This window comes from Lactuca virosa, chromosome 5 (assembly GCF_052849685.1).
Source record: "Lactuca virosa cultivar CGN04683 chromosome 5, Lactuca_virosa_CGN04683_v6, whole genome shotgun sequence".
Taxonomy (NCBI): Eukaryota; Viridiplantae; Streptophyta; class Magnoliopsida; order Asterales; family Asteraceae; genus Lactuca; species Lactuca virosa.
The window spans coordinates 108664661-108736749 of record NC_136430.1 but is presented as its reverse complement, the minus strand read 5'-3'; the positions used below and the strand labels follow the sequence as shown (position 1 = coordinate 108736749).

The 72089-nt window shown below is 37.0% G+C and overlaps 3 protein-coding genes and 1 pseudogene across 4 annotated transcripts; all 4 read right to left on the bottom strand.

Moving 5' to 3' along the window:
* Positions 1 to 27567: 27567 nt before the first annotated feature.
* On the bottom strand, positions 27568 to 27975 carry LOC145111602 (uncharacterized). The gene has a single exon (XM_079047867.1). It carries the CDS (start codon positions 27973 to 27975, stop codon positions 27568 to 27570), a length of 408 nt encoding a protein of 135 aa, XP_078903993.1.
* A 1841-nt stretch (positions 27976 to 29816) lies between these two features.
* Positions 29817 to 30752, bottom strand: LOC145111601 (uncharacterized). The gene has a single exon (XM_079047866.1). The coding sequence runs from the start codon at positions 30750 to 30752 to the stop codon at positions 29817 to 29819; it is 936 nt and encodes a 311-aa protein (XP_078903992.1).
* A 4654-nt stretch (positions 30753 to 35406) lies between these two features.
* On the bottom strand, positions 35407 to 37337 carry GULLO3 (D-arabinono-1,4-lactone oxidase family protein). The gene is made up of 2 exons (XM_079049371.1): positions 36399 to 37337; positions 35407 to 36305 (listed from the first exon to the last, which is right to left on the bottom strand). The coding sequence occupies exons 1-2, from the start codon at positions 37321 to 37323 to the stop codon at positions 35491 to 35493; spliced, it is 1740 nt and encodes a 579-aa protein (XP_078905497.1). The 5' UTR covers positions 37324 to 37337; the 3' UTR covers positions 35407 to 35490.
* A 1613-nt stretch (positions 37338 to 38950) lies between these two features.
* On the bottom strand, positions 38951 to 42067 carry LOC145115783 (uncharacterized; annotated as a pseudogene). Its single transcript, XR_013711706.1, has 14 exons — positions 42006 to 42067; positions 41793 to 41902; positions 41578 to 41696; positions 41405 to 41502; positions 41232 to 41319; positions 40993 to 41130; positions 40821 to 40902; positions 40611 to 40741; positions 40222 to 40269; positions 39983 to 40092; positions 39723 to 39906; positions 39519 to 39604; positions 39303 to 39361; positions 38951 to 39214 (listed from the first exon to the last, which is right to left on the bottom strand). The product of XR_013711706.1 is annotated as an uncharacterized LOC145115783 (transcript).
* Positions 42068 to 72089: the final 30022 nt, after the last annotated feature.

Below are 72089 nucleotides of genomic sequence, written 5' to 3'. Positions count from 1 at the left end.
AAGACCTCGATCTTACTGGATTTGATAAGGATGAAATCCCTTTAAACTTTGGAAGTAATGAAGATTTCATGACTGGTGAAAACCTAAACACGCTACTTAACAATATCAATGATGTTGCTCATCCAGCAACGGAGATACGGGAAACTGAAGACGTTCTCGAAGCCACGCCTCCTTCTACCAATCAAGTGGCGGAAATAGCAATTCCTATGGTGACAGTATCAGGGATTCCTCCCCTTGATGTTGTTTCACCTACATCAGAGCCACTTGAGAGTGATCACACAACGATACAGACCTCTCAATCTCCTATGAAGAGAAGAAGACTTGACCCTAGACAGGGAATTCTTGACTCTAGTGTACTTCAAGGCTTTTCAAATCCACCAACAACTACTCCTGTTATTGTCTCATCTGAACCTTTCAGTGGAGGTCCTAGCACCTCTTATGAAGCTGGTGCTTCTTCTTTCCCCACAGGATTTTCTCCTCCCAGGCCCGATCATGATGTTGCTTCAGTGAGGCTATCCATGCATTTGGCTGAAAAACAATTCTCAACGCCTCCCTCCCGTGGTAAAGGAATATCTTTTGGGGAAGGCAATTCTGGAGAAGAGAATCCCACTATCCTTGGACTACAGAAGGAGATCAATGTGCTGAATCAGAAGAATATAGAGCTTGATATCAGGGTTACAGACCTTCAGACTGAAAACACCAAGCTCAACATTCAATTTGTTGATCTTCTTGAAGATAAAGCTCTGAACACTAAGCAGATCACTGATCTTCAGACGTATTTTAGTTTGTTGACCGCCAGCTACTATGACCTAAAGAAGAAGCTGAAACAAGAACTTGGTGACAAATTCAAGTCATCTGTTGATGAGCCAAGGATCTATATTCCCAATCAAGATGTTCCCATAGTTCCACCACCTACAAGAACAACCAAAATTGTCGATCGTTTTGACAAAGAACCAGCACAGGCTCCGAATGTTGTGGCGTTGAAACGTGCTAAACTGCCTAAGTCTGCTGAGAAGGGTCAGTTTTTGTTTAAAAGGAGCTCGGATCAGAATGCTCCTGGGGATCAACCTAACATTACCGTTACGGATCTTGGAGAGAATCGCTTCAGGGACGTGTATGGTGATAGGTCAGGGATCATCTCATGGGGGTTCCACGACAATCTAAATATGTGGATCGTGAGAAGGAAGAGTGGTAATACCGAACTGTACAAAGATGCTCATGACTTCCACTCTTGGACCAGGGTTGATCTTACAGAGTTATCTAAGGCTCCTTTTGCAAATCCGTCAAATGATCCCAAGGCGACACATTTCAAGTTATTTTTGGAAGATCAAGTGGCAAAGGGCTTTCCCTCAATGAAGACTGCAGATTCAATTATTAAGATATACCCAAGTGTCATTGATCCCAAAACCAATCAACCTCTTCGGACTGTGATGTGGCCTGCTACCGACAAAGTTAAGCAGATTCCTATTCTTCAGAATCATCCAGATGGATCTCTAAAGTCCATGATTTACTGGGTGTTTGATGAATCTACTGCTTCCGCTGTCATTAAGCTTGAACATGGATGTATTCGCCTATATGACAAAAGGGATCTGCTACAGTTCGGGAAATGGGATATACATCAGCTTTCTCATCATCAGATCATGGTCGCTGAAGACATCTTTGAGTCTGCTGCTAAGGAGTACACTGCCATGGTTGCTGAAATTATCCGAAAAGAAATGTGGTATGGAGCTATGGGAAAGTCAGACGTGCTGGTGGTTGATAAAGACTAAGTCCAAGCTAGCACCAAACCAAGGGGAGATTAAAGGGTCCAGTTAATGGTTTGGTCTAGGCTTTCATTGTAATTGTTCATTTGAGTCTTTAGTGTGATTATGTTGGTTGTTAGTGAGTTTACGGCCTTGTAATGAGTTTACGGCCGTAAGCCTGTTTACGGCCGTAAACCCTGTTTCCGGCCCAAGTCAACTATATATAGAGGAGTTGTAGGTCATTGTTAGGTTGTTGATGCCACAGAGTTCACGGTCCATGGTATCGAGTTGTACCAGACGTTTTACAGCAATAAACGTGTGCAAGCTTGATTTCTCTTCTTCTTCTACACTTATTCTGATTGCTTTTGATTGCTTGATCATTGGTAAAGATCCGTTTTAGGACCTTACAAAAAGTATAAGTTTTTACATATTTGTTCAAGTCATTGTATACATGACACCAAAAAGTTAAAAAACATGAGTCAATGAAGCTCCGTCTTCTCAAAAATCTGTGGATGTACCTGTCTACTGATTTCCTGAGCATACAAGTAGTTTTGAAAAGGTGTCAACAATTAAGTTGGTCAATTCATAAGCATGTTTGTAATCGAAATCTGTTGTTTATTCCTTAAAAATGTAAGTGTGTTTTCCCAGAAAATCCTGTATTTTCTGTTGTAATGTGTTGTACTCAAAACATGTAATTGTTATTGTACTCTAAAATGGTATAACATAGTTTTAATTCACATAAAACCATGAAAAATATGTTTTCTCTGCACTAGAATAATATTCTGTATTTGTACTCGCATGACCATAGCATAATTGAAACTATCTGGATTTACCAGCTGTACTTGTAAAATACTGTATTATAGTTTTATTATTTAATAAAACTATGTGAAGTTGTTTACTTATTCATACACTAATCGTATAGTTCAATACCAAATTGTGAGTTATTATAACCATGATTGATGACCTAAGATGGTCTGAATACGACATTCTTCAGGCGTCGCTATTGATACGACATTTTTCACCTCAGGCCTGCCGGCCTAGCTATTGCAAGCAGCTCAGGTGCGGGTTTGTCAGTCCCATATAGACCTACACACAAGTGTCATGCTCTCCTTCCAGGAGACTCTGGTTATAATTTCATGACTTGGTTGGTACTTAGATAAGTACTTGAAGTGTGTCTCACAAATGCTATATTGATGATTACGCGTAGAATAATGAAAAGTTACTTTGTAATGAACAGACTGTAAGTATGTTTCATAAACTATATTTAATATAGTTTATATATTTGTTTTCTGTAATGTACTCTGAATATGTAAAGTAGTGCATAATGTCCATAAACTATACTCATTATAGTTTATAAGTTTGTTGTCTGTTTTGTAATCTAAACCTTGAAAGCAATGTGTAAGTTGCCAAGAAGGAATAATTTCTACGCTTTTGGGCCGAAAATGATCTTTTTGACAAAAGTGGGGTTAAAAATGTTATTTTACTCGAATCAAGCCCTTAAATGCAAACTTTTGGTTTTAAAGGACCTAAAATGTCATGTTTACTAAAAATGTACCTAAATTGTAATTTTTCAGTTTTAAGGACCAAAAATGTCTTTTTACAAAAAAGTGGGCCTTTTATGTCATTTTGATAAACAACTAAGTTTAAACAACCAACGTAATAACAAACGGATCAATTACGTCATTTATATGTTTATTGGGCCTGGAATATAATTTACATGTTTAGTGGGCCTTAGTTGTCCTTTTACATGTTTATTGGGCTTTGAATATAATTTACATGTTTATTGGGCCTTAGTTGTCCTTTTACATGTTTATTGGGATTGGAATATAATTTACATGTTTAGTGGACCTTAGTTGTACTTTTACATGTTTGTTGGGCCTGGAATATACATTACATGTTTATTGGGCCTTAGTGGTCCATTTACATGCTTGTTGGGCCTAGAGTATTCATCTGCATGCTTGTTGACTTCCTACATTCACATATATACTCGTTGGACTTCGTAAACTTAAAATATACACGGAAACAATATACATTGTGCAATTTCATATTCGCGTAAATTCAGTTAAGGATCTTGTGAGACACTTCGTTTGACACCTATCGAGTGTACAACCGTAGCCTGTCGTTATAACCAGAGTCTCCTGGAGGGAGAGCGGGAGTTTGTGTATAGATCTATACGGGGGTGAAACCCCACACCTGAGCTGTTCGCTACAGTTAGACTAGGCCACTCTAGGGTGACAAACCTTACCTTAAACAAGTCGGCGTTTGCAAGATGTCATGACAGGCGGACCAGTCATTATCAAGTATGGTTATAACGACTCACGTAGAGGAATTAACTCCATTATAAAATTTACGGAATACATTTACAGTTTGGTAACATGGTAACATACACGCACTGGTACTCAATCTTAGGGTGTTAAGACCACAACGTTTATAAACAGACAATATCGGATTGTCTGGGATTATTCATTTTATACATTTTCAATCATTAACACACATGCATTAATACGAGATCGGACACAAACATTTCAAATCGTTTTTCAGAAAATATCGGATTTTCTGGTATTTACAAAGTAATACAAAACATTTTACTCAAACATACTTATGAACTCACCAACATTATATATGTTGACCATTTTCAAATTAACTTGTATTCTAAGGAAATCGTTAAGCGGAAAGGTCGACAGGAACATATGGAAATTGTCATATTTTGTATCATCATACATTAACTATTTGGGCATGTAATATTTAATACAATACTTGATGTAAACAATGATGGCTGTATTTGGTATGTATGATGATGGTGTTTGTCATGTTTCATTTATATTCACTGTGATGATATTACAAGATGAAGTCACCCAACCACCGGACGTTTCCGCCGTCTGGTTCGGGGGTGGGATAAACTTCTTATGCGAGATTCCTCGGTTTTTGTGCATTTCACTTCTAATCTTTACAAAACTTTTGCTAAAATGTTTATATATATATATATATATATATATATATATATATATATATATATATATATATATATATATATATATATATATATATATATATATATATATATATATATATCAAATCCATTAATTTAACTTTGTTAAATTAACAAAACAATAAATTTGACTTTTATTTGATATTTTTGACCCTTGTTGACTTTGGTTAACTTTTACAATGTCACACCCCCAAACCAAGGATGGCAGAAACGTCCGGGGATGGAGGACTTCATGTATAGTATCACAACAACGAGTATAATAGTGCTCAAAGTAAATACAAACATCATAAATATAATTGAAAAAGTTATACAATAGTATGTGTTTACATGATTCCAATCAATTACACTAATGATGACAAAAATGAAATGTTTGACGATTTAACGTCCCATCCTCAAAAGCGGTTGATTTCCTGTTTCACTGAATTCCTGAGAATACAAGTAGTTTGAATAAGCGTCAACAATTAAGTTGGTGAGTTCATAAGAGTTTTATTTGAGAAAGAAGCCCTTTTCCTTGTAAAAAGCGATAGAGTATGATTTCAGAAAATTCAATATTTTCTTTATTAAACGCGAAATGAACTCTCCTATGTTATGCAATAATGTACCCTAGAAAGACCTGTAGATTCCTTCTATAATCACCCAATGTATATAAGTTATATAAAATTTAATTTAAATAAACTGTCGAATATAATGGGTCTGCCCTAGGTCCACAACCAAACAAGGAACTGGAAGTAAGGCGGGCCCACCAATTCTAAGTTGATTGTGACTAGATTCTTATATAACTCTAGCATATACACTTAGCAATTATAGCTGAAGTCTAACAATTCTAGATGAAATGTAGTTTTGATAGAAATATGTTTCCAAAGAAAATCCAATATTTTCCTTATAAAAGTCATGTAGTCTTAAATGTCAAGACAGAGAATATGTGTGTGTTTTGTACTTATAATGTTCATAATGGTAATGTGTTTCCAAAGAAAATCCAATATTTTTCCTTATAAAAAGTCATGTAGTCTTAAATATCAAGACAGAGAATATGTGTGTGTTTTGTACTTATAATGTTCATAATGGTAATGTGTTTCCAAAGAAAATCCAATATTTTCCTTATAAAAAGTCATGTAGTTTTAAATGTCAAGACAAAGAATGTGTGTGTGTTTTGTACTTATAAAGTTCATAATGGTAATGTGTTTCCAAATAAAATCCAATATTTTCCTTATAAAAAGTCATGTAGTCTTAAACGTCAAGACCGAGAATATACAAGTATTTTTCCATACTTAAAGTAATTCATGCAAGTTTAAATCGGCATAAACTCGTTTAATTTAGAAGTAAAACCCCTTTTCATTTTAGAATTTTTCCTGTAAACTTGAAAGATTGTTAACTCCCTATGTGAGTCGCTATAGCCATACTACGACAGGATCACCTGCTGCGACGTTCTTCAGGCGTCGGAAACAAAATGAGATTTGTCACCCCCGATCGGCCGATCGGACTTATGCAAGCAGCATGGGTGTGGGTTGTCAATCCCATTATAGATTTATACACAATTATCACACTCTCCCTACAAGAGACTCTGGTTATAACTAATTCAGGATTTTCTGTGGTACTTAAGAGTACCCCGAAGGAGAATGTCTCACAACTTACGTTAACTAGTTTACATATAGTTTTGAGTATAAAACCTCTTCCGTGGAGGAAGTGAAATCACCTTTTATGAAAATACATTTGTGATATAAATCCATAAACTATTAATATTATAGTTTATCAAGTAGTATATGAAAACCCCATTTGTTTTTAGAGTAAAACCTTTTCCATGTATTATGCTTTTATCGAAAATTCATAAACTATACTTAATGTAGTTTATTATATGTGTTCGAAATGAATGGAGGCAAAACCTTAACATGAATGACTAATTTATGTTTATGATGATAAACTAACAAGAATGCATCCAAACATTGAGAAACTTATCGTTATGCACTTTGCTCAACGTACTACAAAGTGTTGTTAATATGGTAAACTATGTAACTAGTTTTTGTCCTTTCTACACTGTTTTGAAATCATCATAGAAACATCATACGAAGTCGAAAACTAACTCCGTAAACTCTTAGAGTTTATAAAATGTGTCTAGTTTATTCATAATTTTTATTATGATTTTTAGAAGTCTATAACTTATGTGAAAGTGTTCATAATCACAGACTGGTCCGAATTCGTTTCTGAAATGATAGGCAGTTTTGTAAAAATCACCATAAATCGTACAAAAATCATATGGAGATGTGCAAGTAGTCATTTTAAAGGTATAAACCTGAAATACTTGCATATTAAACAGTTTTTAAAGATATTAAGTTTAAGTTGGGTACAACAGTTCGTGAACAGGTCACAACTTTTCTGTTGTAAGCTGTCAAGTTGAGTTTTGAATACGTTTTGGTATTTTAACTTGTATTCCCCCCCCCCCCCCCCTGAAAACTGAAGAAAACTAGAAAATGTAGGGGTATGAACTCACCTTGAGTGATTTCTTGAAGAGTGGAAGGTTGAAGATGATGAGGTTCAAGTCTAGATCACTTGATGAACACACGAAGTTTTGGATGATCCTAAGAACGATTTTTGGTGTTAAGATATGAGTCGATTATCCAAGAGTGTTATGAAAACATGTAATAGCACTTGAGTTAGAAGGAAATACTTACCAATAAGTGAATAAATGACTCAAGAACACATCAAAAGTGTGGCTGAACGTTGAGAGAAAAGAGGCCCTCTTGATGGTTTAAGAAGTGTATAATGTTTGATGGTGAAGCAAATGATCAAGGAAATCTCAGGCATTTCCTTATATGGAGGGTTGCTGGAGCAAGTGGCTAGGGTGAAGGGATGTTTGTCTTGGTTTGTGTGATGTGGATAAGGTTGGACCAATGAGAAAGTGACACATAGGAGGCAAGTGGGCACACTTGACCCACTTGTGGTGTAGGATACTCTTCTTAGTGTAAAATAATGATTTATAATTAATAAATCCTTGAAAAATAATTAAAATAAGAGTTCTGGGCGTTAAAAATGATAAAAATATGAATTTGGTGAAAAAATCCCGTCAAAAACGGGCTTAGGAGGCGAAAGTAGTCGAAAACCGGCATTAGGGACCGAACCTGCGAGGTTCGGCTCTTAGGAGTGTGAGAACCGAGAGGAGGGGAGACGGAACCGAGAGAAGGAGGGGAAGACCGAAGGTCCGAAGTGAGGGTGCGAGGGTCCGAGGTCGCGGATGGGTCTGCTGAGCTTCGGTCTGCTGAGGTTTCGGTCAGAGATGCTTCTGACAGGAGGTTCGGCTCCTAAGAGGTTCGGCTCCTAAGAGGCGCGGCTCTAAGAGGTTCGGCTCCTAAGAGGTTCAGCTCCTAAGAGGGTTTTCGGTCCTATATAGCTGTTTTTCGAGACATCTTTCCGTTTTGCGTGATTTTTGACCAAGTTAAGGGTCGGGATGACCCGGATGACTATAAAAAGTTTGAGAGAGATTTTGGGAGAGATTTGGAAAAGATTTCACATACTTGGAGAGATTTCACATACTTGGAGAGATTTGGGAGAGATTTCACGTACTTGGAGAGATTTAGGAGAGATTTCACATACTTGGAGAGATTTGGGAGAGATTTCACATACATGGAGAGATTTGGGAGAGATTTCACATAGTTGGAGAGATTGCACATACTTGGAGAGATTTGGGAGAGATATCACATACTTGGAGAGATTTGGGAGAGATTTCACATACTTAGAGAGATTTGGGAGAGATTTCACATACTTGGAGAGATTTATGAGAGATTTCACATACTTGGAGAGATTTGGGAGAGATTTAAACTTAGCCATTATTATCGTATAAGCTCGTAATGCAAGGTTCGTGAACCCCGTTATGCTTCGTTAATGATCGTTTTAAGTCCCCGAAAGGGTCCTTAGTCGTGTTTTGAAGCGTTTAACTCCCTTTTTAGGGTTTTTACATTGTTAACACATATATTCTTCGAGACACTTGAATTTTTGACATACAAATACACATTTTTATACATAGAGTAACTTCTTAACATACAAGTACTAGTTAAGTTTGACCGGTTTGACTTGTTGACTTTGACTTTGACTTTGACTTGAATTTGACGGTTGTCACATTATCCCCTCGTTAGAAGGAATTCCGTCCCAAAATTTGCATTTTGAGGGGGACATCAAGGGTTGGGCAATAGATGTGGGTATTTTTGCTTCATTTGGTCTTTGCGTTCCCAGGTGAACTCGGGTCCTTGTTTCACGATCCAACAGACCTTCACAACAGGGATGCGTCTTTGGTTTCGTCGGGAGGTATCATAAGAGTCTCGTCGGACATACATTTCTTTAAATTTGACACGTGGATGGTTGGATGTACATTATTAGGTTCTTGGGGCAGTCGGAGTTTGTATGTTACTGGGCCAATCCTAGCAAGGATTTCGAATGGCTCGACGTACCTTGGGTTTAGTTTCCCATGTTTACCGAAACATATCATTCTTCTCAATAGTGAGGCCTTCAGTAGAACTCGGTCACCAACCCGCAATTCTGAGGGTTTGTGTCGCTTATCTGTGTAGTTTCTTCGTCAGTTTTCGAGATGCTTTCAGCCTTTGTCGAATTTATACTAGGTCATAAGTAATAACTTCCCCTCGGAGCGCTGCATAGGGTCTGCTTTAGTGTTTCTCGTTTGATTAGGTCGGTAGGGAGCGTATGGGTTCGGTTTACGAGACTAGAATTATTCGGATGGTAGAACGTTCATTCGTACTCCTAGGTAGCCTTGTCCCGAAGTTCATGGTAGGACTCGTACCTGGTCCATCGTATTTGTCCCAAGCTTCTGTGCTTGATCTTGTCCTGTTATACGTGTGATATTCTCGAAGGGTTTACTAGGAATAATTTGAAAAGGTGCGGAAAGTGTAATACTCCTCTGGTGAGTGTTTTGAGGTTTCACAGCAAGAGGTGGCCCGGAGGTCCGTGTCGGATTTGCGTTTATGAGAGACGAAGGTTTCGAGGTTAGGTGAAGGGTCTTTTCGTAGCCGTTTAATCAGGAAAGTGAGGACTATACCAATCGACATTGAATGACGACAACAGATCTTTTTAGTAATACATGCGTTAAGTTGTATTCGTACGAATCATTCGTTAGGGAGATAGAGTATCATGTGATTCTTGTTAGTGTGCTCCGTTTTGATCGGTGTTATTGTTGATGGGTTTTGAGCATTCTAACACTTCCTAAGTTTACATGCAACCCTAATAACCTTGAATCTATGTTTTCTCTATATACATGCAAATTTCTTTTCAAGGTTATTTCCTAACTAGCATGGCATGGGGATTACATATAACATAAAACTAGTAGAAATACATACCTTGTTGTTGCTTGGATTCCTTCGAGACTTTGTGAGCCTAGCACCCCAAATGTTGTGCCTCAAATGCTTCACACAACACCACAAGACTTGGAATAACTTGAGAGAATGTCACTTAGCCTCAAAATCGGTTATGCCCTCTCTAGTAACACTAGGTCCACTAGGTCATCATTTTGCTAGCCATAGGGTTCCTTTTATAGTGTTGTCATAATTAGGGTTTACACATGAATGCCCTTAATTGTCATGACTCTTGATTTCTCATGACCCATGGGTTTGTAACTCTCATGGACTATCCATGGAGCTCCATATGGTTATAACCAAACCCATAAACCATGGATCATTAATCCACCATAAAAGAATTGATGATTGTCATAATCAACCCTATATATTTAATTAGTCTCACTTTGATCACCAAATTAATACTAGATTAATACTTGACCAATACTAATTAAATAATACTATTATTAATATATTAGAACTTATAATATATTAATAATCATAAGTGCCTTATTCTCTCATTTAGTCTATCCAAGTATTGCAATGCCATGCAACCCAAATGGACCATGCCGGGTCGGGTCAAGTACATACCAAATAAAGTTATGGACTTAGACACTATATCCAACAGTCTCCCACTTGGATAAGTCTAATAACTATATTTGCAAATATGACTTCAAAATCCGACTAGCAATCGTAGCTCTTTCAAAGTCTCTCGGAACTGAGATGATGATGATACGCCATTTAAGATAAGTGATCATATAATCCTCTGTTCTCATGATATCAGCCGGACAAACACATGGAACATGGTCTTACTTATTGTCCAGCATTTGTTTCTCGATCTCTGATTTGTTTCGACATAGAACTAAATTGAACACATCAATTAGGTTCTGACCGGGCCCGGTACATAATTCAAAACCAAATCAACGAGGGGCCCAGATATCGCTTCTATTTCTAGAAGGAACAGATAAACTTCGACTGATATGCTTGTACTAACTACTTGTTGAATTATTCACAAAGGCACGTTTTATGACATCGAGTTACCAATGTGTTTTCGTGCAATCAATGAATAACCAACTCATAGTCAACAACTCATATCTCTAGGTTTGAAGACTTATATGATATTACCGTCTCACGATCACTCGAGATAAATTCCATGAAGTGATGCAAGTGAGCGTGGGTTGGATCCAATACTCAGCCCTTATGAGTACTCATGAATGTTGTAGCAACCATTGCATTGTCCAAAGCACTTTTAGACAAATCATACAAGCCAAATTCATGACAGTCTTAAATCAATACTTACTTCCAAAGTTTGACTGACTGTGGATGGTTTGAATAATAACATAATTATTCTGGAAGTAAAAACATGCAAAATTGAAACATAGTAAACAATCAACACAAGATAGTAACACCTTACTCATAAATAAATAACAACTTTTATTTATCATCAAATGTCAATTACATTTTACAAGTTTCAGGAATCTAATTATTGAAACTAATATCATCCTTCAGCCCAATGCGCCTCGCATGTTGTAAATGCTTAACCCTGCTCAGTCCCTTCGTGAGGGGATCTGCCGGGTTCTCATCTGATGATACCCTCTTAGCCACGAGGAGTCCTTCTTCTATTTGATGTCTGATGAAATGGTATTTTCTGTCAATGTGCCTAGATCTCCCGTGATCTCTTGGTTCCTTAGCCAAAGCAACCGCACTTTCGCTGTCACAGAAAATTTTCATTGGCTCCGTTATAGCTGGTACAACTCCAAGGTCTCCGATGAAGTTCTTTAGCCATATTGCCTCCTTAGCTGCTTCACTTGCTGCTATGTACTCTGATTCACAAGTAGAATCAGCTACTGTCTCCTGCTTGGAACTTTTCCAAGTAATTGCCCCTCCATTTAGGATAAAGACCCAGCCTGACTGAGAGCGGAAATTATCCCTATCAGTCTGGAAGCTAGCATCGCTATATCCTTCCACTCTCAAGTCATCACTGCCTCTGAGGGTAAGGACCCAATCTTTAGTCCTCCGTAGATACTTGAGAATGTTCTTTACCGCTGTCCAGTGTGCTTTGCCAGGGTTCCCTTGATATCTACTGACCATGCTCAAAGCAAAGGCCACATCAGGGCGAGTACAAGTCATAGCATACATGATCGAGCCCACAGCGGAAGCATATGGTATATGACTCATTTCAGCTATCTCAGCCTCTGTACTCGGACTCTGAGTCTTACTTAGCTTGGCATTACTCTGGATTGGTAATTCTCCTTTCTTGGAATCTTGCATACTGAACCTCTTCAGTACCTTATCCAAGTAAGTACTTTGACTAAGTCCAATTAGTCTCTTACTCCTATCTCTCAATATCCTTATCCCTAGGATATAGGCAGCTTCCCCAAGGTCCTTCATAGCGAAACACTTCCCAAGCCAGGACTTAACCTCCCGCAAGGTTGGGACGTCGTTTCCTATGAGAAGTATGTCATCCACATACAACACCAAGAAGCTAACTATGCTCCCACTAGCCCTGCCATACACACAAGACTCATCCTCACTCCTAGAAAAGCCAAACTCTTTGACTTTCTCATCAAAGCAAAGATTCCATCTGCGAGATGCTTGTTTCAATCCATAAATGGATTTATCAAGCTTACACACTCTATTAGGGTATCTTGTATCGACAAAACCATCTGGTTGAGCCATGTAAACATCCTCAGCCAACTTTCCATTAAGGAAAGCGGTTTTGACATCCATTTGCCATATTTCATAATCATGAAATGCGGCTATAGCTAACAATACTCTAATAGACTTAATCTTAGCTACTGGTGAGAAGGTCTCAGCATAGTCAACTCCCGGAGTTTGAGTAAAGCCCTTCGCAACCAGTCGCGCTTTGTAAGTATGTACCTTCCCATCCATGTCGGTCTTCTTCTTGAAGATCCATTTGCACCCAACTGTCTTACGACCTGGTACATTGTCAACCAAGTTCCAAACTTGATTGTCATACATGGACTGAATCTCGCTGTCCATAGCCTCCTTCCATTTAGCAGACTCAGGGCCTGCCATGGCTTCCCTGTAATTATTAGGTTCATCCAAATCTATTAGTGTACTATCACTAATAAATGTATCACCTTCAGTGGTGATGTGATAACCATAATAAAAAAACAGGTGTGTTCCTCACCCTAGTGGAACGTCTTGGAGGTACAGACTCATCTATCGGATCAACAGGAGTTTCCTCCTCAGGTTGGTCGATAGCATTTGAGGTTCCTTCACCACTTGACTCTTGAAGCTCTTCAAGGTCAATTTGCCTCCCACTGTCCCCTTGGCTTATGAATTCTCTCTCACGAAAGACTCCTCTTCTTGCTACAAAGACCACATTATCACTGGGTCTGTAGAAAAGGTAACCAAAGGATCTTTGTGGGTAGCCGATGAAAATACACCTCGCACTTCGAGGTTCAAGCTTATTATGAGTCTCACGCCTCACGAAAGCTTCACAACCCCAAATCTTGATGTGGTCCAAATTGGGAACTTTCCCAGTCCACATCTCGTGAGGTGTTTTGGCAACCTTTTTAGTAGGGACTAGATTAAGGATATGGGCGGCAGTCTCTAAGGCATACCCCCAGAAAGAGATTGGTAACGAAGCTCGACTCATCATGGAACGAACCATATCCAACAAGGTTCGATTGCGCCTTTCAGCTACACCATTCAACTGTGGTGTTCTGGGAGGTGTCAATTGTGAGACAATCCCACATTCCTTAAGACAGTCAAGGAACTCAATGCTAAGATACTCTCCTCCCCGATCGGATCGGAGCATCTTGATGTTTCTGCCCAATTGATTCTCCACTTCCTGCTTAAACTCTTTGAACTTTTCAAAGGTTTCTGACTTATGCTTGATTAAGTAAATATATCCATATCTACTGTAATCATCAGTAAAAATCACATAATAGCGATTAGCATCCCTTGTAGCAACTCTGAAGGGCCCACACACATCCGTGTGTACAAGGTCCAACAAACCTTCACCCCTATCACAAGTACCTGTGAAGGGTGACTTCGTCATTTTTCCAAGCAAACAAGACTCGCAACTATCATCTGACTTGAGGTCAAATGATTCCAAGACTCTAGCCTTTTGGAGTTGGCCTATGCGCTTCTTGTTAACATGTCCAAGACGACAATGCCACAAGGATGCTTTATCCAAGCTATCTGAAGAATCAATATACAACACATTATTTCCTAAATTGTCTACAACATTCACGGCTTCATATACACCATCACAAGGTAATGCTTTAAAGTAAAATACATCATTGTAATAAACATTAATAGCACCATTTTTATTATCAAATGAAAATGAAAAACCTTGTTTGTACAAGCCATGAAAAGAAATAATATTTCTCGCCATTTCGGGCGAGTAACAACACTTATTCAAATCTAACATTAACCCATTATCAAGCAATAAAGAATAAACTCCTATCTTGGTAACAGGTGATGCTTTCCTGTTGCCCATGACTAAGTTTATCTTCCCGTGCTCCACTTGCTCACTTCTTCTTAGTGCCTGCAAATCAGTACAAATGTGAATACCACAACCTGTATCAAGCACCCAAGAATTAGCATTAGATGAGTTATTAGACAATATTGTGTAAATACCTGCATGGGTGGGTTTAACCTTCCCATCCTTTACATCTTGCAGATATTTAGGGCAGCTTCGGTTGAAGTGTCCCTTATCCTGGCAATAGAAGCACTGTGCTTCCTTTGGGTTTGAAGAAGGAGTAATGGGACCTTTCTTTGTCCCACTTGAAGAGGAACCATCAAGAGTCTTACCCTTGGTACCCTTCGAAGGGTTTTTCCTCTTCTTACCCTTTCCCTGCCCAATAGCCAGAACAGGGGCTGTTAAAGGATTAGAAGTAGCAACCGCTTTACCCTTAAGGCCATTTTCAGCTGTCCTTAAGAGTCCTTGAAGTTTGCTAAGTGTGACTTCCTCCTTGTTCATATGATAAGTCATACGAAACTGATCATAACTTGGAGGTAAGGAATGGAGAATGATGTCAATCGCCATTTCCTCAGGAAAGTCAACATTTAGCTTCAGCAACCGGTCAACGAACCTTTGCATCTTCTGCAAGTGACCGGTGATGGGTTCACCATCCTTCATCCTTGCGGTTATCATGGAGGAGATGATTTCATACCTCTCCTGACGCGCGCTCTGATGGTACCTTTCCATCAGATCCAGGTGCATCTCATAGGGGTAGAAATCTTCATAGGATTTTTGAAGTTCAGGAGTCATGGTGGCCATCATGATGCATGCTACTTTAGTAGCATCCTTTTCATGTGCAACAAACTCCACAAACTCTTTAGGAGTAGCAGTGGCTTCACTCACAACCTTAAGCTCCCTATCGAGGACATATTCTTTGTCCTCATAGCGGGTAATCATTCTGATGTTTCTGATCCACTCATTGAAATTGGATCCATCAAAGATGACCTTACCACACAAGTTCATAAGGGAAAAGGAGCTTGTTGGGTTTCAGCCAGAAGCATTGTTGGAAGACATCTGAAAGGAAAGAAAGACAAGTTTCATTAGATTAGGAATCCTTAATAATTCACCCAAATGAAATATTAAGGCTAGGATCCAACAAACTATTTATAGTTGGAAGAGGGATGCCGTAATCCATACTATAAAATATTTGAAGGTAGGTAAATGACGATTTACCAATTTCCACCATAAGAACGAAATATTTTATTATTAGGTTTTATTGGTTTTGAAACTCCTAGATCTTTTGAGATACATTGAACTTTTCAATGGCATGTTTGAATCTCGATTGTGCCCTCTCAAGTTTGTGACTGGGATGCCGAGGATCACAAACAAGGTGTGAATAACCATACAAATTGACTTGGTACCCTCAACAATATTACCTAATCGATGTGCCGGTTAACCACACACGCTCCACCGATCTATAATAAGGTCAAGTTACCCTTTGCCACACTTACTAGTCCATGTTAGTGTGCCGGTTAACCACACACGCTCCACTAACGACTTGGTAAGGTACAAAGTGTAATTTTATGGGCTAGCACCAATTTCACATTTTCCTAAAGTAACTAAGATTGGGAATTTATAATGTATAGTTACTTTATAATTCATTATACTTTTAACAAGTATTTAAAGTCGTATCCTACCCGTTCGGCTAACGACCCTCCACCGATCAAGGAAGCGGTGGGTGAGAGTGGACACCCATTAAGTCACCATTTTATAGGCAACAACCTTATACCCCCCTTATAGACCGGCTTCGTGAATGAGGCCTACTAACGGTAAGAATGACATATTCTTATACATATCTATATAATAAAATTATAATAATAGTATAAGTGTTGATTTTTAAACTTTTTAAAAATCTAAGGTTTAATTTGGAATTAAAGTATTAAAGTGTAAGACTTTTCAAATTCCAAAACTTGAGGGCAAGAATTGAAACTATTCCAAGTCTCTTCAATTTGTAACTTATGAGTTTTAATGGTTCATAAAATGAAGACTCTTCATTTTATGAAACTTCTTTAGTTCTTTAATCACAATTTAAAGAAGTGACTTTTGGTTATCCATAACTTGAGGACAAGTTATGGACACCATCATTGCCATTAAGATCATGAATTAAACACATATGGAGGTTACACATAATTCCTATGATCTTCTAAACTCATATGAGCACAAATTCATGTCAAGCAATTTCAAGAAAATCATATAACTATATACAATACTTGAAAATTGATAAAAGCCATGTAAAATGGGTTAACATAATCATTATCATTTTGAAAAACAGATTTTACAAGTCCAAAACAGATTGGGATAATGATCTTAATCCATTTCCAGCAACAAAACTCGAAAAAACTGCCCAGCACGCTCCTACTCGCCGAGTGCACTATTCTACTCGTCGAGTAGAATGAATTTGTTCATGGACTCGGCGAGTCCTCCCCATGGACTCGGCGAGTCCAGTCGTCAGAGTGCATAATTTTTCGATTTTTAAGCAGTTTTGCATCAAGTATACAGAAAACAATCCTAGGCTCTGATACCACTGATGGGTTTTGAGCATTCTAACACTTCCTAAGTGTACATGCAACCCTAATAACCTTGAATCTATGTTTTCTCTATATACATGCAAATTTCTTTTCAAGGTTATTTCCTAACTAGCATGGCATGGGGATTACATAGAACATAAAACTAGTAGAAATACATACCTTGTTGTTGCTTGGATTCCTTCGAGACTTTGTGAGCCTAGCACCCCAAATGTTGTGCCTCAAATGCTTCACACAACACCACAAGACTTGGAATAACTTGATAGAATGTCACTTAGCCTCAAAATCGGTTATGCCCTCTCTAGTAACACTAGGTCCACTAGGTCATCATTTTGCTAGCCATAGGGTTCCTTTTATAGTGTTGTCACAATTAGGGTTTACACATGAATGCCCTTAATTGTCATGACTCTTGATTTCTCATGACCCATGGGTTTGTAACTCCCATGGACTATCCATGGAGCTCCATATGGTTATAACCAAACCCATAAACCATGGATCATTAATCCACCATAAAAGAATTGATGATTGTCATAATCAACCCTATATATTTAATTAGTCTCACTTTGATCACCAAATTAATACTAGATTAATACTTGACCAATACTAATTAAATAATACTATTATTAATATATTAGAACTTATAATATATTAATAATCATAAGTGCCTTATTCTCTCATTTAGTTTATCCAAGTATTGCAATGCCATGCAACCCAAATGGACCATGCCGGGTCGGGTCAAGTACATACCAAATAAAGTTATGGACTTAGACACTATATCCAACAATTGTTACTGCAATTATTCATACCACAACAGCTAGCACTGGTAGTAAGTGTGTTCTGAATACTAGTAGTGATTCCTTATATCATGATCCCCGACCGATCATTCTATGATCGATCGATATATGTAAGTCGTATGTAAATTGGTATTGATGAACCCGTCGAGTGGGTGGCTCTACCCTAATCTCACTACTAGACATGGAATAGGAGTCAGGACGGAATTATTTGCTTTAAGTCTGTAGTATTTTGAACGTATGGTACTTAAACGTTCATTACAAACATATGGTACTTAAACGTTTTTGTTGTTGGAAACATTACAAAAGTCCTAATAAGGTTCCTTGTTGCTCCTGCTGGTTTGTTTGTCACGTTCCTCCTGTTCCCCCGTCATTCCTCTCAGTTGGATAGTCTCCCTTGAAGTGTCCCGTTTCACCGCATAGGTAGCATACTGGACTTACACTGATGTTGGTGATTGAAGCGATGTGCTGGGTCTGTTTCCTGCAGAAGTGGGCAGTATGTCCGTCCTTGTTGCAGTTTTTACAGTACAACACCCGGCAAACCCCATTGTGATGGTAGCTACACTTGATACACTTTGGAAGTGTTCCCATATATTGTCTGACCGATGTTTGAGTGACAGACGTTGTGGCTAGTGTTGAGGCATGAGTCGGGACTGATGTTGTAATTACAGGGGCAGCCACGGGTTGTTGTCTTTTAGCACATTTTTGAGATAGGTTGCACTTCTTTTTGTCCCAAAATTTTTGTTTCTTGTTCCTAGGTTTGTGGTCTGAGGCGTCTCCGTGGGTAGACACCCGCTGATGTTCTTGTCTGATACTGCGGTTAGAATTGCCAACACCGCCTTCAACTATGTTGGCGTTGTTAGCATTGAGCTGCGCCATGACGGCTGTCATGGCTGTCGTGACTGCAACTTGGAAAGTAGCAGAGTCTATCTGCAGGATTGCTGCATCGTTTGTTGGCTGGTTACCTCCTTGTGAAGACATAACTCTATTGCATGGGGAGAAACGATTTCATGAGTGGGGATGATTCTAATTATACCCTTATCATTTATATACACATATATAAATTTCGCACTTTACCTAACTATTCTTGATGTTTCTGCTAACGTTCCGGAGACGGAGTTATGGTAGTGGGTAGAAGTAGGTTCCTGCTAACGTTCCGGAGATGGAGTTATGGTAGTGGGTAGAAGTAGGTTTCATGCGGGCGTTAAGTTTTTTTTCCCATCCTAGGATTAGGTTTGTCCAAACATACTTAGTTGAGGAGTTCTGATGGGATCCGGTGCATTAGTGCTGGTATGACCGCACCCTATACGTCTATGGAAAAGGCACCTTTCAACCATGAGGTTTAAAAAGAAGAGATGATAATGAGTATTGAATAAGGGTTTATACGTCAGGAGTTATGTCACTCAGTTTATCTTAGTTCTGAGTGTATCGTGTTCCCATGTTTTTGGTGTCCTTTGAAAACAATTCATAATGAGAGTCTATATATAATAAACTTATGAATTCTTAGTAGTATTGCTCCCAATGAAATAATACGCATGCCCTTTTCATTTGTATGATTCTAGTATATTTAGTTTTTAGAGAAAGGTTTTCAGCATGATGCAGGTCTACACCACATTATTGCAAGGAAAAGTTTGGACCGCAAATAAATCTCTCGACTAGTGTAATCACTAACTCGCGGGGTCGGTTCTACACATGGGGGGGAGTAACACCAACGCATACTCATAGGCCTAATCTACTAGGTCTTGTGAGTAAAATGAACTCTGCTCATGACAATTTGTCCCCAAATGGCGATTGTTGTTGCTGATGGCGACTCCATCCCTTGATCAATGCTGCCCAACGGGGCACAGGTTCGATGTAGTCGAGGCGGTTCGCGAGAGCCCTGGCTATGTAAGGAGAGTTGTCGACCTCTGGCTCCATCTTCGACTCTTTTCCTCATCACCCACTAACTTTCCGGGTTCGGAAAGTAGGGGTCTCCCAGTAAGTAAGACCTTGTCATGATGTCCGTGCGAGAATAGGGGTGAGGTAAGAGGCATATAATAATTATATTCCTATAAATACTTATAGGGGTTTGATCCTCTTTAGTTACTTTTATGATGACATGGTGCATACCAGTTACATATCTAGGTTATATATAACTTTAGCGTATCCATTTAGTGATTGTATACCTACCAGTAAGAATCAGTTTAGTTTTCATATAAGTTATACTACCACAAAATACTCCTATAGTATTTTAAATGTTATGTTTGGTTGTTAACGATTTTCTGGTATGGGTGTTGGTAAGTTGATAGACTTGTTGTCCACTATGACTATCCCCCGGCACATTCTAGTCACTGCTCGGACGAATATAGTTGATCAGGCTATATTCCTCCCAGACTTGATTGCATATCCCAGGGCATATTCACATTGCAAAACTCTTCTATTTTTAACTTTTGTGTTTTCCTTAGACGTGGCACTAAACCGGTATGCATGTGTGTACTTATACTTTTAACAAGAAACTATTTATTTCTAAAAGTATAGTTATTTGAAAATGTTTAAATCAGAGACTTAAGTCCCAATGCATTTATAGTTTGTATATCTTATGTGGTTCGATATACTTAGTTCACTATAAACAATGTTCTGATACCAATCTGTCACACCCCCAAACCAAGGATGGCGGAAACTTCCGGGGGTGGAGGACTTCATGTATAGTATCACAACAACGAGTATAATAGTGCTCAAAGTAAATACAACCATCATAAATATAATTGAAAAAGTTATACAATAGTATGTGTTTACATGATTCCAATCAATTACACTTATGATGACAAAAATGAAATGTTTGACGATTTAACGTCCCATCCTCTAAAACAGTTGATTTCCTGTTTCACTGAATTCCTGAGAATACAAGTAGTTTGAAAAAGCGTCAACAATTAAGTTGGTGAGTTCATAAGAGTTTTATTTGAGAAAGAAGCCGTTTTCCTTGTAAAAAGCGATAGAGTATGATTTCAGAAAATTCAATATTTTCTTTATTAAATGCGAAATGAACTCTCCTATGTTATGCAATAATGTACCCTAGAAAGACCTGTAGATTCCTTCTATAATCACCCAATGTATATAAGTTATATAAAATTTAATTTAAATAAACTGTCGAATATAATGGGTCTGCCCTAGGTCCACAACCAAACAAGGAACTGGAAGTAAGGCGGGCCCACCAATTCTAAGTTGATTGTGACTAGATTCTTATATAACTCTAGCATATACACTTAGCAATTATAGCTGAAGTCTAACAATTCTAGATGAAATGTAGTTTTGATAGAAATATGTTTCCAAAGAAAATCCAATATTTTCCTTATAAAAGTCATGTAGTCTTAAATGTCAAGACAGAGAATATGTGTGTGTTTTGTACTTATAATGTTCATAATGGTAATGTGTTTCCAAAGAAAATCCAATATTTTTCCTTATAAAAAGTCATGTAGTCTTAAATGTCAAGACAGAGAATATATGTGTGTTTTGTACTTATAATGTTCATAATGGTAATGTGTTTCCAAAGAAAATCCAATATTTTCCTTATAAAAAGTCATGTAGTCTTAAATGTCAAGACAGAGAATATGTGTGTGTTTTGTACTTATAATGTTCATAATGGTAATGTGTTTCCAAAGAAAATCCAATATTTTCCTTATTAAAAGTCATGTAGTCTTAAACGTCAAGACCGAGAATATACAAGTATTTTTCCATACTTAAAGTAATTCATGCAAGTTTAAATCGGCATAAACTCGTTTAATTTAGAAGTAAAACCCCTTTTCATTTTAGAATTTTTCCTGTAAACTTGAAAGATTGTTAACTCCCTATGTGAGTCGCTATAACCATACTACGACAGGATCACCTGCTGCGACGTTCTTCAGGCGTCGATCGGACTTATGCAAGCAGCATGGGTGTGGGTTGTCAATCCCAATATAGATCTATACACAATTATCACGCTCTCCCTACAAGAGACTCTGGTTATAACTAATTCAGGATTTTCTGTGGTACTTAAGAGTACCCCGAAGGAGAATGTCTCACAACTTACGTTAACTAGTTTACATATAGTTTTGAGTATAAAACCTCTTCCGTGGAGGAAGTGAAATCACCTTTTATGAAAATACATTTGTGATATAAATCCATAAAGTATTACTATTATAGTTTATCAAGTAGTATATGAAAACCCCATTTGCTTTGAGAGTAAAACCTTTTCCATGTATTATGCTTTTATCGAAAATTCATAAACTATACTTAATGTAGTTTATTATATGTGTTCGAAATGAATGGAGGAAAAACCTTAACATGAATGACTAATTTATGTTTATAATGATAAACTAACAAGAATGCATCCAAACATTGAGAAACTTATCGTTATGCACTTTGCTCAACATACTACAAAGTGTTGTTAATATGGTAAACTATGTAACTAGTTTTTGTCCTTTCTGCACTGTTTTGAAATCATCATAGAAAAATCATACGAAGTCGAAAACTAACTTCGTAAACTCTGAGAGTTTATAAAATGTGTCTAGTTTATTCATAATTTTTATTATGATTTTTAGAAGTCTCTAACTTATGTGAAAGTGTTCATAATCACAGACTGGTCCGAATTCGTTTCTGAAATGATAGGCAGTTTTGTAAAAATCACCATAAATCGTACAAAAATCATATGGAGATGTGCAAGTAGTCATTTTAAAGGTATAAACCTGAAATACTTGCATATTAAACATTTTTTAAAGATATTAAGTTTAAGTTGGGTAAAACAGTTCGTGAACAGGTCACAACTTTTCTGTTGTAAGCTGTCAAGTTGAGTTTTGAATATGTTTTGGTATTTTAACTTGTATTCCCCCCTGAAAACTGAAGAAAACTAGAAAATGTAGGGGTATGAACTCACCTTGAGTGATTTCTTGAAGAGTGGAAGGTTGAAGATGATGAGGTTCAAGTCTAGATCACTTGATGAACACACGAAGTTTTGGATGATCCTAAGAACGATTTTTGGTGTTAAGATATGAGTCGATGATCCAAGAGTGTTATGAAAACATGTAATAGCACTTGAGTTAGAAGGAAATACTTACCAATAAGTGAATAAATGAAAGTTGAGAGAAAATAGGCCCTCTTGATGGTTTAAGAAGTGTATAATGTTTGATGGCGAAGCAAATGATCAAGGAAATCCCAGGCATTTCCTTATATGGAGGGTTGCTGGAGCAAGTGGCTAGGGTGAAGGGATGTTTGTCTTGGTTTGTGTGATGTGGATAAGGTTGGACCAATGAGAAAGTGACACATAGCAGGCAAGTGGGCACACTTGACCCACTTGTGGTGTAGGATACTCTTCTTAGTGTAAAATAATGATTTATAATTAATAAATCCTTGAAAAATAATTAAAATAAGAGTTCTGGGGGTTAAAAATGATAAAAATATGAATTTGGTGAAAAAATCCCGTCAAAAACGGGCTTAGGAGGCGAAAGTAGTCGAAAACCGGCATTAGGGACCGAACCTGCGAGGTTCGGCTCTTAGGAGTGTGAGAACCAAGAGGAGGGGAGAAGGAACCGAGAGAATGAGGGGAAGACCGAAGGTCCGAAGTGAGGGTGCGAGGGTTCGAGGTCTCGGATGGGTCTGCTGAGCTTCGGTCTGCTGAGGTTTCGGTCCGAGATGCTTCTGACAAGTTCAGTTCTGACAGGAGGTTCGGCTCCTAAGAGGTTCGGCTCCTAAGAGGGGTTTTAGTCCTATATAACTGTTTTTCGAGAAATCTTTCCGTTTTGCTTGATTTTTGACCAAGTTAAGGGTCGGGATGACCCGGATGACTATAAAAAGTTTGAGAGAGATTTTGGGAGAGATTTGGGAGAGATTTCACATACTTGGAGAGATTTCACATACTTGGAGAGATTTGGGAGAGATTTCACATACTTGGAGAGATTTAGGAGAGATTTCACATACTTGGAGAGATTTGGGAGAGATTTCACATACTTGGAGAGATTTGGGAGAGATTTCACATACTTGGAGAGATTTAGGAGAGATTTCACATACTTGGAGAGATTTGGGAGAGATTTAACCTTAGCCATTATTATTGTATAAGCTCGTAATGCAAGGTTCGTGAACCCCGTTATGCTTCGTTAATGATCGTTTTAAGTCTCCGAAAGGGTCGTTAGTCGTGTTTTGATGCGTTTAACTCCCTTTTTAGGGTTTTTACATTGTTAACACATAGATTCTTCGAGACACTTGAATTTTTCACATACAAATACACATTTTTATATATAGAGTAACTTTTTAACATATAAGTACTAGTTAAGTTTGACCGGTTTGACTTGTTGACTTTGACTTTGACTTTGACTTGAATTTGACGGTTGTCACATACAAGATTGAAAATACGGGTTGTTACAACAAACACCATCGATCCAACCCTTAATGTTACTTCTTTTCATCCTATGGTCACCCGTGCCAAACACGGTATCTCCAAACCCATCCATCGTCTTAATTTGCTCACCTAAATCGAATCCCCAACTCCTTGGTCTTACTTACATGCTTTAAATGATCCTCACTGGCTAAAATCCATGCAAGACGAATACAATGTTTTTATGGTTAATACAATATGGGTTCTTATACCATGACCTCCGGAGGGTAACATTATTCGGTCCATTTGGTTGTTTAAAAAGAAGCAAAATGCGGATGGTACTTTAAATAGGTATAAAGCTTGGTTGGTTTCAAATGGAAAAAGCCAACACCCCAACATTGATTGTGATGAGACCTTTAGCCCTGTAGTCAAACCGGCTACAATTCGGACTATTCTTAGCATCGCTGTCTCTCATCTTTAGCCAATTCATCAGCTTGATGTGAAGATTCATTTCTCCATGGTCACCTTCAAGAGACAATCTACATGCACCAGCCCCTGGCTTTCGTGATCCGAATGGTCCGAATCATGTATGTATTCTTCAGAAGTCGATATACGGTCTAAAGCAAGCTCCTACAGCCTGGTATCAGCGGTTTGCTCAGTATGCCATGCATATTGGTTTTTTACTCAGAGTCGTTGTGACTCTTCTATATTTGTGTATCGCTCTGAGCAGACCATGGCATACTTGTTACTTTATGTTGATGACATTATTCTCACAGCTTCCTCTCAGGCTCTTTTACAATAGATTATTTCATCTCTCAACAAGGAGTTTGATATGAAGGATGTTGGGACTCTTAACTATTTTTTGGGAATTTCAGTTCATCGCACTCACTCTAGCATGTTTCTTAGTCAAGAGAAGTACACTCTTGATATTCTTCAAAGGGCTAATATGCTTTCATGTAATCCATGTCGCACTCATGCTGACACTCAGTCCAAGTTATATGCTTCCAGTATTCCAACTGTCGATTCAACGTTATTTCGCAATCTAGCGGGCGCTTTACAATATCTTACGTTCATCCGTTCCTGATATTGCATTTGATGTTCAACAAATGCCTTTACATGCTTGATCCCCGAGAGCCACACATGTGATCAAGAATATTACAGATGAAATGTATATCTATAAAAAAAAAAAAATACAATGACTCGAAGGCATTGGACTTATAGAGATAGGCTCGGCAAAAAGACAGTTTTTTAAGTAAAATGATTAGTTTTGAAAGAATAATATAAGGTTTACTAACGTATCTAATAATCTAATAATATGCAATTTAGAGAAAAAAAACATTTGTAAATAAATAGCTAGTGACCACCTTTTTATGGTCACAAAATTTTTTTCATTTTCAATGACCACTGTTATGTTGTCACAATATTTCTATGTGAAGGTTAGGTGCGTTCAAACATTTGTGACGATTATTTTTGGTCACTAAGTCTCCAATGCAGTGACCATTTATATATTTGGTTACTAACTTTGTTACCCTACCAAATTTAGTGACGACCTAAACTATGGAGACTAAAGGGTGTTATTAGAGACTAGATTTTCGGTCTGACACTAAAAAATCAGTCACTAAAAAAGGACTTTTCTTGTTGTACTATACAGGTCTAATACCTCCTTTGTTCTATAAAATCGCAATATTTTATTTTCAACATTAGAGTGGATAATTTGTTAATCTAGATATAATTTTTATCACCTCTTTATTTAAAATTTTAACGGCAATGAAATATATTATGCATTTCCTTACTTTTAGTTGTAATGGTTACATCAAAGTTTGTAATGGTTTAACTTTTTTTCACTTTGAAATAGTCAATCCATTGATTTTGTGATCATACATTTTAAAAAATTATGTAAAACCCAGGTATGTATCGTAGAAGCGTTTCCAAAATCAAAAAGAACCGATGTAATTGCTACCGACTCCGGTTCCTTAATGAGCTTTAAAACTTTTAAGGTAACGTTTGGTATGTGGGACTGGACGGGACAGAACAGAACAAAACTATTTTAAATGGTGTTTTGCATTATTAGAACATGGATAAGATGGGACAATGACCAAGTCAAATGGGACTAAAGGGATTTAAATTTAGTCCAACCCAAAAGAATAGAACAATGTGGGACGAGAACCATTGGACAAAAATACCCTCAAGTAAAATGTCACGTTCTCTTCTCCTTCAAACTGTCATTTCTTTTGGACGCTTTACCTCTTCACCATCATCATCTTCAAGACTCCAACAATGTCAAAATTTAAATAGTAATACAACATCATTATTTTTTATGTTTCGAGTTCCAATTTATTCCTCAAGAAGATTTCGAAGGACCCAACACAAAATTATCAAAGACACAAAACTTTTCCAGCATTAAATAGTAATTGCATCGATTTTACTTGAAGGGTTTGACTCCACGTGTTTGCAAGTGCAACTTTATTTGTTTGGTAAAAAAAATTAGATTACTAATCGCTAGGAGAAAACTTGAATTTCATTTTGTAAATTATCCATGGTTAGTTGTACAGAGGAGAGGAGACGCAGAGAAGAAGGTGAAAAAGTTAGTGGGTATTTAGGTTCTTGCGTAATCTTCAAAACATACACACTAATATATATATATATATATATATATATATATATATATATATATATATATATATATATATATATATATATATATAAACCTTTAAATATAAAGGCATTTATTAAATTTGTATTACATATCTCATTTATCGTAGAAACAATTTGGTAGCATTCAAGGATAAATTGGTAATTTTAACTTGATTTGACATCAGGTTTTAATCTTACCAAACGGCTATACAAAAAGTTTGTCCAGTCCTGTTCAATTCTGTCCAGCCCTGTCCAGTCCTATCTAGTGACATACCAAAGGCTACCTTAGCAACTAGTATTTAGATGCATATTGTTCTTGATTATCAGAGGTTCACTTCACTAACATTGTTTTCTTTATGTATTCTTACAAAGTTGTGTGAATGAAAGATGCTTATTCATAAAAAGGGAAATCTAGAAAAGTCCCAAACTTTTGGAAAAACTTTCAAAAAAGTCCTAAGCATGCTTAATTGTTACACTTTTAAGAACAAGCCATGTAACAAGGAATATGTATATGTAACAGTGATGAATTTGAACATGTGATTTCCTCCCTAGAAAATGATGATAAGATACGTGTGTTTTTGAATAAGGTCGATCAAATCGATACCCAACAAGTATGAAAGCATTTGCAAAATTAAATATTACATTTTTTGGTTTATTTGCAAGTTTATTTTTATTTTTATTATTTTTTCTTGGAACGGCGGAATAATATAAAACTAGCAAGAAGCTAGAAAGAGAATTACATCAAAATAGTAGCAGAAATAGGATTATGAAGCCAACAAGACCAACTAATCTTGGCTTTATTACACCTACTAGAAATCCAAACATAAGATTTATGAACAACATCATCAAAAATCATAGATTTCTTTGGCGAATCCGCTCTGAAAATAACATCGTTCCTGAAATTCCAAATGCAACAGAAGGCAGTCAAGATCACAACATCAAAAGCTTTGCGCTGACCAATACGCCTGATGGTAGTATCAGCCCATTTGAAAAGAGAATCCACAGTCAACTGGGAAGGGCAGTTAACACCCCACCAAATCGCGATACGGGACCATAAAGCACATAAATCAGAACACTCAGTAAAAATATGGTCAACAGTCTCCACTCTAGAAGAACAAACAGGGCAAAGAATAGAATCCACCATGATGCCCCTATAGGATAGGCGTTCTCTAGTAGGGATACTAGACAATCTGATCCTCCAAGTAAGAATGTTGATCTTAATTGGAACCCAATTATTCCAATTACAGAAGTACCTCCGTTACTAAGAGTATAACCATCCAAGAGTTTTCGAGCCGAAGAAATAGAAAAATTATCTGACACGTCGATAACCCAACCCAGTCTATGTGGAACCGGCCTGAGATGGAAATCCTGCAAAAAACAGATAAGAGTATGCCATTGTTCCTGTTCCGCTCCACCTCTAGGGTCACGTCTAAGAGTATTGACACCCCAACCCAAAGACAGCCTATCTGTAATAGAAGCATTTCTATGCAAATCCAACGCATAGATTCTAAGGAAAGAAACAGACAGAGGCGTATCATCTCTCCAAACATCATGCCAAAAAGAAGTGCGAGTACCATCACCAACTCTGATAGGTCAAACAGATTGAAGGTCGATATCTTTCTGGCGTAACTGAGCAAACATACGAACGACCCCTCCCCAGGATCCATGGCCAGTAAAAGGGAATTTCAAGTTCCTGCAAGCACCATCCAAACCATATATAGATTTTATCACTTTAACCCACAGGAGGTCAGGGCAATGATAAAACCTCCACCACCACCGAAAAATCATAGCTCTATTGAAAGAGAAAAGACTACCAATCCCCAAACCCCCATCATCCCTGGAGGTTAAAACTTTGTCCCATCTAACCCAATGCATGCGACGCTCATCACTATCAGCACCCCAAAAAAATCTCGCCCTTAAACTTTCAAGAACCTTCAAAACCGAAATAGGAGCAAGGAAAATAGACATCAAGTAACTCCCTAAAGAACCCAAGACAGACTTCACCAAAGTAAGAAGACCTCCAAATGAGAGACACTTATCCTTCCAGTTAGAGAGCTTGGAACGAAACCTATCGATCATAGGGGCCCAAGAGGATTTTCGAGTCATAGGCTGACCCACCGGGATTCCAAGATGAAAAAAAGGGAGCATAGAGGCTGCACAACCAACCCTGTTAGCCACCACAAGAACATTGGAAAAAGAAATTCAAACACCAATCAATTTACTTTTAAGTAAATTGATTTTAAGACCAGAAGCCAAGTAAAAACATCTAAGGATACGAAGGAGACAGTTAGCGTTCTCAGGGTCCCAAGGAGTGATCAACATAACATTATCTGCGTACAGGAGATGAGAAATCTCGATTCCTGAAATAGAAACTCCTCTGAGAGCATTCCCAGCACGAGCCCTCATCAAAGCAATGTGAAGACCTTCCATAGCCAAAATAAACAGAAAAGGGGATAAAGGGTCACCCTGTCTCAACCCTCGGTGAATTTGAAATTCATCAGTCGGGGATCCATTAATCAGCACAGAAGCTCTAGCAGTGGATAAAAGCTCCTTAATCCACCGACACCACGTGGACCCAAAACCCATAATGGACATAATTTCCAATAAGTAGTCCCAAGATAAGGAGTCAAAAGCGTTCTCAAAGTCGACCTTGAGAAGCATCAGAGGATTATTGGAAGACTTACTCCAAGTAACCAATTCATTTAGGAGAAAGGGACCATCCAGGATCTATCTACCCTTGATAAAAGCAGATTGCTCAAGGCTAACGACACTATGTATAACTTCCACTAGACGATTAGCCAGAAGTTTGCCAATAATTTTGTATTGGCAACCTATAAGACTAATGGGTCTATAATCTTTTGGAGTCTTAGGATCTCTCACTTTTGGAATGATAGTGAAAAACGAAGCATTACATCCCTTGGGTATGACAGAGTGATGGAAAAAGTGGTGAACAAAAGCCTCAACATTAGTAGCAACAAGGTCCCATTATCTTTTAAAAAATCCAAAGGTAAACCCATCAGGGCCAGGGACTTTATTAGAACCACAGTCCCAAACAGCCCTTTTTATCTCCTCACGGGAAAAAGGGGACTGCAAGTAATCAACCTGCGTTTGGGATAAGGTACTAAAGAGAGCATCATCAGTTACCGGTTTCCACGAAGAATTCTTCTGAAATAAAGACTGAAAATAATTGTGAAACCCTTCTTTAACCTTGACCGGATTATCCACCCACACGTCGTCGATCATCAAACCACGAATGGCAATTTGTCTCCTTTTACGATTAAGCATACCATGGAAAAATTTAGAGTTCTCATCCCCTTCAATGCCCCACTGAATTTTAGCTTTTTGAGCAAGATCAACTTGAATAAGATGATCAAGATCAGACATCTCCTTCAATAAAGAAACTCTTTGTTCTCTCAAGTTGGCAGAGCCTTCATCCTCCATGAGCCTAATATCAATAGACTCTAATAAATCTTGCAAAATTTTCCTTTTATTACCCACCATAGCCCGGTGATTGGAGTTCCACTCCCTGAGTTTAGATTTAAGAAATTGAAGTTTTTTCTTAAAGATAACCCAAGGGTTAGTCAACTCCGTCTCCACCATCTTGGTAGCCCAAGCCTCCCGAACAATGTTATCAAATCCCTCCATATCAAACCCAGAATGAAATAAGCGAAAAGGAGTTGGACCATAATCTACTCGATGCTCCAGAAGAAGAATAGGGCGGTGATCAGGAATATTCTTTTCCAAGACCATAGCTGAAAGGTGAGGAAAAGATTCCAAAAAGCCTTCCGTAACCAAAAATCTGTCAAGCTTGCTAAATTTGGAACCCCATTTATCACTCCAAGTAAATCGAGGGCCACCCAAAGGAACGTCGACAAGATCAAGAGAATTAATAAAATCATTAAAAACTCTAGCAGAAGACATATTAAAAATTGTACCCAATCTCTCAGACTCGTTTCTAACTTCATTGAAGTCACCCATAACAATACATTCCCCCGTAGAGTTAGAGATAAAATTATAGATTTCATTCCAAAGAAGTCTTCTATTACTAATCCCTTGCGGAGCATAGACAACTATAAAATTCACTAGGATACCCGAACGAACCCAAACCGCTTCTATAACAACAAATCCGGCATGAATGGAAAAACGGTTTTGTGAAATCAAATCCACATCCCAAATGACAAGAATACCCCCAGAAGCTCCACGGCATGGAGAAAAAGTATGCATAAAGGAAGAATTACCCCAAAATATCTAGCCATAACTAAGTCGATGCTCTCTAACTTAGTTTCTTGAATAGCTAAAAAATTGATTTTATGACGATTACAAAGATTTTTTATCCAACTTCTCTTATCACCTGAGCCCGCCCCTTGGATATTTATTGATAAACAATTCATTTTGGAACTTGCCTATCAACGTGCCCTTTTAGAATTTCTGTAACACGATCCATACAACCGTCCATATTATACCCCAACGTTTCTCCCATAGCAATAGTTTTTTGTAATTCATTTAGGAATGAATTATTTTTTTCCAATGCCACCTGAAACACTTGGGCTGTTCCCTGAAAACGAAACCCGCTGGTTTGAGAATCCCGGTGGATGCGATAGATCCTCTTCAGAACAGTTAATGCCCGAGACTCGACCATAAGCTCCAGAAAAACCCAACGGTTTGCTATTTTACCGGTCCTTGGGAGAACAAGTTTCAGTAAAAACAACATTCGTGTCACTTATTTTCAGATTTTCTACAGTTGCTTTCCGAGGATGATTTGAGAAATAAGGAGTTGAGGTTGTCGAGGTGGCGTCCGGAGCATCAGCTGAAGCAGTTGTCGCGTTTTTTACAGCAAAAGTTGTTGTTGTCGCAATCTTTGCAGCACCAGGGGCTGTTGTCGCATACTTGACAGCATCAGTGGGAGTTTGTGTTGCTGCATGCATGTCTTCAGCCGGTGTAGAGGGTGGAGTTGGGTCGTGATTACTGGGATTCTGGTGACCAGCATGAGCGAGACCTGGGCCAACAACAGGAAGAGATTCCTGTGATGTTGAGTCTTCATTTGTTGGGATAGAATTCCGGTTTTGCCCCTGGGGTGTAACTTTATGAATCTTGGTTATTTTTTAATTTCCTCTTCTTTATCCATTTTTTTCATAACATCATAAATACCAAAAGGATCAAATGGGGCCTCTTCCTTATCAATTAACGAGTCATTGCTATTGCTACCATCATGATCTTGTTCAAATCTATGTGTCGCGTCACCACTATCATTGTCAATGTTGTTGAATTCACATACGAATGTAGGATTCCAACCGGGAGCTTCTTTGATACGAATGGGAAAATTTTCACCATCAGTGCTAACTTTGATTACTTCAGAAATTATGCCAAGAAACGAGGTGATAATACAAACACGTGACTTGTAGACATCTTCACCAATGTTGTCATCAAGATGAGCAATTGTGCCCCATTTGGCTAAAATATGTCTAAAAGAATTCTTGCTCCAAGCGCGAAGAGGAAGACCTTCAACATCAACCCACACAATACGATCAGATGGCACGAAATTTTTATCTCATTTTCTTTTTTCAGTGATCCAATGATTAACTGCATCGTTGGTCAAAAAAAATTTACAAGCTTCTTTGGATTTGAATTCAAACATCACCCACAAACCACCCACATATCTGATAATAAAGTCATCAAAACCTTCATCATGGCATAACATTCCCAGGTTGGGAAGAGTATTAAAGTCACGGGCCTTGGCTAAACACGCAAGTTTTTTATTATGAATAACAAAATTCCCAGATTCAAGAACATTGGCAGTTTCATCTTTGTCAGGAGATGAAAACTCATTGTTACCACCTCTTACTACATTTGCATATGAAACAGGTAATTTCTCCCAATTCTTCACCTCCTTAGGTGGTTCCATATAGGAGTTGGTTGCTTTCTTTTGAGTACGAGGAGCAGAGGCAAACAATTTTTAATATCCAAACCAAACTTCACAAAGTTTTTTAATCATAAGATCAACATTGACATTACCCAGAAATCTAACAAAACCAAAGCGTTTCCCCATTCGTGACAGCTTTTTGGAGATGAATACATCACAAATTTTTCCTAACCGAGAGCATGCACGCCAAATATCGGAATGTATAATGTATTCTGGGAAATTTGTGATATAGAACGAGTGTGAATCAGACCTGGATGATGCATGGACTGTTTCAATAGAGGCCTTGTGAACGTTATACTTATTCATCTTCCAACCCTCGCCAAGCGTAGAACGAGAATGATTAGAGACCATTGCAACGATCAGATATCGGAAGAAACTGCACCAGAGATCTTCACCAGAAGACGATCAAACCCACGAGAAAATAAATAGAGATAACACCCCACTGAGGAAAGACGATCAGGAGATAAATCAGACCTATGCCCTGCCGGCGTTTGCACCCGCCGGAGAAGAAGGGCTGAGTCGGAAAGAAGCGTCGTCGATCACAGGAAAACCTTAATTTCTAAAATAGCCCTGAAATATTCACGAACTTCAAACCCCGATTTCTACTTTGTTTCTCCAACCTTTCTTGCTATTTGCAAGTTTATTTGTTGCTTATAAATATTTCTTATTGTGGGTGATGAGAGTGTATGTAGCTTTAATGTGGTCCCTTTGTAAAGTTCTACTTAATACTCCAAGGTTATGAACATATAGATTGCGTATATACCCATAATTAATTCCAGATCTTTATATTTTGCTTTTACATATGCAAACTTACAAAAATTACATAAAATGTGTAGGGTTCCGTATAAGATTTCCTAAGTAGAAGTATTTTTTTTGGAACCGGCAAATAGATTATATAAAAAAGAGAAAATATGGGAAACAGAGTTGCAGCCAAACATCAGTGGCAATACAAAGTATCAGAATAGAAAACAGAAAAGACGTACAACTAAAAGAAAAAAGGGCATTGGGACCAATTTGCCCAGATTAAATTCATCTTGATTCCCCTGTTCTTCACCTAAAGAAAGGTCACAGATTTGACATACTCGATGACTTTTTCGGGTGGTAGCTGGTTCTTTTTGAAAACTTTTTCATTCCTTGCTATCCAGATTCTCCATAGTGTAGAGTAACAAATTGCCATGAATATATTCCGCTTTTTAGTACACGTTCCCCATTGATTGGCAAAGTTCAGGACATCCCAAGTAGAAATATTGTCTGCGTAATCGAGACGGATGCCATATAGGGCCAAGGTAGTTCAAAATGTTTGGAAACTTCACTATAGTAAAAACTACAGACCAATATCACTTTTTGAAGTTAGGAAATTATTTAAACAAAATGGATCTCATTGACTTTCCACCTTCTATGTTTCACCTATGGTGGCTCAACCAAGTTAGGAGCTCTAATTAAGTAAACAAAAAAATTATGGCCCTTCAAGTAAGCAAACATTTTCAAACTTGAGACCTTTAGTTTTATAAAACAATGTTTTTACCACCAGGTCAAGCTTCAACTTATCTTTGTAACCCAAGAAATACGTATATATACATATATAATAGAATAAACTTTAAAATTGGAAGCCCTTTAGAATTGGGGTCCTAAGCCCTTGTTTAGTTTTGCAAAGGGTAGAGCCGCATCATAATTTCATTCTTTTTTTATCTCATCTTCTAGTTTGTTATTTTCCATGCAATGTAAATATCATTAATATTGTTAATCCTTTACATCAAATTTCTATAAATATCAAAATATGTCAATATAATAATATAAACACTAATTCTTCGTTAATAACAAATAGATTTCATGTAAAAAATTGTTGTTGACCTTATATATCCCACAAGAAAAGAAAAACTAATATCAACAAAATCCCACAAGAAAAGAAAAACTAATATCAACAAAATATTTAATTTTCACCTTATTTTTTATATTTTTTTATTTTTATTTCTGTTTAATATACATAATAATAGTGGTCAAAATTCAATTGATTTTAAAGTTGAGCATAATTGATATATCTATCCAAATTCAATAAAAAAAATTTGTTTGATTAAAATCCAATAATTACATATATTGTTTTATTTTATTTATATAGACATCAATCTAAATCTAATCCACGTCATTGATTAAATTTTAGGCTCGGGTTCGGATTAGGGTTATTAACTCAATCTCAAGTCATCATATTAACGAGTCGACCTTGAGGACTTTGACTCTCGTTTACATCTCTACGTCTAGTGTTCCTATTACCGAGTTTTTGAATGACTTATTAATTAGTTTTGTTCTTCGAAAGAGATTTTCAGAAAAAATTAGTTTAGAGGAAATTGTTCAATACTTTAAAAACACAAAAGGTCGATGACTTCCACTTTGATAAGCGAATATTGCATCTTAATTATTTTGTTCAAATTTTGATGTCATATCGTAGTTTACACGCTTGTGTTTTTAAGTTTTGCTACCGGCCCCCTAAGTTTAATGTTCCGCCCCTGTATGCGATTAAAAGTCAATTGTGTGATATTCCTTATGTGTTCACAGGATTCACCTGGCTCTGCATTTTGTTAAATATAAAAATCCATGTACTTTTTTCACACGAAACAAATAATATTAAGAAACAGCCCTGACTAATAACAAGTTGCTAGATGAGGCAGCTTTAATTAGGATTCATTGTATATCAGTATACATATATAAGTTTTGAGACTGGTCACTAACTAAAAATATAAACAATCAAGTGAGTGATGATGGTGAGTATCTACAAACACGTGCTTCTTTGTAAACAAGCCCAGATCGACAAAAATAGCCATTTGTCGGGCTACAATGTCTATGCTCCGAGCACACACATTCACCTTCCAAACCACACCCATCAAAGTCCTCCCCTTTCTTTCCAAACAACAACTTATCCGACCATTCACTCGAGAACATATTCTCCGGATCCATCTTCGTTTTAGCTGCCACGAACCCATTAAACCCTTCGTACTTCTTCTCCACCTTCGAAAATGCAACTTTCCTGTTCTTAGCCCAATGTGGCCTCGCACCATACTTCAAAAACGCCATTTGCTCCATTTCTTCCATCACATCTTGGTTCAGCCTCGGCGTCGTTTCTGAGTCAGCTCGATAGTAGTTGAAGTCGACCACCACTGAATCAGTAGATTGACCTAAATAAGCAGTTGATGCCTTGATGAAACGTATCAGAAGTCCGTTGTATATGTCTACGCCACAAAAGTTGTCGGGATTTAGGTCTCGCAACTTCTTAACATCCAGAATGAAGTCCCTGAACTTTCGCGCAGGGAAGATGGCGGTGGTTTCGTAGAAGAATAATCCGTCGATGCGTGGGTCCCATGCACAAGTGTTTGCGATATCTTTAGATGATGAGTACAAGCATGAACCTGAAGTTTGCATCTTGCCTTGACGGCCGATGACTGGATATCCGGTGAAGATTAGGTTGTTTTTTAACCCGTTTGCTATTAGTTTCTTGTAGGTTATGAAAGAACTCGCCATTGCACATTTGCCCTTTACGTTTTTCGCCTTTTCGAGCTTTCTCTCTGTTAATAGATCAACATATAATATTTATTAAATGGGGGTTTTGTGATTGAATTATACCCGAAAAAAAATTCAGATTCTTGGAAGTGTCATACCAGTGGCTCTTGTAGATTTAGAGACGACAATGAGATTAGACTGGAAACCAAGAAAGTCGTTGTTGCCATCGCCCTTCGTGGTCATCGGAACCCGATCATCGTATCTGTAAACCGCCGTGTGTTTGGAAGGATACCATGTGATGTCTCCAAACTCGTGAGCCTTTGCATGGCTCATGAATGCGTCTTCCAAACCACCATCGTCGGTGAAATTGAAGGTGATGCTTCTCTTGAACCCTTTCACCAAACTTAGTGTCACCTTGGAGATGATACCCAAGGTGCCTAAAGAAACTTTGGCAGCATTGAAGAGTTGATTTTTGGCATCCAAATGAAGAATCTTGGAAAACCCTTCATTTTCTTTAGCTGGGACCACCATATCGATTTTCATCACATGATCGTGAACTGCTCCGCCTTTGCCCCACCATGAGCTGCCGTGAGCACCAGTACTTATCACCCCACCCACACTAACACCTTCCCAGTAAGGCGCAGCTACCAGGCTCAAACCTGCATCTTCCACTTTATTTATCAAATCTCGGAGACTAACTCCGGCGTCGGCAGTCACTGTGAGTGCAGAAACATCAATATCGATGCCGGAATTGTAGTTTTGGGTGCTGATGAGAACTGAGGAGTTTCCGGCGGCAGGACAGGCGAATTTAGGTATGGTGTGGGAGAATTTGGATACAACTTTGAGTTTAAGTTTGTTTTTGGCTGCATTGGCTACGATTGAGAGAAGTTGTTGTTGGGTGGTTGGGTAGATGACGTTGGAGGCACGACAGTCTTTTCTGTCACCCCATACACCGTAGGAGTTCTGGAGGGTGCAGCCGCTGGTTCCCGCGGTGCATTGGATTGGTGGCGGTGGTGGGTAGGCGGTGATGGTTGAAACCCACAAAATTAGAAATAAGAGCACCACGATTGTAGTGTTAGCCATACTTACGTAAGTTGAAAAACCGAAGGGTATTTGATGATTTGAATTTGAAGATGCGTAGGTTCAACTTTATATATCACTGGTGCTTGAAGGAAAGATATAGAGAAGTAATTGCTACTCTTTCCTAATTGAATGCTATTTCATATCACTGAAATAAAATAATAAAAAAATATTCATCTCTTTTTCTCTTTTAAAGCATTATAATCATATCAACTTTTTATCTTCGGATTATGTCTCAAGATTTAGAGACTAGAGTTTATTACTTTATATATACCTTGTGTAGTATAGCTGTACATTTAAATTTACACCAATGGGCTTCTGGCCCAGCGTTATTCGGTGTTGCCCTTTCTTATTGAGGTTGAGGGTTCAAGTCTCGTCGTAGATATAGATGAATTTAAGGTGTTGTTTAGGAGTATGTTAGATTTGTCGTTTCAAAAAAAAAAAAAATTATTTGTACAATATACCATATTTTATGTGTAACTATTTAATGGGTTGAGATTGGTATATACTTTCGTCTCATTATATAAATTGGTAAAAACAAAATATTATTATATAAATTAATGAAGATGTAAAAAACGATTGCATAAATTGATAAGATAAAGTCACTCGTTATCAGATTAGTTATTTATGAAACGTTACGCTTATGTTTTTCTTTAATCATTAGTTATATCTTTGATATGTATTTACTATATTACTCTGATACAATTATATTTAATAGATACGATGTTATGTCTAAGTATACATTGTAATTTCCGAATTTATGATTATCTCTTTATTGTTTGCAAATTGTTTTATAATTTATAAATTTTGATTATATTCGTTTAATAATATGCTTTATTTTGTCTTTTAGTTAAGTTGGTTATGCATAGAATATTAATTTTCCTTCTGATACCCATTTGTAAATTTAGCTTTTGGAGCAATTGGGACTTACATTTTCTAAGATAAATTATATTTAAAAATCTATCTTTTAGTGATTGGTAAATCGAACTCTTTTATAATATGGAGTTTGTTCTTTAATTGTTACTTTTAGGATTAATTCATTTATAAACAAGAAATTCACCCTATTACTATAATGCTTGGAAACACTACAAAAAAAATGCTAATTAGTGACCAAAATGAAATGGTCACTAACAATAGAAAGGATCGTCACTAAACGATTTAGTGACCAGAATCCCAGTCGTCACTTTTCGTCACTATAGGTCCGTCACAAAACCGATTTAGTGACCAAAACATATAAGTAGTCACTAAATAGTGACTAGAATATCTTTGTCACTAAATCAATGACGACCAGTTTCGTCACTAAATGTTGTCACTAATCAACAGAAGTCGTCACTATTTTGTCCCACTAGTGACCATACATAGTCGTCACTGGTTTATCCAATTAGTGACCATAAAAATTCGTCACTGTTATTCAATTAGTGACTATACAAAGTCGTCACTGGTTTATCCAATTAGTGACCATAAAAATTCGTCACTGTTATTCAATTAGTGACTATACAAAGTCATCACTGGTTTATCCAATTAATGACCATAAAAAGTCCGTCATTGATTTTTGACCCACTTAAGTAACTAGTCAATGGTAAAATATACTATTATTCATTGATAAACAAAAATTATTCTCAAATTTAAACAAACCCACAATAGCTAAAAACGAAAAGCTTGGGGAAAATTATTTTCCATTTGGTACAGTCTTAAATTATCATGCAGACATACAACTTTTCAGCAAATTACACAAAAAAACCAAATAAAGAAAAGATTCAACTCTTCCTAGTTTTTTTTACAATAAATGCCTTTACATTCTCTTGATCCTTTCAGCAACGTAGGTGAAATGGTATTGCAATACATTAATCTATTACTCTTTCAAATGATGCCCAAACAAAGATGTTATCTTAATCTGCAATACATGTATGTGATTTCAGTTAACACAATTTACTTTTTTTACTTGACAAAAATCCATCAATCAAAGAAACTTACAAACTTACAGCAGTCAAAGCTTGGTTAGAGCTCTTACTCCAGAAAAGCCACTATCTGTTACTCCATACTGAATTTCATATTCATAATTAGAACTAACCCCATTACATACTTCATTCCTTATCAAGAAAGTTTTGACTTAATATAGAACTTAAAAGACAAATAAAACTCACAATTGATTAATCAATATAAAAAAGCTAAAAATTTAGTGTTTTTGATGCTGATACCTGTAATGCGAACCATTGGTTCTCTTCTAGAGATAATTGTTGCATGTGTCCATCACAATTGCATGTTTTTTGGCACCAATATTTGACTGAAATTTACAAAAAGGGCTAAATCAAGACCATTAATAATAACAAAAAAAATCAATCAACAATGATATTTATAAAAAATGGAATGTTGGAACCATACTACAAGATAAACAATCTTACTTGAACACGTTTAAATTCTCTTGCAACAGGGATCAGTATATGGTCCCATGCTGCAATATAATCTGCATCACCACATTTTCCATTCTCCCATGGAACATTTATATTGTATCCTTCACCTTCTCCATCACCCTTCATGTCATATGATCCATCATCACCACAGGGATAAAAAGTCCCATACTCATCCCTCGCATTATTTATAGTTTTAAACCAAAAAAGTTTTAATAAGAGATTATTATTAATATTGGAAACTAATCATTTACCTGTGTACAGAGAAGAACAACACTTGGGAGTCCTTATAGAAGGTCTTTTGAGTACCATTTCCATGATAAACATCCCAATCAACAATTAGTATCTTGTTAATACCTAATTCCTGCAATATACATAAGAAGAATTAATTTAGATAATTCATAAGATAGTAGTCAATGGTTGATTTGACAAACTGTATGTATCATTGCATTGAATATTGATCACTCTTACTATGGTGTCCAGGAGGTCTAACAATGGCAAATGCAGAGTTTAGTTCCCCTTTTGCAACTTTTGCAGCAACCTGTTGAACAAATCGTCAATTAATATGACACTTGATTGCAGAAATGTAAATGTATAAGAGCTTAAATCAGATATGAGCTTCTTACATCACATTCACATATGACCCATGTTTTGAAAACCGGACCGGTTCGACCGGGAACCGGTCCCTGATACGGTTCTTAAAGGCCAAAAAACCGGTGTTCATGTGAACCGGTAAAAACCATTACATAATAACAAGTTTCTTTCAGGGTCAAATCATTCACATATTTTTCAGGTGCCTCATATTTCCCTTCAAGGTCAAATCATTCCCATATTTTTCAGGTGAAAAAATAAACATTGTAATTTGTTGTTCAACAGTTTTACCTCAACAAGTACTCTTCCTTTCTTCTTCTTAGCATCTCTCTCCTGTTTCTTCAAAGCATATTTGGAATCTTTCCTTCCTCTCTTTCTATCTGCTGCCACCTCAGCATCATCATCTTCATCTTCATCATCCACTAATCCATTTATAGTTTAACTAATAATTAATAATTAATAAAATAAGTCAAGAAAATTACAAAATCGCCCTCGACTTACCATCGGAACCGGTTGGAAGACCATTGTAATCCTCCATATCATCTTCCTCTTCATACTCGCCTTCAACAAATTCCGTTTCCACCTGTTTTCCAGAAAATATTTACATTTATACAAAATAATTAAAGAAAAAAACAAAAGGGTAGTTTGGGAAAAATAAATTCTACTAACAAACCTTGTACTCTTCATTAACATCCTTTTCTGGTCCCTCAAATTGTTCGATAAACTTATTAAATGCTTCAGCATGAACATTAACTATCTCACTACCATAAGTTCCATTTTTTAAACGCTCCAACAATTCCTTTTCGATATTCTGGACAATAGAAATATTAATTATTAAAATTATGAAAACATTTTATTAAAAAAAAATAAAGCTGAAATATTTTATAAGTTTTTAAAAATAAAAAATTAAACCTTGTCCAATACTGCTGCCTTTTCAGCCTTTTCCTCTCTTCTAGCTTCTCACTTCTTTTCTTTTCTTGGACTTGTCATTATCTTTTCCCTATGAAAGTTTATATATTTTGGTTAATTATAATTATGGAAATAGAACAAATAAGATATTTTTTTTAAAAAGAAAAAAAAAAAACCTTATTTTAAGGGCAAGCTTCCTCATGCGTATACGCATTTGTGTCATTTTAGTCGACCGTTGTTTTGCCTTGTGTACAAGAAACTTTGGCCAATACATCTGTTGATTTTAACTCGATTTTAATTTTTAATTTCATTTAAAGAAACTCAAAAGGATATAAATGAAGTTTTGTACCAGATTTTTGTCGATGATTTCAAGGGCTTTTTCGTAATTGCGAGGCAGTTTCACTCTTTCCCACAACTTGTTTGGCATATGAGCTCTCTCTATGGTTTTCATATACAAGTAAAAGACTCCTGCAAAATAGAAAGTTATGCATAAAGTATATAACCAGATAATTTTACTATAAAAATGACAATTTTACCCCTAGGGTTTAGGGTTTAGAAAAATACCATCATGATCACGGATGGTTGCATAACGACTATTGGCTAGTGGACATGAGCTTCAGTTACAAATTCCAGTTAAATTGTACTCATTTCGGCAAAAAATTCCAGCAGTAATTCTGATAAAATAAATAATAAAAATAAAATAAAAAGTGGGATGAAACAGTTTTAACATTTAGGTAACTTTTCAGCACATTAATGACAAAATTGCCCAAGACTTACTTGGCCATATAACTGCAGTGTTTATGCCTGAGAACTTGCCATATAACCTCATCATTCTGCATTTTGACTTTGATCAGTATAAAAATATAAAAACAACAGACATTACAAAATAACAAGTTTGAGGAAGGAAATAAGAATTAACCAGTGAAAGTGAAACTAGGAAGGTAAATGTTTTTACTTTGATCAGTTACTTTCTGACTTCCACGAACAACTTGCACAACATCCTTTAATGACTTCTCACTTAACTGCAAGTTGCTGAACAATTGCTTTCCAAACCTCTTATCCAAAGGGAATGCCAAAACAAGACGTTCAACAGAAACAAAGTCATCTCCCATTTCTTTTTTATAATTTCTTGCATTTTCCTTCAAGATCATCAGTTGTTAGCTGATTAAGGGCTTCTGCTTGAGACTCCATGGTCATAACTAACAGGACATCAAAAAAAAAGTTAGAAAGGCATTCATGTCTTTTGTTTTGTTTTAAGATAGAACATAGAAAGAAAGAGAACTTTTTTCATCCATCTTCTCAAATGCTGAAAGGGCACTGTTTGTATTCACATTCCCCAACATTTCACTTATTTTTGTTGTAGTTCTATACAAAAAAAAATACATTAACTCCAACAAGTTATAGCAAAATCTCAATGTTATTAAAAAAATAGGGAATGAAAACAAACTAACTTTGCAGACTGTTCACGTGCTTTGAGAGTATCTTTCTTTGACACATGATTTGTTTAAATAACAACAGATGAACAGATACACCTCAGTTTTATCTGTTGTTAAATATAAATAATTTTTCATTTTGGATGTTCAAGTAAACACATGATTTGTTTAAATAACCATATAAAATGCTAAACTTTGTGCGAGTAGAGAGAGAAAGAACCTGAATAAACTTATGCTAGCAAATTAAAGAGTTTAGGGTAGATTGACCGACCTCTTGAAACACTTGAGCCTAATTTCCAGTAAAGTGAATCCATCCAGCAATAATTGAAATCAGACACACATATTTAGGCAGTTAGACTTGAACTCAAACACATTTAGAATAGTATTATACATACATAGATTTATTCAGTGATAATTGCTTGGAAATCAATATAACACAAAGTAGTATTGTATTACAATAAAATCAGAAACGGAAACAGAGCTTAGCTGAAATCGCGGTCGTCGGCTTGACGGTGGAGGCCGACATCTTCCTCACAATGGATTCAGGCAGCGATCGACTTGCCGATGGTGGAGGGCACCAAAACTTATCGATGGACAACGATTGCGAGAGTAAGATCGCCAATAGTGGTTCTTCGTGACCGACTGAGAGAAATACTGAAAATGATGAAGCCAGTTGCAGTTCGTTTTACGATGTCGACTTGATTTGGGCCCGACCGAGAGGGAAATTTGCGATGAAGTTGGAAGATTGGTTCAAATCGACGATCAAATGCCTACACGTAACCCTAGTAAAAGAATCAAACGCTAGCGTAGATTCTGGATTTAGGGGAAACGCAAAGTTAACTTTCGAAAAGTTATATAAAACACCCTCATCTTTGAATTTATTAATAAAAAAGACCCAACGGTTAAAAATTGCTACATTTCTAATAAAATAATATTCAACTAAATTTAACTCTCAAAACGTAATTATTTTAAATAAAATATAATATTTTTTGTTTAATTTTCTAGTGACCACAATATTTGGTCATTAATGTTACAACGCAGTGACCATTAATTTTGGTCATTAAATTTGTAAACGAGTGACCATTATTTTTAGTCACTAATATTTGTTATGATATTAAAAAAAATATTTTAATTCAATTTTATAATTTAGTGACCGGCGAGTGACGACTATAATAGTACTCGTCACTAAATTTGTAGCATTACCCAAAATTCATTGACGACTTAATATATGGTCGCTGAACTGTGCATTTAGTGACCAGATTTTACGTCGTAACTAAAAAAATGGTCACTAATAAGCAGTTTTCTTGTAGTGAAATGGATCTCGGGAAATATGCTAAAAAGATAACACATGAAGGGATTTCCGATTGAAGATCAAACGCATATCAAACTAGTGTAAGATCAAAACTTAGGATCACCCGTGTGTAATGGTCATATTAAGCAAACTTCAAGTGATATTAAACTTTTGTTAATCATATATCGCTCAACAAAAGCAATATAATCTGGAAAAAACATGATTTACGAAAATAATTAGAAGTAGACTAAATTGTACAAATGTCTCTCTGGTTTGCTCAAAATTGCTACTTTTGTCCAAAAAGGTTTTGACTAGCATCACAGGTCTAAAGTTTTTATTTTGTTGCGACTTTGGTCCAGTTTGATTTAAAAATATTTAAAATGACAGATTTACCCTTGGTATTTTCTTTTTCTATTTTTTTATTTAAATGTTTTTTTATTTAAATGCCTACACGTAACCCTAGTAAAAGAATCAAACGCTAGCGTAGATTCTGGATTTAGGGGAAACGCAAAGTTAACTTTCGAAAAGTTATATAAAACACCCTTATCTTTGAATTTATTAATAAAAAAGACCCAACGGTTAAAAATTGCTACATTTCTAATAAAATAATATTCAACTAAATTTAACTCTCAAAACGTAATTATTTTAAATAAAATATAATATTTTTTGTTTAATTTTCTAGTGACCACAATATTTGGTCATTAATGTTACAACGCAGTGACCATTAATTTTGGTCATTAAGTTTGTAAACGAGTGACCATTATTTTTAGTCACTAATATTTGTTATGATATTAAAAAAAAATATTTTAATTCAATTTTATAATTTAGTGACCGGCGAGTGACGACTATAATAGTACTCGTCACTAAATTTGTAGCATTACCCAAAATTCATTGACGACTTAATATATGGTCGCTGAACTGTGCATTTAGTGACCAGATTTTACGTCGTAACTAAAAAAATGGTCACTAATAAGCAGTTTTCTTGTAGTGAAATGGATCTCGGGAAATATGCTAAAAAGATAACACATGAAGGGATTTCCGATTGAAGATCAAACGCATATCAAACTAGTGTAAGATCAAAACTTAGGATCACCCGTGTGTAATGGTCATATTAAGCAAACTTCAAGTGATATTAAACTTTTGTTAATCATATATCGCTCAACAAAAGCAATATAATTTGGAAAAAACATGATTTACGAAAATAATTAGAAGTAGACTAAATTGTACAAATGTCTCTCTGGTTTGCTCAAAATTGCTACTTTTGTCCAAAAAGGTTTTGACTAGCATCACAGGTCTAAAGTTTTTATTTTGTTGCGACTTTGGTCCAGTTTGATTTAAAAATATTTAAAATGACAGATTTACCCTTGGTATTTTCTTTTTCTATTTTTTTATTTAAATGTTTTTCTGATTAAAAGAAAAATAAAAAAGAAACTTTCTCTCTCTCTCTTTCTCTCTCTCAAAGAAAAAAAAAAAAAAAAAACACCTACTCCATCATCTTCTTCCCATCCTTCACCTGCAGTAACTCAAACCATGAACACATTTTATTTTATTTTTTTTGAATTGGGCCAGATATTTTTTTTATTACACCATCATCGAAATGAGTACAAGCTTCAAAATCTCAATGCATCTTCTTCAAAGAAACAACATTGAACCATCAGTTTCTCTAATCATTCGATAATCATATTATCGCCTTCATTCAGTTTTGATCCTTCATCTTCGTTCATCACCAAAATCATTTCGAAAATCAGATTAAAAAACATTAATTACCATTAAAAATCAGGTCTAGTCTTTCATAATTAACACCGATGCTCAATTAAAACTTATCTTGATCAAAAACAAAATTCATTCAACACATTGATTCAATCAAAAGATCATTTAACAGAATATCATCCAAACACGAAACCAACTGAAATCTAGAAAATTACCTAAGAACACTTCAATGGAAAATACCCTAAAAATTGGAATTATCAAAAGATAATAATGCATAAATTTTATTTGGATTCTTGAATCGATCTAGATGGACAAAAACCCATAAAGCAATATGAATAAACCCAGGAAATCGATCTACATAATGCAGATTCAGAAAAACCGAACCAAAATATAGAAATCGATCCAGATGTAGAAATTAATGATGAAATCGATCTGACTCGATCTGTCATCGAACGACGACCGAAGTCATCACCCCCTTTCTCAGTTCGTCTTCTCCGGTATGATCAACATACATCGTGTTCTTCAAAACAACATTTTTGTAACGCCCCGTTTATTTACTAAATAAATAAACAAATTAATGAATGAATAGTAGCCCTAAAATAAATAATTATATAGCAATGTGTTGGTCTCGAGGAGTTAATTGCTACTATATTATAAGTTGGGGGTTAAAAGTGTGAAATCTGGATTTAGGTTGTAAATATTTATGAAGACAGGGGCTCCATGGTAATTATTGGAACTTAAGTTGAAAAGAATGAGAGGAGGAGGGACTAAAAATGTTAACATGGCTGAAGTGTGATCATTGGACTTAAATTGGAAAGAATTTTGATTGCTGAGGGCTAAAGAGTAAATTTCGGATCAAATTTGAAAAGGATTTGTTGAGGAGGGGCTGTTAGGTAACTGTTGGACTTAATTTGTAAAGGATTTCAGGAGGCAGGGTTTAAAGGGTAAATATGGGGCTTATTTCGAAAATATTTCCGAAGGGAGGGACTATATATGTCGTTATGGGATGAAGTTTTTAACTCCGGGTATATAACCCCAGCGTCACCGAGCATCAACCCTAACCCTAATTATTTGAGCAGCCGCCACCTTTCCTTCCCTCTATGGTCGGCCGCCACCCTCTTGTTTCTCCTACCACCGAGCCGCCGTTGTGCCACCCACATTGAAGACGGAGACCTCCATATGACGTCGTGGCAGCGAGAGATCGAAATAAACTCACCCTGGGGCATCGTTGTCGCTATTTACAGTGGAACCGCCACCCTCTTCGCGCTCTTCTGTATCGCCATCTCCCCACTACTGCTCGACCCACCGGTGATTCCGTCTCCGCGCGAAGACATGGACGAAGTAGAGATCGTCGGAGAAACCAACGTTGTAGCCGTTGTTGTCATCGTGGCTTGTGGTGGCTGCCTCCACTTTGATTTTCTGCCACCTTCGACCACCGTGTGTGGGTGGCTGTGGGCATATATTGGTGGGTGTGTGTTTATTCTCCGATGGAGTGTAGTATGAAGTGAGTGTGTGTGGGTTTTGTGTGGCTGGAAAACCTAGGAGGCCACCACCACCACCGTGAGGTGGTGGCTGCCACCGTGTACCACCACCGGCCACCACAAGGGTGGCTGTGTGTATGTTTATATTAGTGTGTGTGTGTGTTATTGAGTTGTAAATTGTAAATGGTGCCCGAAATAATAATAGAAAACTATAACCACAACCGTGAGGTGGTGGCTGCGGCCACCTGCCGCCAGGTTGGGTGGCGGTGTGCTTAGTTGTGCTTGGATTGCTTTTGGAGTGCTTGGACTTGATTAGACTAGAAACCCTAACCACCACCGTGAGGTGGTGGCTGCCGTCATTGACCACCACTACCCGAGGTGGTAGTGGGTGGTGCCCGACTAGAAAAACCCTAATTGACCTGTTGAAAACCTAATGGGTTTAAAGATTTAGTTTTGGGCCTATTGGGCTATGATTGGGTGGAAACCCTAATTAGGGTTTAGAAAACCCTAACATTGGATTTATGGGCCTTGGACTTATTGGGACCCACATTTGGGCCATTGGAATTGTGAATTGCACCCAATCACACCATATGACTTATCTAGTAGAGTGATGGACTTAATGGATTAATTCCTTAATAGGTTAAGTGAGAAACACTTAACCCTAATCATTATTTCATGTGAAAACCCTAATTTCACTTGGGCCTTGAATTGGGCCTTTCTATTGGACTTTAGTGACTGGGCTACTCATGGGCTATCCAAGAACAAGTAGATGGACAAAAATATTTGGATGGGCTTTAGGGTAAGGCCCATGTGAGGGTTTGGCCCCAATTTGGAAAATTGGGCCATATGTTGGGCTTTGGCCCATTACTTGACTTTTGGGCCTTTGGAGTGTGAGTTGGACCTTGGGCTTGGAACCCAATTATTAATTGGGTATTGTTTGATGTTGACAGTTCGGGAACCTGTCAATCAGCACTGGAGTTTTATCTGCGGGACTTCGGCAGTGTCAGGTGAGTCTTCTCACCATACCAATGGGTCTAAGGCACCAAGGCTGGCCTATTCAGTTCATTGTAGTGTTTATTGTAGATTCATTACTGATATGTCTGGTATGCATGTATATGTGGTATGCTAGTGAGTATGTAGTATGCTATTGACTATGTGGTATGTGTTATGCTAGCTGTCTTTGTGATATTTGCATGGAAGACCATGGGGGGAGCCCATGGCACCGGATGTAAGACCATGTGGAGAGCCCATGGCTTTCCTATTAAAGACCATGGGGGAGCCCATGGCACCGGACGTAAGACCATGTGGAGAGCCCATGGCTTTCCTATTAAAGACCATGGGGGAGCCCATGGCACTTAGGTGTAAGACCATGGGGGGAGCCCATGGCATCCTGGAGTAAGACCTTAGGGGGGAGCCCACGGCATCCGTATATGTTTATATGCATGGCTATGTGATTGATATGGTTTTATGTAGCTGTTATAGCTTATATGGATTATGTGGTTATGTGGATTGTGTGGGGTATGCTCTGGGGAACCCACTAAGCTTTGTGCTTACAATTTTGTTTATTGGTTTCAGGTATCATCGTTTTGGAAAAGAAGGGCTCGGATGGATCGCAGCGCACACACCTATGAATTCCTCAATGAATGATTTTGGGACGAACTCTGATAAATGTTTTACTTAATGATGATTTGAAATGTTTGAAATAAAGGGTATCTAGGTTTTAGCTATATTAAAAATAAATATATTTTTTTACCCTTGATTTTTGGGTTGTTACAAGTTGGTATCAGAGCCTTGGTTTGAGGGATTCGGACATACTCTCGAGTGTGTCTGGACTCAAACTAAGGACTTGGTATGACAAATTTTCAAAAGTAAAATCATTTTATACAAAGAAGCTTGACAAGATTTTGAAAAGAACAAGGTGTGTGATGCGTGCAATCAATCGAGCTCAAGTAAGTTTTCCCCAAGATACCCATACATGTTATGTTATGATATGATATGATTATGAGAACTACATGCTAGATTAGGGCTAAGAATCTAGGAAGGATGCCTTATATTCTCTATTGTATGTGCTTATAAACTTGCATGCTAGTACTGATCAGTTAGTGATAGGATAGCCTGTTTAGGTTATGCCTGATTGTATGAGCCTTTGAATTGCATGTACAGATTCTTGATTAGAGGATAGAATGGTGTGACTGGAATATCATGGTTAGATTTTCCATTGTCTGAATGTTGCTTGCTTTGTGCTTTGTGGGACTCTTAGTAATGTGAGCTAGCTATTAAGTGAATATACTAAGTCACATGTGGCACAGGCTGGATAATCTCAGAGTGATAGATTTGACCCTATTGCGCAGCTCTTGTTTGAGTCCAACCGTTCTAGGGATGGGTCTTTTACTCGAAGGATTATCTGATCTCTATTGCATGTGGCTATATTCATGAGGTGGCTAGTTGACATTACTGGGAATCTTTCAGCAGTTGAGGACTGGGTTAGTTGGGAACCTAGGAAAGCCTGGGATATGTTTCAGTGGGTTATTAGTGAGGTTTAGTGCGACCGGGTGTATCAGTTTGAGGAAGTGACTTGGAGGATTCGGGAGGATTGCTGAGGAAAGTATGGATAGGTGTGGAAGGTAGTATTGGGCCCGTACTACTCAAATCACAGGATGCATACTCAAATCGGTGAGAGTCTTGGAGAATCTGAGAAGCTTCGGGGAGGAGTTTGTGATCCGGTTTGGGGACAGAGGATGTACCAGTTGTTGCAGCTTAGCCATTGGCAAGTGAACTAGTGAGCGTGACAGTGTGTCAGACTCTGGAGGATATGACTTTTAAGTTCGAGGATGCGAGATCGATTTGGAGCACTTTAAGAAGAGAGGTTCGTGCCAGGTGCGTATAGTAGAGGGTCCCGGGAAGAGACCCATGACTTCTGATCATCGGGTGGAAGGCCAGTAGGGACGGAGTCAGTGCAGCACGTACGGGAAAGTGCACAAGGAAGTTTGTTGCTCCAAGGGTTTAGGCTGTTACAGGGTAGCGGGGTTGGTCATGTCAGCAAAAGGTGATTAGGATTCATCCAGATGTTGCGGGTATGTCATCTTCTACTGCTACTAGGTGGATGTTGGGAACACGTACCACTTTGGAATTTTGAGTTAGTTTGGATAAGTAGGATCTCGGGACGGTTTTCTGCTATTGTTTGGGTTATCAAGGATCATATATGCCATCCTGCATGCCGAAAAGTCCTTGATGAACCTACAGAGGGACGTATCTTGCGGAGTGAGTTCCGTGTGCGCTGTTATAATTCCAGATTTGGGTTGAAACTTGTGCATGAGTATTATTTAGAGGATATTGGGTCAGGATTAGAGCGATAGTTCTCCAGTGAAGTCAGAATTCAGTGGTTCTATCATTGTTCGGGTATGGTCGCCAGCTGTCTATGGAAGAACTTTGGAGTTCAAGGCACCACCGTTGCTAGGAAAGGATTGGTAGCAGGAAGATGGTAGTGTCAGTTGCGGGTGTTAGATGCATGAGTGTTGGGGAATTGGATGTTTCAAGAGAATGGTATTATCGCATGGGCTGTGTTCGGTTAGAGTTCAGTGGTGCTGCAAGATTGGGAGTGGGAAGGAGGATTCGTCGGCCAGAGTGAAGATTGAGGCCTCCAGTTATCAGCATAGGAGGTGGATTGAGGTGTCAAACTGGACCAGATTTCAAGAGTACTCTTTAGGATTTCAGAGGATGGCCGATCTTAGGGTTTAACTGGTAATTGATCGTTAGCATTGGTAAGCATAGATTGTTGACAGTTGACTATTAGAAAGTAAGAAGGATGGGGAACCCTTCAACTCTCACATGCCGTGAAGACTTAGCTGAAACTAAGTGGGGGAGAATCGATCAGGTATCCACGAGCAGAAATAGGATGAAACTAGGACGAGTTTCGCATCCCTGTCAGGATGGAAGACGGTCGAGTGGTCTTCTAGGTTGAGGATTGGGTGAGTTGGGAGTTCAGAAAACGTTCCAACGTTTGGTTCATGTTTTTACTTGGCATCAGACAGCAGGTTTCGGGAACCAGGTTAGAGCTCCAGTTAGGACTCAAGTTCAGTTGAGTGTTAGGTCGAGTGCGTGTTCGACCCGATTTGGGAAGTGATGTAAGACTACGGGGGTAGCCGTAGCATTCACTAGCAGCAAATAGTGCTAGAGTGATGTAATTCTGTGGGTGTAGTTGCATCATTCACTAGGTTAGTAGATAGCGTGAACGCGTTGTTAGGACGCGGAAGGAACCATAGTACTCACTAGTACGGGTGTAGCAGTGAGGATATGGAAATCCACAGATTGGATTTCAAAATTACCCAGACGGATTAGATCTGGTTGAGCCAGTGATAAGATTGTAGTAACACCACTACAATTATAAGATCAAGGAAGCCAGGGATTGCTTAAGGTCGTTGGTGATATAAGGCTACCATTGGTCAGGTAGCAACCACTTTTAGCTCAGCGACCGCGTTGGAACCCGGTATTTCAGATGACTGATGGATGAATTGAGATCAAGAAGGTCTCGATAGATTCTGGGAAGCAGCTATGTAGCAGCATACTACTTCAGGTAGCTCAGTGTTCGGGCAGTTTCAACGTTTGGGCAGTGATGGTATTTGTGGTTTGGGTTGCAAGTACGGACGGAATTGCTGGTTGATTGGGAAGTGACAAGTCACTCATAGAGGGATTAGCTGAGCCTTGGCCAAGTATAAGTGATCTGCATGGATAATTAGGTATGTGATCCTATTTTATAGTGGGAACCTTGAGCTATTAGAAGTTGAGTAGTCAGCTAAGGGATAAACGGACTGGATTCAACGACAATGATTCAGTATGAGTGGTCTGTCAGGGAAGCAGACCATCTCAAGACAACAGATTTCAGACAGAGTAGATGTGATCTTGTTGCGAGGAATTCGTTCCCCTGCGGATTTTAGGGCGTTGTGAAGATTGGTCATGACTATCCTGGGAAGGCTAGGGTGTGTCCAGGATGGTGAACATGTTACTAGAGTGGTTGAGTGTGTAAGGAATGGTAAGGAATGATTTCGAGGACGAAATCTAATTTAAGTGGGGGAGAGTTGTAACACCCTGTTTATTTACTAAATAAATAAACAAATTAATGAATGAATAGTAGCCCTAAAATAAATAATTATATAGCAAGGTGTTGGTCTCGAGGAGTTAATTGCTACTATATTAGAAGTTGGGGGTTAAAAGTGTGAAATCCGGATTTAGGTTGTAAATATTTATGAAACAGGGGCTCCATGGTAATTATTGGAACTTAAGTTGAAAAGAATGAGAGGAGGAGGGACTAAAAATGTTAACATGGCTGAAGTGTGATCATTGGACTTAAATTGGAAAGAATTTGGAATGCTGAGGGCTAAAGAGTAAATTCCGAATCAAATTTGAAAAGGATTTGTTGAGGAGGGGTTGTTAGGTAACTGTTGGACTTAATTTGTAAAGGATTTCAGGAGGCAGGGTTAAAAAGGTAATTTACAGACTTAAATTGTAAGGTTTTCTAAAGAATGGGTTTAAAGGGTAAATATGGGGCTTATTTCGAAAATATTTCTGAAGGGAGGGACTATATATGTCGTTATGGGATGATGTTTTTAACTCCGGGTATATAACCCCACCGTCACCGGGCATCAACCCTAACCCTAAATATTTGAGCAGCCGCCACCTTTCCTTCCCTCTATGGTCGGTCGCCACCCTCTTGCTTCTCCTACCACCGAGTCGCCGATGTGCCACCCCATTGAAGACGGAGACCTCCATTTGACGTCGTGGCAGCGAGAGATCGGAATAAACTCACCCTGGGGCATCGTTGTCGCTATTTCCGGTGGAACCGCCACCCTCTTCGCGCTCTTCTGTTCCGCCATCTCCCCACTGCTGCTCGACCCACTGGTGATTCCGTCACCGACGAAGACATGGACGAGGTAGAGATCGTCGGAGAAACCAACATTGTAGTCGTTGTTGTCATCGTGGCTTGTTGTGGCTGCCGCCACTTTGTTTTTCTGCCACCTCTGACCACCGTCTATGGGTGGCTATAGACATATATTGGTGGGTGCGTGTTTATTCTCCGATGGAGTGTAGTATGAAGTGAGTGTGTGTGGGTTTTGTGTGGCTGTAAAACCTAGGAGGCCACCACCACCACCGTGAGGTGGTGGCTGCCACCGTGTACCACCACCGGCCACCGCAAGGGTGGTTGTGTGTGTGTATGTTTATATTAGTGTGTGTGTGTGTTATTGAGTTGTAAATTGTAAATGGTGCCCGAAATAATAATAGAAAACTATAACCACCACCGTGAGGTGGTGGCTGCCGCCTCTTGCCGCCACCTGTCGCCGGGTTGGGTGGCGGTGTGCTTAGTTGTGCTTGGATTGCTTTTGGAGTGCTTGGACTCGATTGGACATGAACCCTAACCACCACCGTGAGGTGGCCGCCGCCTCCGTGAGGCCCCCGTTGACCACCACTACCCGAGGTGGTAGTGGGTGGTGCCCGATTAGCAAAACCCTAATTGACCGTTGAAACCCTAATAGGCTTAAACATTTAGTTTTGGGCATATTGGGCTATGATTGGGTGGAAACCCTAATTAGGGTTTAGAAAACCCTAACATTGGATTTGTGGGCCTTGGACTTATTAGGACACACATTTGGGCCATTGGAATTGTGAATTGCACCCAATCACACCATATGACTTATCTAGTAGAGTGATGGACTTAATGGATTAAGTCCTTAATAGGTTAAGTGAGAAACACTTAAACATAATCATCATTTCATGTGAAAACCCTAATTTCACTTGGGCCTTGAGTTGGGCCTTTCTATTGGACTTTAGTGACTGGGCTATCCAAGAACAAGAAATGGACAAAAATATTTGGATGGTCTTTAGAATAAGGCCCATGTGAGGGTTTGAGCCCAATTTGGAAAATTAGGCCATATGTTGGGCTTTGGCCCATTACTTAACTTTTGGGTATTTGGAGTGTGAGTTGGACCTTGGGCTTGTAACCCAATTATTAATTGGGTATTGTTTGATGTTGACAGTTCGGGAACCTGTCAATCAGCACTGGAGTTTTATCTGTGAGACTTCGGCAGTGTCAGGTGAGTCTCCTCACCATACCAATGGGTCTAAGGATTCAGTTCGTTGTAGTGTTTATTGTAGATTCATTACTGATATGTCTGGTATGCATGTATATGTGGTATGCTAGTGAGTATGTAGTATGCTATTGACTATGTGGTATGTGTTATGCTAGCTGTCTTTGTGATATTTTCATGGAAGACCATGGGGGAGCCCATGACACCGGATGTAAGACCATGTGGAGAGCCCATGGCTTTCCTATTAAAGACCATGGGGGGAGCCCATTGCACCGGACGTAAGACCATGTGGAGAGCCCATGACTTTCCTATTAAAGACCATGGGGGGAGCCTATGGCACTTAGGTGTAAGACCATGGGGGGAGCCCATGACATCCTAGAGTAAGACCTTGGGGGGAGCCCACGGCATCCGTTTATGTTTATATGCATGACTATGTGATTGGTATGGATATGTGTTTGATATGGATATGTGATTGATATGGTTTTATGTAGCTGTTATAGGTGATATGGATTATGTGGTTATGTGGATTGTGTGGGGTATGCTCTGGGGAACTCACTAAGCTTCGTGCTTACAGTTTTGTTTATTGGTTTCAGGTATCATCGTTTTGGAAAAGAAGGGCTCGGATGGATCGCAGCGCCCACACCTATGAATTCCGCAATGAATGATTTTGGGACGAACTCTGATAAATGTTTTACTTAATGATGATTTGAAATGTTTGAAATAAATGGTATCAAGGTTTTAGCTATATTAAAAATAATGTTTTTTTTACCCTTGATTTTTGTGTTGTTACAAGTTTGAACGACATACCTCGTGTATTTTAGATCTACTTTTTCAAGCTTCAACAATGGTGGCCATTCCCAAACCTCCACTCGAACAGTTCTTCGTCAAGCCCTGCAAACCAAACAACAACAAACTTGAATAAGAAGTAGTTCCTCGTTAATCATCAATAAACTCGAATTAAAAGCAAATAAGTTCTTCTCTTCTCCTCTTTCTCTGAATCGGGAGAACACTAGGGTTTCCGATGACATCGATGTTCAGAAAAGAAACCGGTGAGAAGGGTGGTGTTGCTAGGGTTTCATAAAAGTGACATTTAAAACAGATTGAAGACGGTGATGTGTGAAGCAAATCAACGACGATGGTGTAGGAATGGTGATTTAAGATACACTAGAAAAAGTATAGTGGTGTGGGAATCAGATCAGATTCCAGATTCAGAGGAGGAGTTCCTCAATCGTCACCTCCACTGATGGTGGTTTGGGTTCTTCAAAAGGTATCATAGGGTGAAACATTATGATGGAGAGATAGAGAGAGAGAGGAAGAAGAAGGGGAGAGGATGGGTACTTTTTTAATTTCTATAATAAAAATATTCAAAAAAGAAAGTATAAAGGATAAATTTAGGGGAAAATTCGTCATTATAAAAAAGTTAAAATTAAATTGGATCAAACTCACAATAAAAAGAAAAGTTTGGACCTCTGGTGCTAGTTCAAACTTTTTTGCACCAAAATGGCAATTTTCAAGTAACCACAAGGACTATTTGTGCAGTTTAGTCTTAGAAGTAATATATGTTTGTTTGTATTGTTGGAGATATGACTCTTAAAAATAAAAAAATAAAAAAAAATTGTTACATGTCATACTCTTATTCATTTCACTATATTTTATTTGGTGGTTATTTTAAATTAATTTATTCAATGTCGTTTTATTGTTTTTTTTTCTATTTTATTATATTTCGCATGGTATTAACGTAACTTTCATTCTAAATTTTAAATTTCTAAATTAATGCTCAATTATTTTTTTGTTTATTAATTTAAATTATTTATTTAAATTTAAAAAAGAAACGAGTATTTCAGTTTCAATAATTCAATATGTTTTTCATTTTTCTTATAAATTCAAACTCTTACATGTGTAGACATTAATATTTACTTTTTTTTTAATAAACTCATCTAGTATACGGTTTCTCACAGCTAGTTATTAACATTGCAGATGTTGCATTAGCTTATTGGGTTGCACACAAATAACAATCTAAGTTCAAATTAACAAAAATAACATATGTATGAACTTGTTTATTATTCATCATTATGATGGTTTAATTATAAACCGAAATAAATGAGAGACTTGATTAATACAATGGTTTAATTATAAATTAGACAAAATTGCAAAATGGTCCCTGTGGTTTGCCAATTTCTTTGGGTAAGGTCCAAAAAAAAAGTTTATTAGCAAAAAAGGTCCTTATTTTGTGGTTTAGCTGTGGTTTTGATCTCTATTTTGTTAAGTTAAACATTTGGTTGTTAAGTTTTTTAAAATGACAATTTTACCCTCAGTGACTATTTTTGCAGTTATCTCTTTTTACCAAATTACAAGGACCAATTCTGCAATTCTTCTTTTTAAATTTATTAAATTATTATATCTTAATTCTTCTTTCTTTTTTATTTTATTGAACTATTATACATTAATTTTTTTTAATTTTTTTATTTGATTACTTTTTTTATCTGATTATTATATATCAGTTAATTTTATTTTAAATATATAATATTAATATATTAATAAATATTATATTGTTATATTATTAATTTCTTTTACCTATTTTTAAAAAAAAAATATTGGATTATTTTACATAGGAATCAATAGCACAAGAGAGGTATGTTGTCTTTAACCGGTGGTAGGAGATTCACATATCATTTTTAATTATTTATATTAATGCTTAATAAATATCTATTTTATATTCCTATTCACCTTAATTTTTAGGTACAAATTAAGGAAGAGAATTCTCGGGGCACCAACATAAAGTCAAATGTACGCCTTGCAAAATATGTAATTAAAATTAAATATCATATTTACTAATCGACTTATTTTAGAACTCTTTATGACATTTATGTATAATGATATATTTTGTATGATTTCATTCTTAATTTCAATGTTTAATATTTGAAAGTTCATATATGAAACCTTGGATGTTTTTGTGTAATATAAATAGTGTAATACAAAGTTTATTAGTTCAATATTGTTTATTAATAGCTCATTTAAAACAACTTATTTATTATTTTATCCAAAAAATATTATTGGATATAAGAAAACTAGATTGTATTAATGTTATACAAAAACTTATAATATATATTGGATAGTATAAAAGTAAAAGCAAAGTTTATAAGGTATGGACTATATTAGATAGTATCAAAATATATGTTGATGGATTTTTATATTATTTGATAATTCGGTTAATACCCAAAACATGACTAAAAATGTAAATTTCAACATATTTCTACTTTTTCCCATAATTATTTTAACCACTTAAATGCATTCTTGCGCAACGCGCGAGGTTACGCCTAGTATATATATATATATATATATATATATATATATATATATATATATATATATATATATATATATATATATATATATATATATATATATATATATATATATATATATATATATATATATATATATATATATATATATAGACAGTCTTATAGTGGTGGTAGTGACTGAGTGATGGTGGTGTTGTTGTCCAAAATATGTTATCTTCCCAATATTTAAAATAAATTAGGAGAGGTGGGTAGGTGAAATTTTTTGGTATTTTTATTTAAAAAATAAAGAAAGTAAAAGAAAATAAAAAAATAATTAAAAAATAATATTTATTATAAATAAAAATAATAAATTTAAAGTAATAATCTAATAAAAAAAATTTTTAAAAAATAATTAAATAAAATTAATAATCCAATAAAGTAACCCTTACTAATAAATAAATATTATATGTTAAAATAATATTTATTAATATATAATAATCCAATAAAGATGAATTAATCCAATAAAAAAGAAATTCAAAAAATTAATTAAAAATATTAATAATCAAATAAAGTAATATTTATTAATAGACAAAACTGCACAAATGGTCCCTGTGGTTAGCTGAAAATTGCCATTGTGGTCCAAAAAAGTTTGGACTAGCACCAGAGGTCCAAACTTTTCATTTTCTTGCTAGTTTGGTCCAATTTGCTTTAAACATTTTTATAATGACGGTTTTGCCCCTGAATTTATCCTTTGTATTTTCTTTTTTGAATATTTTTATTATAGAAATTAAAAAATACTCTCTCTCTCTCTCTCTCCGTTAAAATGTCCTCTCTCTCTTGAAGAACCAGCCACCACCACCACACCTTCTCCGATCACTGCTAATTGATTCCCTCCCTTTTCCCTCATCATTTGGCGCCAGACAGAAAAGTAACGGAGGCAGCCTCGCCACCCCACTGCCAACGTAAAAACCAGCCACCACTACCTGCTACCGTTGAGATTTCCACCAACACCTTGTTGCTTTCGTCCTTATTCCCTCTACAAACCAGTGAACACTATAGGTGCTCTGATAATTCCTTCATCTGAATCTGGAATCTGATCTGATTCCCACAAACTAATCGATTTTTTGGGGATAAATACTCACACACAAATAATATTCCATAAATGATAAACACACACAAATACAGTGAGGTAGAAGATCGGTGCGCCACCGTTGCTCATCAGTCGAGATAGAAGAAGAAAAAAGATACACAATCGGAGACGAAGATCGAACATAGATTAAATAGATCGTGCGCCTTCAGATAACCTTTCTTCTCCGATGATGAAAGATCTAAGAAAGGGATGAGCTAGGGTTTGCAGCGATGATCCTTCTTCTCCGTCGTCAATGTAGAATCCTTCTTCTCTAACACTAGGGGTTCGTAAATAGGTGGTGGTCCGATTGTAGGAGCAGGGAGGCATACAACAGTGGTGGTGATGGTTTTTTTGCTTCATCCTTGTTTCAAATCTATATCCCCTCCGGCCGAGGATGAAGTGTGGTGGAAGATTATGAAGGCAAACAATGGTGAAATGGTTATGTCGATGAAGGTCAGGGCCTGAGGATAATGGAGGTGTATGGTCAGCGTTCTCAAATAGAGAGAGAAGAAGGATCGATTGTGAACAGGGATCGATTTTGAGAAAAGGGGGCATACTGTCTAAGAGAGAGAGAGAGAGAGAGAGAGAGAGAGAGAGAGAGAGAGAGAGAGAAAGAGAGAGAGAGAGAGAGAGAGAGAGAGAGAGAGAGAGAATTTCTTTTTTATTTTTCTTTTAATCAGAAAAACATTTAAATAAATAAATAAAACAGAAAAAGAAAATGCCAAGGGTAAATTCGTCATTTTAAATATTTTTAAATTAAATTGGACCAAAGTCGCAACAAAATGAAAACTTTGGACCTGTGGTGCTAGTCAAAATCTTTTTGGACCAAAGTGGCAATTTTAAGCAAACCACAGGGACCATTTGTGCAGCTTAGTCTTGTTATTTTTGTTTTTATATATTTGTAAAAGGTAATTACGAATTAATTTGTAAATTAATTATCCATCCGTAGCTATCTACCTTTGTAACGAAAGTATTCCTACAAAATTTGCTAGAATACTGCAATGGATTTTGCTAGCGGTTCATCACAACGGATTTTGCTATGGATTCATCACAACGGATTTGGCTAGGGCTTCATCACAACAGATTTTGTTAGGGATTCATCAGCACGGATTTTGCTAGGGATTTATCACAGCGAATCTTGCTAGGGATTCATTACCACAGATTTTACTAAGGATTCATCACCACAAATTTTGCTAGGGATTCATTACTACGGATTTTGCTAGGGATTCATAACCACGGAATTTGCTAGGGATCCACTACAATGGAATTTGTGATGGAAGAACTACCATGGAATTCGCAACGGAATCCTACTACGGAATACACAACGGACTACCATCTACAACAGATTTCATTCCATTGTCACATTTGCGACAAAATTATTGTTTTTGTTGCAACACCTTCGTTACGGTGTTTTTTGGGATGGAACTGTTCTGTTGCAAATTCTGTAGTTATTCGTCTTTTGCAATGAAATTTTAGCTTTTTGTAACGGATTCCTTCCCTAGCAAAATCGCATTTTTCTTGTAGTGTCTCAAATAACTATAAGTCTTGGTACTCCCGGGATGAATGGAGTATTTGGATTTATGAGCCTCATCTAAAACTAGCTTCTGATTCTTTCCATATTTAGGAACCCATATTCGGCCCTTAACAGTCATCAATCCTTGTTGGTGCTCACCAAATTCGATCTTCCTTCCCAATTTCTCCTTATTGACATTCTCCTATTTGAAAGCTTCAATTTGGGCATCCCTGATCATATCGATTAAGTTGGACACCACATCGATTCGCATCGATCTTCCTTTGACAAGTTTCTCATGAGTCTTTCTACTTAGGGAATCTTCCACCACATTCTCCTTCCCTTCATGATATATGATCTCACAATCATAATCATTGATGAGTTCTATCCATCTTATTTGCCTCATGTTTAATTCTGTCTGTGTAAATATGTATTGAAGACTCTTGTGATCCGTATACAATTAGCACTTCGTACAATAAAGGTAGTGTCTCCAGATTTTTAGGGCAAAGACAATCGCAGCTAACTCCAAATCGTGAGTAGTGTACCGAGTCTTCGCATCCTTCAATTGCCTCGAAGCATGGGCAATGACCTTTCCTCGTTGCATAAGCACGCAACCCAACCCTTTTTTGGAGGCATCATTATAAACTATAAACTTTTCCAGGCCATCAGGTAATGTGAGGATTGGGCCTCACATAGTTTCTTTTTCAAGATATTAAACGCTTCTTCTTGTTTTTCGCCCCATACAAATTTAACTTCTTTCTTGGTAAGTCGGGTGATTGGAACCACAACTTTGGAGAAGTCTTGGATAAACTATTTGTAATAACTGACTAGTCCAATAAAACTTCTAACTTCAGTTGGAGTCTTCGGGGGTTCCCATTTCATGACCGCTTCAATTTTCATCGAGTCAACTTTTATGCATTCACGAGACACCACGTGTCCGAAAAATTGAACTTCTCATAGCCAAACTTCACATTTGGAGAACTTTTCATAGAGTTTTCCTTCTTGAGTAGCTGTAAAACCTTGTGTAAGTGATCTACATGCTCTTCTTCACCTATTAAGTATATCAAAATGTCATCAATGAAGACAATGACGAACTTATCAAGGAAAGGCTTGCAAACCCTATTCATAAAATCCGTAAAAATGGTCGGGGCGTTTGTGAGTCCAAAGGGCATCATAAGGAACTCGCAATGCATGTAACGCGTTCGGAATGCCGTCTTGCCAATGTCTTCATCTTTCACTCGAACTTGGTGATAACCAGAACGAAGATCGATCTTTGAAAAGTAATATGCTCCTTGGATTTGGTCAAACAAGTCATCAATGCGAGGTAAGGGGTATCGATTCTTGATTGTGACCTTGTTGAGTTCCCTATAGTCAATGCACATACGCATTGACCCATCTTTCTTTTTAACAAATAACATGGGAGCACCCCAAGGGGACGAACTAGGATGGATAAATCCTTTGTTAAGTAATTCTTGAAGTTGGGACATAAGTTCTCTCATTTCTATTGGAGCTAGACGGTAAGGGGCACAAGAAACGGGGTTTACACCTGACACTAGTTCAATACCGAATTCAACTTGCCTTATGGGTGGCAAACCTGATAAGTCTTCCGGGAAGACTTCGAGAAACTCATTGACTACCTTTACTTCTTCAATTTTCTCCTTTTCTTTCTTTCCATCAAAGACATAAGCTAAAAATGATTCACATCCCTTTGAGAAGCACTTTTGAGCTTTGAAGGCCGATATCACACAAGGAAATTTGTTGTCCTGATTTCCATACACATAGTACTTTTCTCCCTTGGCAGTCTTGATGGATACCATTCTCTTTCCACACAATATTTTTGCATTATTAGCTACCATCCAATCCATTCCGACTATCACATCAAATCCGTTAATCCCCATTGGAAGTAAATCGATAGAAAAGTCTTAACCATTTATCTCTAGAAAGCAATTTGGGTACATGTGATTCGGTGAGATATGGGTACCATCGGCTATATTAATACTATAGCATCGGGACAATGTGGCTCAGGGTCTAATTAATTTATGACAAAATTCATGCGATACAAAGGAGTAGCTAGCACCCGAATCAAATAATATGTGTGTAAGATTAGAGTCAACAAGTAGTGTACCTGCTACGACATCATGGTTTGTCTTTGCCTCCTCTTCACACATCAAGTATCCTCTTCCCGCAATAGCTTTTTGTTCTACCCTTTTGTTGGCGGTAGATCCGACGGTCTCACTTCCCTTCTTCGGACATTGTGCACTATAGTGCCCCTTCTCATGACACAAGTAACATTCCACATTTCTCACATCCTTCAATTTACAATCTTTAGCCTTATGACCGATTTGTCCACACTTGAAGCATTCCCCCGACCCGACTCTACACTCACCACCATGTCGTTTTCCATATTTCCTACAATCATTGGCTTCATCTCTCTTGAAGTAGCTAGATGCGGAGTGACTCCTCTTATGCGATCCCGAAAAACCATGAAATTTCCTCCTTTCACCAACCATTTGTCTCACTTTCTTTCTTGAGTATGTTTTCCACTCTAGAGGCCGCCTCAATTGCTTCATCAAGTGTTGTGGATTTGACCACTCTCAAGGAGTAGTCACCTAGAAGCCCATTAAGGTAGTGGTTCACCTGACCCTCTTCATTGGGTATGTATTCCCAAGGAAGGGAAGCATGTCAGTGAACTTCTTAGTAGTTCCACCGAGTCTGAGTATATATCATGTGTGTATAATAGCACAAGCCCTATACTATTATACCCGTATCATACAAAACCAACCTTGATTTCACCACTGAGGAGATTTGTTCCATTCGTTTAGACCATCTATATACTAGTTTCACTTCCTATACTACTTTAGAAGCACTAATTGTAGCATTCTACAAGTCCACTTAACTTAAATGATTACAATCTATATCATTTTTTTTTTACGTTTTCTATAACCAAAGTCTAAGCCTAGGAGTGGAATGATCCAATCCTAATTCACTTAAACTATGGCTATGATACCAACTGTAACACCCCCATGTTTTTTTTAAACCAATTTAAAGCTATGGTTTAATCCGAAAACAAGGTTTAACCAAACCTATTTAACAAAATATTAGAGTTTAAACAAATAGTTTTTAAAAAAATCTCTTGGGTGTTACTAACATCGTGTCAGTAAACCATAGCAAGCAAACCAAGATTTAAAAGATCAATGCTAAATGTAACTTATGCTCCACTAGTCTCCCATGGACTTCATTACTTCTAGAATAATTCACACCTTTAGCTATCACCTGAGATACATGGCATATAAAAAAATACGTAAGACAATATGTCTCGTGAGATACGTGGGTTTGAGACCCAAAACATTTATCATAATTTGTTAAAACATTTCATTGTTCATGACACAGTTTAAAAAGGCATTTCTTTTCACATCCCATCAAAACATTTTGTTAAACATAATAGATTTCAAGACATTTCCTATTACATTCCATTCCTTTTTAACATTAAAGGCTAATCTCGGTATTGAAGCATTGCCATTTTTATACTTACGGTCTAGCAATACCCCCAAGTCTATACTAAAGTGGAAAGAACATAATCAGTCCACCCTAGCATCATATTCGTTAGGTAATGTATCTCACGAAGGGGTAACGCCACCCCGATAGATCCCTCTATATCCCGTTACGGGGATATCATGGCTTGAGCAAGTTATTATTATCATTACTTCACATGCTTTTCACATTCTATACATAAATATCAAGAATACTCATTTCATAAGTAAAGCAAATTCATTTTCAAATACTTTAAACACATTTTCAAGTTAATCAAAAATTCATTTTAGCCATGTACCCCAAAGTGGGAAAATCCAACACGGACTCACCTAGTTCTCCGATGTAGGTTGCTACGCTCTTCAAAGCTCCTTTCCACAAGTAACACCCACCTACCCTAAGTACTTCCTATACAATACAAGTAAAGGTCAATCAAAATGACCAAAATACCCCCTCATAGTTTCTATTACTAATTTTTATTGCTTTAACTCATTCCTTATGTAAAAATATGAATGTAGGCAAAAATCACATGTAAATCTGAGTCTGTATGCAAAAGTTATGAAGAAAATACTAAAATTTAGATATTTGGTCAAGCTGGGCACTCTGATGTCTGTGTGCGGGCTGCATGCCTGACCACGCGGGCCACGTCCCATAGCAGCCCAAACACCCCCCAAAACTCACTTTTTGAGTCTTAAACTTGTTTGGGTGGTTTTGGTCTTTTAGGTAATCATTTGTAACACTTTTATGGGTTTCCAAGAACTACTAGAGGGTGTTTCATCATGTCAAATATTCAACTTAATTCCTTATGTTCTCAATCAAAATGCTAAGTTCATAATGCTTAAACACTCAAATGAAAGGGTTAAGAGCTCAAGTTGATCAAGAACACTCTTTAACCAATATGAATTATTCCCAAATCATCTAATACATCATTGGGTGTTCTTAAGTGCTTAACATTACATAAATCTCATGTTAATTCCTTAATGGAGTTATGGAATATCAAATTCCATTCCAACTTTCCCATTTTGCCCTTATGGCCAATAACTCAATATTTTCAACTAGTAATCATTCAAGTCTTCATGTTATTGCATTCAAATCATATTATTAGTATCAAATCATGTTTATGATTATCATATACTCATCAAATGCACACAAACAAAAGATTCCATTGTTTTCATCACATTTCACCCAAATCCATTCCAATTCTAGCATATACATGATTCTACCATCATGGATGAATTTGAGCATTCAAATTGGATTTTTTTGCTATCAAATATCATATAGGTCATAGAATCCAATCCCACTTCATCACCAATTGCAATATTCCCAATTTGGATTTTCTAGGGTTCATGGAGCTTTTTACCCAAACCATCAAAACCATCAATGGAATGATTGGTTTGAGATTGGAACCATCAAAACCACCCAAAGGTGATTAGAAATTGAATCTTAATCATCAAATCTTACTAAAATAGACATTGGGATTTCACCCTCTTCACAACTTCGAATTATAGGGGTATTAGGGAAGAGTTTTTACCTTGCTAGCCTCGATTCCTTCTTTCTTTTGCTTGATTGCCCAATTCACCTACTGAATAATGCACTAAAAGTCATGAAATGAAGTATTCACCATTAGATCTCTCTTTTTCATGCAAAATACGTCTAGCAAGAGTGAGGGAAGTATGCTTGCATCTTATTTCCTCAAAATTTCACTTATGGTCCCTCTAGTTTGAGCATTTTGCTAGTTAATACCATCGCTCTACATTTTTCCCAACTCTAACATGTTATTTGATATATTTTATCCACTAATATCCTTATTTCATTTTTAAATTAAATTTTAGGATCTTACATAACCCACTCCATAACTTGTGGTTTTCCTTCATTATGGTTTTTGAGATTGAGGAGTCATGAAAATGGAATATTGGTTGTCTTTATTCATTTATGCAAGGCTTTTAGGACATTAACTGTAACATCCCATTTTTTTCAAGTCCAAAAATTTCAATTTTTATATAACGATTTAGAAAACATTTATAAGAAAACATCATCAAGTCATATCATTTCGTAAAACCATAATCTCATGTCTGAAATCGTATCATAAAATTAGTAACAATGTCAGAGTACAATCCCAAGAAATCTCATAGTGCGGAAATCCAATACGTGTGTATGATGTGCAGCTACCGCGCCGGCTCCTTCCCCTTCGCTGAAGAGGTACCTGAAACAAAACTGAAAACTGTAAGCACGAAGCTTAGTGAGTTCCCCCATCATACCACATACCATACAATCACATAGCCTACATACTGCCGGACAATTCTGGGGTGCCCGACCTACCCGGTACGACCATTATAGGGTGCCGACCTACCCGTGTCAAGCCATTCTGGGGTGCCGACCTACCCGTGTCAAGCCATTCTGGGGTGCTAACCTACCCGCGTCAAGCCGTTCTGGGGTGTTGACCTACCCATCGGTCCTAACAACCGAACTTCGGGGACTATTCCACTCCTACTGCTACTATCACATATAACATAATATAAACATACTATCAGACATATCTGGGGTGCCTGACCTACCCTTCGGTCCTAACAGCCGAACTCTACTACTATCACATATAACATATCATGCCAGCATATAACATATCAGGTAGTAGCAAACCTAGATGAATATCACAAAGACAATCCTCTAACACACAACTCCTATTGGTGGGCCGACATTGTGGCCGTAGACCCACCGCTACTGGAAGGTAACTCACCTCGTATGAGTGAATGCTGTCAATCCGAGTGAGAAGTCTCTGTCTGCTGCTCCGGTGATTCTCCGACTATAATTCCCATAAAGACACTTAGTCAGAAGCTGATAACTACTCTTAGGGTAAAATGACTGTTTTACCCCTGGCCAAAGTCAATATCCTGGTCAAAGTCAACTTCCAGTTGACCTGACTCGCCGAGTCCCTATTCTTTCATCTGACCCCCTTCCCGACTCTACTCGTCGATTTTAGCAAGGACTCGACGAGTTCCCCTTCTATAATATCATCGAATAAACCTTCATCCGACTTGCCGAGTTGTATGAACAACTCGTCGAGTTCACCTTCATCCTAAGAACATGTCCAGCCTGCGACTCGCCGAGTTGTATGAACAACTCGCCGAGTCCATCTGCAAGGGTTGGGAGATTGCCATGGACTCGCCGAGTCTGTTCATACACTCGTCGAGTCCCATGATTCTCAGGTCCTTTTACTAGTCTAAACACTTATGGGACTTCCTTCCCGAACCACTAGTCCAACCATAGAAGGGATTTAGTGGTCACTACACACCGACTCGCCGAGTTCCAATAACAACTCGTCGAGTCCCTTCTTGACCCTTACTATACAGTCGATTTAATTGGGTCTTAACATGTCAAAACCATAGATCTGGCCTCCTAATGTCCATTTTATACGTAAAGTTCCAAACTTGGTGCACATACATGGGGTTTTTGGCTCAAAAATCCATAAAAGGTGCTCTACAATGTGCATGGGGCTCTCATGGCCATAGAGTTGGCACCTTTATGCCATGAGACCCCTCTAATGACTCAGATCTGAAAGTGGAACCCCATGAATCACCTCACAAATCCAAAAATGGCTTAGAAAGCCCTAAATGCACCCATAATCTAAGCTCTAAAGATGAACAACCAAATGGAAGACCAAAACAGGGGGCATTTACCTTGATTGAGCTGAAGATGGAATAAGATCTCTGGATCTACAAGCCCCAACTCGAATTCCCAAGCTTCTTCCTTCCTTTCAAGCTTCACAAACCACCCAAAAGCACAAAAAATGGTCTTAGATCACTCAAAGCGGCTAGGGTTTCGATATGAGGTGTTCTGGGAGCATAAGGGACGATGGAGGCTGCAATAAGACATTTAAATAGGGTGCAAACCCTCAAATTTAGGGTTTCACCCAAACAACACCTACTCGCCGAGTCAGTCCCCGACTCGTCGAGTAGGTCACTTAAACTTCCCGCGGATCCCGTCTCTACTCGACGAGTTGGGCCATCAACTCGTCGAGTCCCAGAGAAAATACATAAAATTCATAAATAAAATACATACCAGTAATCCGGTGTTACAAATCTCCCCCACTTATTTTAGACTTCGTCCTCGAAGTCTGTTGCTTGGTCCTGAAAAAGCTCTGGGTAATGTGTGACAACCGTCAAAATTCGAGTCGGTTCTAGATTTGAATAAACTTAGTTGCACATATAGGCACAACACATAATAGACTTAGTAACTAGAAGCTAAGTTATAACCTACTAGAAACTTGGAAACAAGTAGGATCGGATGATAGTGTACTTAGATTTCACATTGATATGTGAATTTTACTACTACTTAACTGTAGTGACTATCCATATTTGGGTCACTCTTTGACTCGAACACCATTTCATGAATCATATACACACATTATGCACTTGACCTAGAAGTAGAAATTAGGTCAAAGTCTCATAGAAACTTAAGTCAAAGTTGTAGACTAGGACTAGTATACTTGATTCCTCAATTTCGCTTGAATCTCGGAGTCACTACATAGAATGCCAATAAACCGATAAAAATAAATTACAAACATTATTTATAACTGTAAAAGAGTTATAATACCATAAGATAATTTAAAGTCTCAAATATTCTATTTATTTTGATATTCAAAGTTTATTAAACTCCAAAACCCTAAAAGCCATAAAAACTCATATTTATAAACTTTAACCTTAAAAATTTCTATAAAAATATTTATGAAACTTATAATATGATCTTATAATAATAAAAATTATGAGAATGCATTTAAGAAAAATAAAATTTAAGTCATTAGTATTTAACCTTATTTTCTATGCAAAAAAAATCAAGGTTTTGTGAATGAAAATTAAAATAAGGTGCATATTTTATTAAAACTTGATATTTTTATAAAATAAAGTTATAATTTTATAAAATTTAAGAGAGGGAGACCCTCTCTCCACTCCAAAGTCGGACTCCCTCCTCCCAAGATGCCTCTCCTCTTCCCAACACAAAATGATTCTTCTTCTCTCTCACACTCTATATTCCCTCATTTTCTCTCATTTCTCTCTCACACTCACACACATTTTCTCTCTTCCTCCCACTATGAACCACGAAATTTTACAGCCAACATGTCCAAGAACACTCAAGATACTCAAAATCTTCATCATCTAATGGTGTTCATTAAGGTAGAACATGATTTCCTTTCATTTTCCTTCAAGTTTTCATGGATTTTCTTGCATTTCTTTGTTCTTCTACACCATTCTAATGAAAGATCATGAACACATAAACATACACACACACAAACTCACGGTTTTGATGACGATGGTGGTAGGATTTCAACCAAAAACAACATGCATGTTGTAAATGGTGAAATCCAAGGACCTAAACCTAAGTCAAAATCAAGGAAATGCACTTTTCTACATGTTTTGGTGGTAAAACACCACATGCATCCAAGGTTTTCTTACAAAAACGATTTTTGAACATTTCAAACTCATGAATGGTCTTCAAACAAACATGCATGTGATGATCTTCAAGCTTAGAAGCTAGATCATCAAAGTATGTTGTTAAAAGCTTTCAAATATGTTCATGAAGGATTTATTTCCAAATAAATATCTAAAACTCCTTTTCTGACCAAATCCGATTTTTCCCAGATTCCCATCAACAAAATAGATGCTCTGTAAATTTCCAGAAAATAATTCATTTTTCTCGAATTCTTATAATTATTGCAACAAAATAGGTCAATAAATCATATAAAATACTTTCTGAGGTCTATAAATCCTAGGAAAATTCGTGGATGACCCCTATGGTGAATAATGACCCCTCATAAAATTTCATCGATTTTTGTTACTGTTTGATGTGTCTTTTGATTTTCTTTTTGTGTGGTTCCAATAAATCACAAAACCACTTTAGAGAGTGTGAAAATGCCATCTAACAATTTTCGCACCTCTTACCAGAGGTGGAAGACTCAGAAAAATAATTTCACGATTTTTCATTATACATTTCTATTTTTCCCCACTTTTTGTAATTATAATGGCCTAAAAATAGAAAAAATAGTTATGATCATCCAAAATTCATGAAAAATTACCAGAACCTCTTTTTGTACATTAGGAGCCTACATAAAAATTTTGATGATTTTTCTCTTCTGTATACTATTTTTCTCCTATTTTCTAAGGTTAAATACACTTAAATACACTTAAATACCCAAAATCGGATTTCAGTATATAAAAACCACATTTAGTATTTTTCCCAGATTATTTATTCTGAAAATGAAGTGTACAAAAATTTTGGTAATTTACTTTAACTGTTTAATAATTATTCTCCAATTAATGATTATTTAAGAGGATAAAACAAATAAAAATAGAAAGACTAATTGAAAAATATCTTTTATATTTTTCACAGCTTCTAAATGTATAATAAAAGTGTTACAAAAATTTTGGGCAATTTTGGAAACTGTTTTCTATTTATTTCAATTTTTATTAGAATAAATGCTCAAAAATCATAAAATTGGGTTAAACAGTTTAGAAATCAATTTTTATATTTTTCCCAGCTTAATAATGTTTAATAACAGTAATACAAAACGTTTGGGTAATTTTGGAAACTGATTTCTATTTTTCATGAATTTGTATCTATTTAGAAAATTAAATATATGAAAAATGGTTATACATATTCATACTCCATGAAAATTTATCTAGAAGTCTTTTAGTACATTTAGAACCAAAATCTGAAGTTTGGTAATTTTTATTAACTGTTTAATATTTTTCATGATTTTATGGTTATTCAAGAAACTAAAATCGTGAAAAATAGTCAGACAAATCAAAAATTCAAGAAAATTTATCTTGAGGTCTTTCACTTCAATTAAAACTGAAATGCAAACTTTGGGAAATTTTAGAACTAAATTAATTTAGTTTTTGAATATTTAATCATTGGAACACCTCTTAAATTGTTAAATATTAGCATTTCAATAATGGGAAATTTCCACTTAAATTGTTATATAACAATTGATTCATTGAAATTTAATTTTCACAGAAAAATGTTTGTAACTTATCAATATTAAATTTTAACACAATATTGGCATAATTCTATTGTAGTAGTAAGTATACTAGTGTTAGATTTCGATTAGAGACTCACTAGCGAATACCATTATTGTAGGAATCGATAGTGGTACAAGTGGAACTTAACTCAAGGCATCATTTGCATCATCTCAATGCATATTGTGAGTATTCACCACTCCCCTATTTTCCGTTTTTAAATGTTTTGGGGTGGAAAAGCATGTCCTAAACTATTTATGCTCATTGTATTTATTTGACTCGTATAAACTTGGTTGCTATATTTTGCATATTGTGAGTATTCACGCACTCCCCTATTTTCAGTTTTTTTTTATGTTTTGGGGTGGAAAAGCATGTCCCGAAAAACTATTATTTGAATGTTGTATTTAAATTGATTTGTATCAAACATGATTGCTATTTTATTGCTATGTCTCTCTATGTATGTCTATGCAACACGGAACATGAGAACTTATCGTACTAAGGCCCTTCCCTTATCTCTAACCATTAACTCTTTGAGCCAATGGAGTGCATGATACCATATTCATCTATGAAACGATAAGCATAGATCTTGATAGGGCTTCAGTCATAGGTTTGGTTGAGACTCATTGTTTGCTCATACACATACAAACTCGTTTCTCGTTATAGCAATAAACTTGTTATTAATTATAGCAATGAACTTTGTTTCTCATTACAACAACGAACTTTTATTACTGAAAACTTATATACATGTTTTAGCAATGAAATTGTTTGCTCCTTGTAGCAACGAAATTGATTGCTCATTTTAGCAATGAAACTTGTTTACTCGTGTGAGTAACGAACTTTATCTTCCATGAGAATATGAATGTTGCATCTTATTTGGGCAACATACTTTATCTCTCATGATGACAAAGAACTTTGTTTTTACAAACTTATTTACTCATTTTAACAATATACTTTTATTATTGGAAACTTTTATCAAAACTTTGATTTCAATTCATGGAACCAATATTATTTTGTTTATCTGTGAGTACTCACCAACTATTTTTATAGTTGACGCTCGTTTTACATGCTTTTTCAGGAATCATCGAGTAAGTGGCACTTAGGGACACTTCACTTTTAGGAGCATTCGCATGTGTTGTATTTCAATTTACATTGTAATTTCTTTTAAAAGTTGTTCAAACCCATTGTAAAATTGTAATGATTTTTAATACTATGGTTGGTGTTGTCTTTTAACTTTTGCTATGAAACCCTTTATACTGCCACGCCTCGTGTTTCCGCTTTAGCGGGGTGTGACATAATGCTCCATCATCTCGTCCTCCGGCTCCCACGTCCATTCCGAGCCCTTTCGGTGCTGCCATTGCACCTTCACCAGCTCGAACCTCTTGTTTCTCAGATCCTTCGACTTCCGG

What these genes read in the sequence shown, in the direction of transcription:
- LOC145111602 (XM_079047867.1), bottom strand. Translation starts at nt 27,975, where the DNA reads ATGGTGGATTCTATTCTTTGCCCTGTTTGTTCTTCTAGAGTGGAGACT.
- LOC145111601 (XM_079047866.1), bottom strand. Translation starts at nt 30,752, where the DNA reads ATGTCTTCTGCTAGAGTTTTTAATGATTTTATTAATTCTCTTGATCTT.
- GULLO3 (XM_079049371.1), bottom strand. Translation starts at nt 37,323, where the DNA reads ATGGCTAACACTACAATCGTGGTGCTCTTATTTCTAATTTTGTGGGTT. An exon ending in TAAATCTACAAGAGCCACTG is followed by an intron (nt 36,306 to 36,398) that starts GTATGACACTTC and finishes ATCTATTAACAG; the next exon opens with AGAGAAAGCTCGAAAAGGCG.